Below are 71,672 nucleotides of genomic sequence, written 5' to 3' on the forward strand. Positions count from 1 at the left end.
TAAAATTTGCCTTGATCTCAAGGTGCGTCAGCTCTCTCCAGTAGTGCCTGTGGAGAGGAATCTTCAGAGCTATAGCCCAACACTCTTTGACCATTAAGCTCATGGAACAGACGAGGCAGAGCTCCATCAAAGCAAGACCATGTGAAAATCCCAAGTTAAACTGCCCTTTGCTCAGCAAGACGGGTTCTCCTATCACTCCCAAGCTGTTTTATTAAAAAAAAAAAGCAGGACGCAGCTGCACCTTAAGAAAAACATCCAAGCAGCAAAGAACCACTTGCTACCTGAAGCAATGATCTGGAGAAACAGCAGAGACCTCTTCGCTCAACGTTGGCTTAGATGGGCAACAAGACATGTCATAATTTGGGGAACTGACTCCCCAGCCAAATTTTATGACTTTTAACTTAGGGGTTAAATCCCCGTGATGCCTACCGTATTTATCAGCGTATAACACGCACTTTTTCTTCCTGAAAATAGGGGGCAAATGATGTGTGCGTGTTATACGCCAATATAATGTTAATGACCCATAGTTATTTATTTGAAATTTAAGTTTTTTCCTGAAATTTCCTTTTTAAAATGAGGTGCGTGTTATACGCCGGTGCGTGTTATACGCCGATAAATACGGTAATTTATGCTCTGGAGTTTAGCCTTAAGAGAGGGAAACCACCATACTTGTAGCATGGCGCCATATTTTCCACATGAAGACTCGAGTCATTTCGGAGGGCAGCCATGCTACTTTCTCTTTCAGGTTGAAATGCGGCAGGCAAGAATCTGCAGGGTCAAGAAACTGTGCTCACTACGGGTGGGTTTATGTATTGAAAGTAGCAATTTTTATTCGAGTTAAAATTATTTACAAAAACCAAAAGACATACTTCATGAAACTGGTACAAACTATTATTCCTGCCGTTGGCTTTTTGCTCCAAAGATCACAGCTGAGAAATACTGTATAAAATAAAAATAGGATTGGATTCAGAAAAAAGTACTCTACGGTTGTAGTTTCCAACTGCGCTTATTTACACACATGTATTTACAGCGGGGGGGGGAGAAAAAAAGAAGTTTTTATTTTAAAACTTTTCAATTGGAAGGTTGGCCTCAAGTACCCATTGAAATGCAGAGTGTGAGGAGGGTTTTAAACAAGAAAATACACTGCAGCTCCACAGGGGGGCATTCCCCCTGACCTTTATCCCTCAGTCCATCTGCATCTTCAGTGCTTGTTAATTAAAAACTGTCAACACAAGAACTTTTAATTATTTCCCATTCAGCTCATTACCAGTGTAACAGAGAAGGGTGGGGTCCCGATTCCCCCAGAATTGCTTTTAATCGTCCTTCGCCGTGGCGCGCGCACAAGAAAAAAAAAGGCTAACTTAAAAAGCTACATGAAATCAAACTCAAACTGGAAGCCGTTTGCTCTACCAACTAAAAATGTCAAAAAAAAATATATATATATATATCCAGAAAAATCCTGTGTCGCAAAAATAATTTACAAGTTCAGCTTTATTCCGTTACTCTCCCTTGTCCTTCACCCAAGGGCAAACACACAGCCTCCGCTGTCTTTTCTAAGTTACACTGGTATATTTTTGGGGGGACGGAAGGGGATTTTCTTAAAGAGGTGAGAACATTTTTTTTAAAAAAAAGAGAGGATAAGCTTTTGTTTCTAATCACTTACTTCCATACTGAATTCCCAACAATCCGCATTATCAAAAATAGGAAGACGTAGAAGGCAGCCACTGTGTGTAAAAAAATGTACAGCTTGCACTGATACAAAAGCACGTTTGTAATTTTATACATGGAGATAACAAGATCTAAAAAGCAGGTTAGATTTTTCTGTTATTTCTCCCTTCCCTCATTATACATAGAACTTAATATTTCTTATGGCTTCAAGTTTTACAAATCCAAAGTAAGATGATGCAACTACCTAACACAGGTAAATGTGAAAAGTGTCAGTGACACACACACACGTCCCCGAGAAACTTTTGTGAAGATTCAAGACCAGCTTAATAAAAAGTCATGAGCAATTCCGTCAGTCAGGACATCATTATGAGTGCAAAGAGAGTCCCTAATGTTCAAACCACAACAGAATGAAACAAAAAAAAAAAAGTATTTTGCAGGGATCTTTGTTCCACAAAAGTCTCAACACAATCCTTTGCTGTGAACTAGACTCTACACCGAACAAAATTTTTGCTATATTCAGCTATTTAAGGCTTTGTATTGTATGCGTTTTACCTGCTCAAAACTCAAAATATAGAAAGATTACCTTAATTGGAAAGATTTGTCCACTGGATGGTTTAACTCCATGTTTCTTTGAAACAAACTGACAGCGTTTAAAAGTTTTTGCTTATTCCGAAGCGTAAATTACCCTGGACTGAACATGGTTTCACGCTAACCTTTAGCAGGGCATGTTTTACTGCATTTTTAAAAAAATATATAGACAATGGCCAGGAGGGGATCTTTCTTCTTCCTGCATGCCTCTCTTAGAGCTCTGACGTGTTACGGTCTATCGGTTTACAGTACTTAGGCCACAACAATTGCAAAAACTGAGAAGTAGTTTCCAACATCCCAATTTTTAATCAAAACAGTATAAAAAATAAACTATCCGAGCCTCAGCCTCTTTGGATTCCAACACATTTTAAATATAGACAGTAGTTAAGATCACAAAAAAGTATTTTTTTAAAAAAAAAAATTTTCTGGGTTTTTTTTAAAAATCATTTTGGAATAATCTCTTTCAAAAACAAGAGCAAATTAAACTCAAATCAGAGCTACGCTGCTGCCCAGAGCATTTTTATTTCAATTTTTTTTTTTAATCTCGATACCTCAGTAGCTAACGTTGCCTTCGCCCCCGGAACAGTGGCTCAACAGTAAAACAGCACGGGTTGTTTTTTTTTCCCCCTTCAAAGGTTGTCACAAAAAAGCCAGACAAATAAAGAGGGTGGATTAAAAAAAAATTGCCAAATACATGGAAAATACTGCGTTGAGTTGCTAGAAAACATTGCAAATTCGCTCGGTCCACAGATTTTTTTTTTTCTTTTTCTTTTTTCCCCCTCTCTGATTTTTTTTTTTTTTTTTTGGATAAACTGCACATTTGAAGTGGTCGCAACGCTTCGGAAAAATGCCAGGCGAGCGGGGAAAAAAACCAGGTATCCTTAAAAATCCAAAGAGAAAAATGAGACTTGAGGAATGCATCTCCCCTCAGCAAGCACGTCGGTCACAATCTCTTGCTTTTTCTGAAAGAAAAAGCACCCGCCATCCAAGTGCCTGTGGCCCAACAGGGGTGGTAGTAGTAGTAACTAGCAGTGTTCCAAGTATTCAATCACTCGGGAGATTGACTTCTGGCCGGTGGTTCCCACTGCGCACTGGGTGAGCAAGGAGACAAAAAAACAGGAAAATGTTAAGATGCATTCCTCCTTTTGAGGAGATGCTGGGATGTTTCCTTCCTTTTTCTGCTGACCTGCGCCAGTCTGGTTAAGACTCAGTAATTTTTTTTTTCCTGAAAGTAATGCTTCTTTGCTCCTTACATCCATAAAAGCACTGCTAGGTGCTATTGGAAAGAAACCCACCCACCGTGTTCCAGATCTCTCCAGAACAGGCATGTCAAACTCGCGACGTCACGTGACGTCGCGCGACGTATCGGAACTTTTTCCCATTGCCGAAAATGGACTGGGCGTGCTTTCTCCGTGACGCTCCGGCCCGCGGGCCGGCAGTTTGACACCCCTGCTCCAGAACATCCTATTCCCCTGATGGTAGAGCTGGCACATCCTTGTTTACATTACAACGACACAAAATTTGGAACAGGATCAATTAGACTGGCAGTTCCCATTTTCGAGAAAAAGAAAATCCCAGCGGGTTTAAATAAAACGTGCTCTTCACATAAGCAGACTTTGTATAAAATTCTTGCCACAAGAATCCAGTTAGTGCTTAGGAAAAGCACCGGGGAATAAATTACCGGCGTTCACAGCCCTAAACAGGCAGAATGCCTGTTCTGGCTGTGCCTAATTCCCAAAGCTGAAGTTTAATATAGGTAGTTCTCAACTTACGACCCTAATGGAGCCCAACGTTTCTAGTGCCAAGCAAGACATTTGTTAAGTGAATTTTGCATTTCACCACCTCGCTTGCCCCGGATGTTGAGCGATTCACTGCCGCTGATAAGTTAGTAACGCAGTTGCTAAGTGAATCGGGCTTCCCCATTTAGTCTGGTTGTCAGAAAGGTCGCAAAAGGAGATCACGTGACCCTGGGATACTGCAAACCGACATAAACGTGAGCCAGTTGCCAAGCATCTGAATTTTGATCATGTGACCGTGGGGATGTTGCAACGATCGTACGTGTTGTCATTCGCCAGCTCGTGGATACGGCAGCTGAGTCTGAGGAATCAGAGGGGGGGAGGGGCCTGGAGTGACATCAGAGTAAGAGGAAGGTCCTAAGGAGCTCCAAGACCTACATTCGGACGAGGAGCCTGGCCCCTCTACTCGCGCTCAGGCTGAGACACAGCTGTGCTGGGAGCCTGTGGGGGGCAGTGATGAAGCACAGCTGGGAAATATCCAGGATGCACGAAAGCGCAGACAAGAGAAGCGAGTAGGACAGAGGAATGCAATGGGGCGGCTCCAAAGGCAAAGGAGAAGGCATTAGGAAGCCATGCCTCGGCTGCATTATAAAAGGGAAGGTGTGGGATGTGCTGGTTGCCGAAGGAAACCGTTCGTGTTAAGGATCGAGTTTCTGTCAACTGTGTTTGTTTGCCTGGGACACTGACTTCAGGTCTGTGAGAATAAAAGGGGTTGGTTTTTTCTTGCGGCTCCCAGCTATGCTGGGAGCCTGTGTCGGACAGCGACGAAGCGCAGCTGGGAAATATCCAGGATGCGCGACAGCGCCGGCAAGAAAAGAGAGCAGGACAAAGGAATGCAACGGGGCGGCTCCAAAGGCAAAGGAGAAGGTGTTAGGAAAGCCACGCCTTGGCTGCATAATAAAAAGGGAAGGTGTGGGAGGGGCTGGTTGTGTTAAGGATCGAGTTTCTCTGAACTGTGTTTGTATGCCTTGGGACATTGACTCAGGTCAAAGGGCTTTGGGTTTTTCCTGTGGTTCCTGCCTGCTTGATTGGAAGAGGGGTTTCTCCTTCTGAGCATAGCAAGGACTCACATGGGCTGGGACAGAACAGTCCATGTGAAAAATGGTCCCAATTCAATGTTTTTTTCCAATGCCATTGTAACTTTGAATGGTCACTAAACGAACTGTCGAAAGTCGAGGAGCACCTGTATGTTGGTGAACTTCTAGAAATCTGCCCTGCCCACCCCCCATGCTGCAAAAAAAATAAATGCAAAACAAGCCTACTCATACTAGTCAGGCAATAAATCATTAGAATCCCCGAAGATCTACTTACAGTAAGGTTCATGAAACTAAGAAACTTTTTGAGCATTTCGGTCATGATTGAGAAGTCCCCGTTGGGTAAGTATGTCCTTACAGTAGTCACATTGATCTAAGGAAATAAATTCTGCATTAGGACATTTCCAAGCTCGTAGGAAAAAATATTTTGCACAAAATGTGACACTGGAAGAAATAAAATGCTGCCGCATTCATCCACGCCACCTCTTTCCCAACACAGGACCAAGGTCCAAATATCAATCCGGCATCTCTTTAATAACTCGATACAATAAAGCTTCTCAGCCATTCGCAGCTATTTTTTCCCCTTTTCGTAAAGGCTGGAAGCTGGCCCCTCTCCTTTCCACCTCCACTGCTTTACTAGCCAGTGGGAAAATAAGAAAATAAGGAAGGATATGTAAGAGGAACCCTTACAGGGACGGGCTGAGGAGTTTAGTCATCATCTGGTGGATAAAATCGCTCAGATCCGGACCGGTTTGGACTCCGACTGGGCAGAGTCTGGAATGGAGGAATCAAGCGGTCTTGAGCATGTTACCTGGACTGAGTTCGACCCTGTTTCCCCCGATGACGTGGACAGGATCATGAGGAGACTGAGTTCCACCACCTGTTTACTAGACCCGTGCCCCTCCTGGCTGGTCTATGTGGCTCGGGAGGAGACACGAGGCTGGTTCCAGGCAGTAATATTTGCTTCCTTGAAGGAGGGTACCTTTCCCACTGCTTTGAAGGAGGCGGTGGTGAGGCCCCTCCTCAAGAAGCCTGCCCTGGATCCGGCTGTTTTAAATAACTATCATCCGGCCTCCAACCTTCGCTTTTTGGCGAAGGTTGTTGAGAGTGTGGTGGCGCATCAGCTTCCTCTGTTCCTGGAGGAAACTGATTATCTGGACCCGTACCAATCGGGTTTCAGGCCCGGGTACAGCACGGAGACGGCATTGGTCGCACTGGTGAATGATCTCTGGCGGGCTCGGGACAGGGGATGTTCCTCTGTCCTAGTCCTTTTAGATCTCTCAGCGGCTTTCGATACCATCGACCATGGTATCCTACTGCGGCGTCTCAGTGGGTTGGGAGTGGGAGGCACCGTTTTATGGTGGTTCTCCTCCTACCTCCTGGGCCGCTCGTAGTCGGTGTTGACGGGAGGGCAGAGGTCCACCCCGAGGTCTCTCGTTTGTGGAGTCCCCCAGGGTTCGGTTCTCTCTCCCCTCCTGTTCAACATCTACATGAAACCGCTGGGTGAGCTCATTCATGGTTTCGGGGGGGGGGGTATCATCAGTATGCTGATGATACCCAACTTTTTCTCTCCACCCCGAACCAACCCAGTGATGCACTCGACGCGATGTCCCGTTGCCTGGAAGCGGTCCGGGTTTGGATGGGGAGAAACAGGCTTCGTCTCAATCCTGCCAAGACTGAGTGGCTGTACATACCGGCATCTCGGATAAACCAGGTTGTTCCACCACTAATGATGGGGGGTGAGGTGTTACCCCCCGTCGATAGGGCTCGCAACTTGGGCGTCCTCTTGGATTCACGGCTCATTTTTGAAGACCATATAGGAGCCGTGACCAGGGGAGCTTTTGCCCAGCTTCGTCTGGTGTGCCAGTTGCGGCCCTATCTGGACCGAGATGCCCTATGCACAGTCACCCATGCGCTCGTGACCTCCTGGCTAGACTACTGCAACGCTCTCTACATGGGGCTGCCCTTGAGGACCACTCGGAGGCTTCAACTGGTGCAGAATGCAGCTACGCGAGTTGTTATGGGAGTTTCCCTATACTCCCGTGTAACACCTCTTCTCCGTGAGCTGCATTGGCTTCCGGTTGCCCTCTGGGTGAGATTCAAGGTGCTGGTAATAACCTATAAAGCTCTAAATGGCTTGGGTCCAGATTATCTAAGGGAACACCTGCTGCCGGCATCAACTTCCCATCGTTTTTTTAGTTTATTATTAGTTTTTTTAGTTTATTAAATTTTTATACCGCCCTTCTCCCGAAGGACTCAGGGCGGTGAACAGGGCATATAATAAAAATACAAAAATACAAAAGTTAAAATAGAATTAAATTAATGCCCAAAATAAAACAATAAAATATACAAATATTTAAAACCCTAAATTAACTCCCCATCAGGCCAGGCCAGCTTGTTCGAATAAGTGGGTCTTTAACCCACGCCGGAAGGAGCGGAGATCCGGTGCCATCCGGAGCTCAACCGGCAGTTGATTCCACAAAGCCGGGGCGCCCACAGAGAAGGCCCTCCCCCTGGGGGCCACCAGCCGGCATTCTCTGACCGGAGGCACCCTGAGGAGGCCCTCTCTGTGGGAACGCACGGCGCGGAGGGGGGTCGATGCCGGCAGCAGGTGGTCCCCGAGGTATTCCGGACCCATGCCATGTAAGGACTTAAAAACCATCACTAAGACCTTGAACCTCACCCGGAAGACAACTGGTAACCAATGCAGCTCGCGGAGCAAAGGTGTAACATGGGAGTACCGGGAAACTCCCAAGACAACTCTCGCGGCCGCATTCTGTACCAGTTGGAGCCTCCGAGTGGTCTTCAAGGGAAGCCCCATCGTCCCGTGCGCTCCCACAGGGAGGGCCTTCTTAGGGTACTGCCGGTCAAGGAATGCCGGCGGGTTATCCCCAGGGGAAGGGCGTTCTCTGTGGGCGCGCCGGCCCTTTGGAACCATCTTCCCACGGAGCTTAGGACTGCCCCCGACCTTCGCTCATTTCGCAGGGATTTGAAAACTTGGCTTTTTGAGCTGTCTGGCCCAGACTGAGGGGTTTTAATTATTTATTAATGGGGTTTTAGTTTAAATTCAGGGACTTAATTTAATTTTAGTTTTAATCGATTTTAACTTTGTAGGTATGTATTTTTAATTTTTCCCTGTAAACCGCCCTGAGTCCTACAGGAATAGGGCGGTATACAAGTTTAAATAATAAATAAATAAATAAATAAATAAATAAATAAATAAATAAATAAATAAATAAATAAATAAGAGCTATGAAGCCTTTTCCAAAAGCTTTGCCGTTTTACAATTTTCCTCTGGCCACGAATGATCCCAAGACCTGAGCATCGTTCCAGATGAGATTGCAATTGCCAAGAGAAAAGCACCGCTCAAACGACAGAGCATTTGTTGCGTAAGAGTAAAGAACCGAGAGGCAGTATCAAATATTTTATTCCATCATTTGCTTGGGAGGGGATTCCAGCCTTGCAGCAGACACAGCCATCAGCACTGAACATGTCTGGGGGGAGGGCATGGAAGCCACACTCCCAAGCCCTAAACAATGACATAACCCTGGACAATTAGGAGTGGGAAAACGTAGGTCCGCATGTTGAAGTTCATTTCCTTAAGACTTTTTTAAATTTGGAAGCCCACTGCTCAAACGTTTAGCCCTGCTCACTGGCGACGGCGACATTAAGGGGCCTTGGGCAACCAAAGGGTGGACAGGTTTTTTTTTGAAAGTGTAGTTCATGTGCTAAACAAAGAGAAAACAACAACCCACACACATACACACCCGCCCTTGAGTTAAACAAAGTTGATCTTGGATCGAATACCCTTAGGATGGGAAATTAGCTTGGGGAGCTTCCAGAGCAAACAATACAGAGCACAAGGCGGGCAGCCTCACGTGTGTTTTGCACACTTGTGGCGAACCTGTGGCATGCGCACACAGAGCCCTCTCTGTGGGCACGCGTGCCGTCGCCCCAGTCCTAGGTCTTCAGCTGGGTTTTATAAAACCTTTTCGATTTAGGCCTCTGCTGCCATAAGCAAAAAAAAAAAAGGTTCAATCAATCAATTTCAACTTCTCGCGGGGGAAAAAAAAAATCTTTCTTGGAATTGATTGATTGAACTTTTTAGTCCCACCGTCTGACGTTACCACCGGAGCCACGCCCACCCAATGGGCCACACCCACCCGGCACCCGGGCGCTCGGTCTCTAAAAGGTTCGCCATCACTGGACTATATCCTACCAAACATTAGATTAAAAGGCATATTGACTGTTAAGATGAATGGCCTTAGTATTGATTCATTTGAGAGCACCGCATTTGCGTTGCAGGAAAAACACGACGACCGCCAGCCCTGGAGAGAAACACACTCCGGGCAGCTTTTCTCTACCTATGAAATCCCTGCCCTGTTTCAGACTGTACACACAACCCACTTCCCTGCTTCAAGCCAACCCACTCTTTCCAGCCGTTTAAGGGTTATGCAGTGGTGAACTTTCTTACTGGACTTTCCTGGCAGAGGCAGCCTAGCAGCAGTGCTGTGTAAGAGGCCACGATGCAGTCTTCCATATGCTTTCCGGCATGCTGAAGGGCTGTAAATAAAGAAGAAGGTTTTATACCGATACTCTCATTTTGCATTCTTACACAACTTTCCTGATTCCCCCCCACACCCCACCACAGAGAAATACTAAGCAATCCCTAAGAGTAACAAAGCAGAGTTTCTAACCCCCATCAGCTCGACTCTGAACTCACTGGCTAAAAACTCCCAATTTACCGGAACACGATCCTGACCCGAAGGACAAACAATTAATCCAGTCTACCCCTTAATACATAAATTATAAGGCATTCAAACAAACACATCCGGCACTCGGAAAAACCACCCCAATCAAATTATTTGGAGTTAGGCGGGAGAGGACATTGGGAAAGGTAGGGAAAATCTTGCAAAAAAAAAATTGGGATGAAGGAGTGAGAGAAGGAGAAGAGACAGAATTTAAAACAGGCCAGGATACTGGATACAAACAGGCAAGATTAAGCTTATTTTTATCAGACAAGACACCATGTCACACCTGGAGGAGAGCTCCGTCATTCAACGGGAGCAAAAAGCCTAAAGGGGTCTGGTAGCCCCTCTTCCAACTAATAAAATTAGCACTACTGACAAAAGGCTTATACCTCGTAATAAAATTTGTTAAGACAGAAAAGGGGCCACCAGACTCTTTCCAGTAGTGTCAGAAGCAAGGATTTCCAGGAAAGAGACAGCAAAGGACGTAGCTCAGAGGTCCCCAACCTTTTCAGGGCCAGTTCCGTGGACAGAGGTTTTTCCGCGGACCGGAGGGAGCGTGGTTTTGTGTGCTGCCTACATCCCGTGGATGGGGCTTTGCTTGTTTGTGCAGACCGGTTGCTGGTATGCCGCGGACCGGTACTGGTCCACGGACCGGGGGTTGGGGACCCCTGACCTAGCTGACACCATAAGCGAAGATATTTCAAAAACGAGAAAGGGGGGGGAGAGCTTGAAGAGTTTAATTAAAAAAGAAAAAGAGGCTGTTGTGCATGAGTTCTCTCTCTCTCCGATCTTCTGCTCACCTGGCAAGCTGGTTTCACGCTATTCTCCGACAAGCTGACACACATTCTTATTGGGCTGGCTCTCCTGCCCAGTCCTCTTCCCCAACTCAGTGTGTGTGTGTGTGTGTGTGTGAGAGAGAGAGAGAGAGAGAGAGAGAGAGAGAGACAGAGAGACAGAGACAGACAGAGAGAGAGAGAGAGAGACAGAGAGAGAGCACTGCTGCTTCCTGTGGAGACGCAGCAAAGGCAGGAGCCCTGCCCAATAAGCTTGTCAGCTTGTCAGACAACAGCGTGAGGCCACTCTTTTTTATACATACAGAGAGAGAGAGAGAGAGAGAGAGAGAGAGAGAGAGAGAGAGGGAGAGAGAGAGAAGGGAAGCACAAGAGCCTGTCTCTGTCTGTGTCTCTCTCTCCTCTCTCCTCTCACTCTCTCTCTCTACTGCAGAGCCGCAGGAGAAGGCTGAAAGAGCTGCATGCGGTTCCAGAGCCGCGGGTTGCCCCGTGGCCTAGGCCTTCTTGCCCAGCCACTGCCACCCACCTTTATTAAGATCTAGCTCTTCTTCTTCGTCTTCTTTCTTCTCTTTCTCCTCAGCGTTGTCTGGCTTTTCTGTGGAGACCCACTGAATCTCCCCACTGGTCTCCTGCCACTCCCCACTCTGGTCATGCTGTGCGGTGGGAGCCTCTTTAATCAGTTCGTCGGTCTGACTCTCGGCCAGCTGCGCTGCTCTCTCTCTCTCCAGGAACAACTGAGAGACCAAAACAAACATGGTTGGATTGGAAAATCAGCCACCATGCATTCGCTCACCAGCACTGCCCAATGTCTCGGCCACCCCTCTTCATTGCGGCTCCCCTTTTCACTCAACATCTCACAGCACACTATAATACAGGCATGACGTTAACACATTTGGGATTCAGCACCATGGTTAACTTCAGTTCTTAGTGCAAAAACAATACCCTGATGGGGTTGAAACTTAGCATCCCACAGTTGATCATCAGTGCTGTTGTGTCAAGCCAGGCCAAGGACTTTGGGGCAAGTAGTGAATGCAGAGCTGCTGAGGGTAGGGCTAGGGTCAGGGAAGAGGCCTTAAGCCACAGGGTCCCCAACCTTTCGATCACCAGGGACCGGTTCCATGGAGTTTTTTTCTGTGGACCGGAGGGGTGGTGGTGGTGGTTTCATGTACTGCCTCCATCCTGTGGATGGAGCTTTGCTTGTTTGCATGGACCGGTTTCTGGCATGCTGCGGCCCGGCATGCCGGCACGTTGGGGACCCCTGCCTTCAGCTACTTATCCTGCCCAGATTTTCTTCATCGAAAAGGCAGGGCAAGCAAATCACTCCAGGTTTCCATTCTGTCGGTTCTGGGTCAATTTGCAAAGATTCAGCAGACCCTCTAGAACAGGGCTTTTCAACCTTTTCAACATTATGGCAATATTCGAGCACTGCCTAGCAAGGTGTCAAAAACTTGACGACCAAAAAAAAAAAAAAAAGGAAAAACGGGATCAAGGACAGGTAGTCCTCGACATACAAGTCGCTTAGTGACTGTTCAAAGTTACAATGGCACTGAAATGGCTTATGACCATTTTTCACACTTATGACCTTTGCAGCATCCCCAGGGTCATTTGCTTTATATTTGGATACTTGGCAACCGATTCATATGTATGATGATCAGTGTCCCAGGGTCATGTGATCCCCTTTTGCAACCTTCTGACAAACAAAAGTCGTTGGCAGGGCTGCTGATGGCCAAGTGCTGAGGCGGGACTTCCTTCAGACCCTCCCTCCCTTTTATTCCAATCTCCTTCCCTCCTCCTTCTCCCTTCCTGTTTCCCTCCCTTCCTCTTTCTTTCTCATTCCCATCTCCTTCCTTCCAAAGGAAGAATTTAAACACATAGACACACACCCACACATTTTCCCTCTTCCATATATTTATCAAACAAGGAAAAGCCTCCAGAGACAGAAAAGACAAACCGCTGAGGGAACTAGCTTAAAAAGGTGCATTCCCCTTTAAGAATTAGCTACTGGCTAGAAAGGAAAGTTAAGGAGCTGGCAGCAGGCACTTAAAAAAAAAACAAATGTAGCAAGTACCAGTTAAGGCAGCCTCCCCAAATAGCTCCATTCATTCATAAGTAAACGAATGCTACAGGCAGAATCCATTCAGGGCAAAAAAATACTTCAAAATCCCTTTTCAGCAAAAGTTATAGGTAACAATAGCAGAGCAATAGAATTAGAACCCAAAATCCAACAGGGGCCATCAGCCACAATAGAAATTGCCAAACACTCCTTAAGAACACAAAGCCCACACTGCATAAAGCCCAGAACTTCAAAGTCACATAAGAATCCTTCCACTCTCCCTGTTTGTTGTTCGGCTGACCCAGAACCGAACTACTGCTGAAACGGCACTTGGCTTCTGCCAATAAACATCTGCTCTTGAGCAGCTGCAGCAGCTGGCTTCCTCTGGCCTATTTCTTTTCTCTATATAGCCTCCCGGCTGGAAAGCAAAACACCCCCCCCCCAGCTTTTTCTTCCAACCTTCCTTTCTGTTTTCCTCCTGCTCTCTACTTCCCTCTTTCTCATTGCCATCTCCTTCCTCCCTCCCTGCCTCACCTCCAGCCGATGCGCTGCCTTTCTTCATTCCGCTGCCTTTCTTCATTCCGCTGCCTGTTTTCTTGCTGCCACCTGTGCACGTGCCGGGCATGGATGGCTGCCACAGAAGTTGTAGATCGGCTCCCGGCTGGCCTGTTTCATCTCCTCTCCTCTCCTTTCTCCCCCTCCTCCCCCTTCCTTTTCCCTTCCGTGCAGCTCCGGCTGATTTCTCCTCCTCCCAGGGCTGCGTGTCTCTTTTTTTTTTCCTCTCCCTCTCCCGCCCAAACTGCCTCCTTTTATAGCCTCCCCTGTCTCTGACCCCCTACTCCTCCTCCTTTCTCTTCCAGGTGAGGCAGAAGCATGCCGATCCCGGGCCCTCTGCCTCACCCCAGCCGCCCGGCAAGCTCCCGAGGACTCCCTCACGGCAAGTCCCGCGCTATGTCGCTTTGACTCGTTCCCTCCCCGGCTACACTTGGCGTACCACTTGCCAGGTGCCAATGTATCCAATGTGCCCAACTTTGGCAACTTGAAGGCCTGTGGACTCCAATTTCCAGAATCCCCCAGCCAGCATGGGGAATTCTTGGAGCTGAAGTCCACAAGTCTTAAAGCTGCCGACTTTCAACAACCTTTTCAAATGAAGCTGGAATCTTGAGGTTTCGACCACGTTTGCGACCTGTGTCAAGGAAATGGGAGTTAAGGAGGGATGACTTTCCATGCACACCTGTTTCCTGTTTGGAAGATGGTCAGGATAAAACCAAGCTGGGTATAAAGAGGATCACTTCCCTGCCAGCTACTTCACCATAAGGGGCAAGGTTCATTTGAAAAGGTTCTAGAGCAGGATTGTGGAAGGCTGGCAACTTTTAAGACTTGTGGACTTCCAACTCCCAGCTGGGGAACAACTTTAAGACTTTCCAACAGTCACCGGTACTGTAATATCCGGTTATTAGAAATCATATTTCTGAGAAAAGTTGCCAAGGAGAGGTGACAAGAGGGAAGTCTTGATTTCTGCCCCAATAATCTTAACTGGGCAGCTATTTTCCCTCCCATTCTTTGCAGCCAGGAAAAACATTCTCCCTGTGTGAGAAGAGACAGGTTCAACCAGCTCCTGTACAACTCTAGATCACAACCCAACCTGAAGTACATAAAAAAAAAATTGGGCGGCAGAGTAACGGTATTCAAGTACTGGCTATATCCGTGGTGGCAAACCTATGACACGCATGCCACAGGTGGCACGCAGAGCCCTCTCTGTGGGCACGCACGCACGCCATCGCCCCAGTCCTAGGCCTTCAGCTGGGTTTTATAAAATCTTTTCGCTTTAGGCCTCCACCGTCGTGTGCAAAAAAAAAAAAAAGGTTCAATCAATCAATCAATTTCAACTTCTCCCGGGGGAAAAAGACCTCACAAAATTGGAACGGATTGAATTTTTAGTCCCACCCAGTCTGCCGTTACCACCGCAGACCCACGCCCACCATAATGGGCCACATCCAACCAATTGGCCACGCCCACCCGGCACCCGACAATACATAAGTGGGTTTTGGCTTGCAGTTTGGGCACTCGGTCTGTAAAAGGTTCGCCATCACTGGGCTATGTTCTCTCTTATGCGCGACTGGAGGGGATGATAAATTTTAGGCAAGGGGTTCAAACGCTGAACTGTGCTGATACGGATCCCCATTTGCTGTCGTTCTTCGTCCCCGATCCCGTGCGACGTGCCCTTATCAGCCCTTTTCTGTCACCATCGGGACAGCCACAGAACTGGCTGAAATGAATGAAAAGAAATGGTCGTGTTCTGCTTGAGAACGCACTTTAGCTTTGCCGGCAAGTCTACAACTGATGGGACTACGCCAGCAAAGCAGGTTATACATGTTCTTCACCTTCAGGCTTGCGCGCTCAACTTGGCTCACAGCCTTCCGGCCTCTCAATCAGCACTATTTTGCTGAGATCGGCAAAATGAAGAGGGAGCAGCAGCCCACGGTGCCAAAAGGGAGCTTCCCGCAGAAGAGTCAACTCCTCCCAGAACGCGAGACTGTTCCCTGCCCCAGGAAGGGATCACCCCAGCTTTTATTTCTGCGCCGGGGTGTGTGTGTGTGTGTGTATGAACTGTCCTCCAGCTCTCCGCAATTCTTTTATTTTTAAGAACGCTTATGTGGCCCGGTGTGAGCCTTAAGGTAGGCTTGTCAGTAAAGTTAACGTAAAGGCTGACCTTTTTACTTTGGGGTAGATTTATCGTCATTTCTTTTTTAACGAGAAGAACCTTTGTGTTGGGCCTGAGGGGGTGGGAGGAGGGGGGAGGTACGCCCGTAAAACCTACATGCAAGAGGCGGCTGAATATCAACTCTTGAGGAGGATATGCAATTTTATTTATTTTTTAACTTGTTTGCTATAGCTTGCATCCCACTCAAATCCAAAATGGCTCGGGGCACCTCAGATCGCGCAACAACAACAACAAAACGTTCAATGAGAAGCAGAACCCAACCGACAGCCCCCTAACTGCACCAACTAATGGGGTGGGGGGGGGCGTTGGTCAATCGTCAATGTCCCCAAATGCTTTACTGCTTTCCCACGTAGCTCTACATGACTTCTATTTAAGTCACCGGGAACCCCCGCCGATGGATTTTCAGGCAGCAAAGAGTCCAGGCAAGTGAGATACAAAAAGAAAGGGTGGTAAAGGAGAAGAATTAAACCTGCCTGCGTCCTCTCTGAAAGGCAGATTTCAATATCCCCCCTCCCCCCTTGAATCATCACCAAGCTTCACCTATTTCGGATGCAAAAAGAAAAAAAAGAAAAAAAGAAGGGATTCACCTGTACTAAAGCCAGAACAGCTGCTATTTGTCCAGATGTGCTTAAGCTCTCCTCAGCTTCTCCCAAGCAGAAGGAATCGAAGGAACAAGATGTTTCCATATTCACCAGGCAATGTCTGTTTCTTGCGCTATATTCAACCAGATTAATCAAAAGACCCAAACCCTTAAGTTTAAAAGGAAAAAAAAGAGGGAAGCATTACAAAACTACCATGTTAATTCCTAACTTTAAAGACGTCGATTGTTCAAACAGACCAAGACAGTTGTAAAAGGATTTTTTTTGGACCAGCAGATTGTACAAATCTTGGTAATCCTGCCTGTTAAAATTTTATGTTGCAAAATTTAGGTATCGGTGAAACTGGCCCTTTCCGACTGGGCCGCAAAGCCTCCAGAGCGGTTTAACCAGAACCGTTTTCCTGTGCTGCTGAGGCGAACAAAGGCTACCAAACTCTTTCGGGGGAAAGAAAGAAAGAAAGAAAGAAAGAAAGAAAGAAAGAAAGAAAGAAAGAAAGAAAGAAAGAAAGAAAGAAAGAAAGAAAGAAAGAAAGAAAGAAAGAAAGAAAGAAAGAAAGAAAGAAAGAAAGAAAGAAAGAAAGAAAGAAAGAAAGAAAGAAAGAAAGAAAGAAAGAAAGAAAGAAAGAAAGAGAAGGAAGGAAGGAAGAGGGAGGAAAGAAAGAAAGAAAGAAAGAAAGAAAGAAAGAAAGAAAGAAAGAAAGAAAGAAAGAAAGAAAGAAAGAAAGAAAGAAAGAAAGAAAGAAAGAAAGAAAGAAAGAAAGAAAGAAAAAAAAAGAGGTTGCCTTCGGGGTCTATCGTGCAGCGCAACCAGAGAGATGTTTTTATGCATTTATTTTATTTTTCCAAATGGGCTTGAGTGAAGAAGACGAGGGATTTTTTTTGCTTACCAGAACCCGAATATCGAATCTCTGTTCTTGAGGTAGGAATTTTGGAACCTGAAGCACACAGTTCAGAGCAGTGCCAATGAGGCCTGGTTGCTCCCCCGTCTTGGTGCTGCCCCACTCTGCAAACGTGAAAAGTACAGAGAAACTGACCAGCCTGTTTTAACATCAGAAAGGTTCCTAAGCTGTTATCCGAGTCCCTCTTTACATTTATAGCTGGCTGTTGCGGGGGAAAAACACGACGAGGGAGTATTGAATGAACCTTTCTTGTCAAAGTACAACCATGTATACAGTGAGATTGGTTGAGCCTCCCTTCGTGCCCCCCACCCCCAACTTAAAGGTAAAGGTAAAGGTTCCCCCGCACATGCGTGCTAGTCGCTTCCGACTCTAGGGGCCGGTGCTCATCTCCGTTTCAAAGCCGAAGAACCAGCGCTTATCCGAGGATGTCTCCGTGGTCATGTGGCCGGCATGACTACACGCCAAAGGCGCACGGAACGCTGTTACCTTCCCACCGTAGCGGTCCCTAATTTTCTACTTGCATTTTTTACGTGCTTTCAAACTGCTAGGTTGGCAGAAGCTGGGACGAGTAACAGGCGCTCACTCTGCTACGCGGCACTCGGGATTCGACCCGTCAAACTGCCGACCTTCTGATCGACAAGCTCAGTGTCCTAACCCACTGAGCCACCACGTCCCTCACCAACTTACAGTGACACAAACCCTCCTTTACACCATGAGAGCTAACTGCACAACGTACTGGCCTCGCACATCAATCATGCATAAAAGTTTATAAAATTATTTCCCGTTCAAGAGCCTGACAGCCCATGGATAAAAGCTGTTCTTCAGCCTGTTGGTACGGCTGGCTATACTCCTGCATCTCCTACCAAGACGACAAACTAGATTTTATTTTTGTGACCCCAAAAAAAAATGCTGCCATTACAAATGGGCAAAGCTGAAGATAAGAGACACGGATAGGACCAGAAGGGTTAAAAAGACCTTCAAGGCTAAGTAAGAGGTTTCAACTGAGGGACGACCTCACATTCAACCGAGAGACGGGCCTTTGTCTAATTTTTTTTCTTTTTTCCTTCCCCTGATGCCTGAATGGCATTTGACCTGTCGATCCCCAAAGGTCGTACTTTACATCACTTCACTCAGGCACCCCTCCCCCATACTAGTGCCCATTCAAGCAATGTCTTTAAGGACATTTTCTCTAGAGAGAACCAACTGTCTGCGGGCCTGTCAGTTTCCTCTGTCTATGCGTCGTTACATAAACGCGTGACTTACCATTATCGTTTGTCAAATTGAGTAAGACCCCAATGATGGCTCTCATACAGTCTTCTACTGCCTTACCCACGTGGTTCGTTACATTCTGGTGAGGCAGTGGCTTACTGTCTACAAGACAGATGGTGTCTTCGGCTCGGTTGTATCTCTGGATTAGCTCCTCACAGTGCTGTAATGCTCTGAAAGGTTAAAAAGTCGAGAAGGCACGGCACAAATTATTTCCTGCGTCGTCGTCCCATTTCCTTAAAGAAATGTTTCCACCAACAGATTCTGATTGGAAATTGAATGTCGATTTATCACGTCGCCCTAATATGGTGAGCCACGGCTATGATGGCTACACAGTCTTGGAAGCCACATGGTTAGCACAGCTTCCAACATTAACTTTGAAAAAGACACGTCTTGCATGTATATAAATGTGCACAGCTATTATACTGGACTGATCTACAGAACAAGCAAGTGAGACAGAGGGAAAAAAAATCTGGAATCTTAGCTCCTTCATGCACCCAGTGCTTGCTGCAAGTTCAGCACAGTGAACACCACCACTTAACAGGTCTAGCAAGCTTAAACTTTTCTCTCTAACCATGAAGACTAGGAATCTGGATCAACGTTGTTGTTTTTTTTTGCAGATGTTTCATTGCTGAAACTGAGATTCAGTGCATAGCACTGATGAGGTTACCTAGTTTGGGTCATAAAACGTCTTCAAGAAAACAACCCAGTTCAGACACCACTGAGGACCCCACAGTTCAACCCACAGTTACAATTATTCTATTTTATCGGTTTACGAATCAGTCTAAGCATCTATGATGCAAACAGGAGAAATGCAGATAAATATACACAGGAGAAAGAGGTAAATTATTTCCCACAAATTATTCTCATCAGAATTCATAAATTACACTGAACCATTTATGAGATGAATGAGGTGGCTTATCTTTTGTCACTTCCTTGATAGCTCTGATTATATCCTACACACCACTTTACAATACACAGAATCAAAGGGTGAGATTCATTTACTAGAAAAATAAAAGGATTCTCAAAATATTAAAAACGTTTGTGTAAGGTCAACCCATTTGTCCAAAACATTCTTATAAAAATTATCGAAATAATTACAGTAATAAATACAAATATAATAGCACACTATCACCAAAAAACTCAGCTCCATTTTCACTTGTTCTCTGTAAATTCAGAGAGAAGCTAGTACAGAAGTTTCAAGGCATTAAAACTTTCCAACTTTAAATATGCACTGAAGCCATGTTGATTAGTCTTTTAAATAGTTATACCATTCAAATAAATATGATTTATAACTTACTTAGCTGAAGAGACGATGAGCTGTGAATCCTTATATGCTATTAAATAGCTCTGATTCTCTGGATTGTGAACTGTTACCTGGGGGGGGGGGGAGGGGGAAATAAACAGTCAAAAGACTAACTCTTTTAAGTCCTTCTTAAATGAGCAATGCTTGCATTTGGGCAAAATTTAGCAGCCTAACTTGTAAACAGGAAGTGACCAAGCTCTCAGCATTTGAACTACACAATAACAAATCGTGAAGATTTTTTTTTAAAATGTTCTGGAGATTTAGGATTACAAAAACAACATGGCAGTATCGAGGGAGGCAAAAACATGAGGTCTGCCTCTTGGGGACACAGAGGTCCTTTAGGTCAGGGTGTCCCCAACCCCCAGTCCATAGTTTGGCAGGCCAGAACAACCGGGCCGCACAAAGAAGCAAAGCCCCATCCGTGGGATGCAGGCAGCATGTGAGACCATGCCCTCTCTGGTCCGCGGGAAAAAGCTCTCCACGGGAATCGGTCCCTGGTGCCCAAAAGGTTGGCAGCCGCTGCTTTAAGTCGGTGCTTCCCAACTGTGCCAACTTTAAGATGGGTGTACTTGCAGCCAGAATGCTGCAAGCGAAGAAGGTTAGGAAATGCTGCTTTAAGTGGAAGAGTATGGACTGGGTTTTTTAGGCTGTTCCTGGGATGCTGACTATGTCTGTGCCTGCGCGGGGATCCCAAAACAGGCCAGCCTTCCAGTAGCAAATTACAAAACACGACATGAACCAGAATCATTTCAAGCTGCCATCCTTCATTTTTTCATTTTGCAATATTTTATGAAGCTTTCCAATTTTACATTTGAGGATTTGAAAAGCAACGCGGGGACTGGGTTAATCGATAGTTCAACAGCAAAATCTTTAGTACAACACTCAGGTTACAACATCAGATATTGTTCTGTACCAGCCTGCTACCGGCCCTGCAGCAAAAGCAGGGACGACCCCTTTACAAACGGCAAGAGGCTGGAATAAAGCCTGCCAAATTTATTCACATAAAACAAGAGCAAGACAAGACACCAACCATAAAACACGAGCTAAGAAGCAGGAACAATCCAAGCGGTTGCCTTCAGCAAACCAGCCCTCCCACACATTCCCTTTAAATACAGTTCAGGGCGTGGCCTCTCTCTGCCTCCTTCCGAGGTGCCCCATTGCCTCCCTCTGTTTACTCCTGACAGACTGCCTCCTGCGTCGGGCGTCCTTGAACAGGGCCAGCTGTGGGTCATCTTCATCCACGCTGTCAGGCTCACACAGCTGGGTCTGCGTCGTGACCAGATGAGAGGGGCCTTGCTGGGGGCTCTCATCAAGCTGTCCAATCCCCTCAGCAAGCTCTTCAACACCCCCCTCCTCCTCCTCTGAGTCGTCCGACCCAACTCCCGAACCCACAGGCTGACCCTGAATCACAACAGATATTTCCTCTCTTTTTCCCTTTAACGTTTACTATCTCGCGTTCAAACTAGTACATTTCTAATTACATCAACTCAATAAAATACAGGTCATTACATTCAATCTTCATAAACAATCCGTATCCTGTTATTAGTTTTTACGTAATTTTTAAAACTTCTCATCGATATTCCAATTTAACCTTTGGTATCCACAATTTTCAGACCCTGGGTAACCAAGATCTCCCTTATCCCACTTTATAACACAACTGTGATGTCCCAAATACACCTTTTATCTGATCTTGTTCTGTTTCCTAAAAGTTAATCATTCTTGTCAATGTTAAAGGTAAAAGGTAAAGGTTCCCCCGCACATGCGTGCTAGTCGTTTCCGACTCTAGGGGCTCATCTCCGTTTCAAAGCCGAAGAGCCAGCGCTCGTCCGAGGACGTCTCCATGGTCATGTGGCCAGCATGACTAGATGCCAAAGGCACACAGAACGCTGTTACCTTCCCACCGGAGTGGTCCCTATTTTTCTACTTGCATTTTTACGTGCTTTCGAACTGCTAGGTGGGCAGAAGCTGGGACGAGTAACAGGCGCTCACTCTGTTACGTGGCACTAATAATAATAATAAACCTTTATTGACAAAGTACAACATGTGTACATTGAGATTAGCTGAGCCTTCCCCCCCCGTGCTCCCTCCCAACACACAGTGACAACAAACCCTCCATCCTACCACACCATGTGAACCAACTACGCCTCCCAAGTCAATTCTGCATAAGTTCACAGAGATTATATCCCATTCCAAAGCCTAACAGCCCACGGTTAAAAGGATTCGACCCGCCAAACTGCTGACCTTCTGATCGACAAGCTCGGCGTCCTAACCCACCGAGCCACTGCGTCCCTTGCCAATGTTACTCATTACTATTTTTCAGCAGACCCGCTCAAAAACTTTCCGCTTTCCCCACTCGAGAAAGCCCTGAAGCCAAAGCTCTGTCACTCAAGACAACTTCAGGAAGCAGAGCCAAGTTTCTTTCCTCCAAGCCTCAGTGAAGCAAAAAAAGGCAAAGGCCAACCAATCAGACGGTAGCGGGTACACCACTTTCTCCTTATTCTGCTTCAACATCCATTTTCTCAAGGATTATTTCATACTTACACTTTCCAAGACCCGTAAACATCTTTCTGCTCCCCAGAGGGAAGCCACCAATTTCTCTTCATTCTCATCGCTGCTTAAATGATCCACGCATTCTTTAACTGAGAAACAAAAGACGAGTGTGATTGTTAAGCCGGAAAGACATTTTGTAAGGGGTTTTTTTTATAGTAAGTTTTTTTTATTTATTTTTTTTCTTTAATTGTGTAACAAGCAAACATTAAGTCAATAGCAGTCTACATCACACTGCGAAGAGGAGATGAAATTGTCCCATTACATGTAAGAAAATAGCCACAGAGAGAGAAGAAATTCTTACATATAACAAGTAATAAAATTCAATTAACAACTCTTTTTGACATCCAATTGTACCATTGACTCCAAGATAGATAATACTCTGTGTCCCCTCGTCCCCTTAACATCATAGTAAGCCGATCTGATTCCTCACAGCTCATTATTTTCTGAATGATTATTTGGTCGGGTGGGCTAATATCCCTCTTCCAATATTGGGCCCACACCAGTCTTGCAGCGATGGTTATATGTAACAGCAGGTACCATGCAGTTCTATTTATATTTTGTGGTCTTATCCCCAATAAAAATACCTCAGGACACAAAGTTTTTTTTTTACTATCGAGGGATTGCTGTACATTCGTTACCAAACCTCAGCACTTCAGCACCTTTTGAAGACAAAAATAAATACCTTTATCTACAATGTGGTCAAGACCGCCCAAAAGTCGTAGCTCTTCTTTAAACCAGTCGCCTGCCCGCTTTGAAGTGAGAGAGAGGAGGGTCTCCATTGCCAGATGACCGGTCTAGAAAACACGCGCAAGTGACATCTGAATATAAACACAGCCAAAAAAGGGTGAAGCCCTCTCACAAAACAGAGCCACTGACAAACCTGTATGCGTCTCAAGACAAGATTTCCCCCGTATGCTATCAACGTTGCCAAGTCCTGGAGGAGATCCACCCTGACTGCTCTTAGAAGGCCAGATCCTGAAGCGGAAACTCAAGATACTTTGGCCACCTAGTGAGAAGGAAGGACTCACTGGAGAAGAGCCTCATGCTGGGAAAGATTGAGGGCAAGAGAAGAAGGGGACGACAGAAAATGAGGTGGCTGGATGGAGTCACTGAAGCAGTAGGCATGAGCCTAAATGGACTCCAGAAGATGGTAGAGGACAGGAAGGCCTGGAGGAACGTTGTCCATAGGGTCGCGATGGGTCGGACACGACTTCGCAGCTAACAACAACAAGATAGACAGAGACAGATAGATAGAGTAGATAGGCTAGATAGGTAGGTAGGTAGGTAGGTAGGTAGGTAGATAGGATAGAGTAGATACATAGGGTAGATAGGTAGATAGGATAGACAAGAGCAGATAAGATAGATAGAGCAGATAGATGGATAGACAGAGCACATAGAGTAGGTAGATAGAGCACATAGAGCATATAGGGTAGGTGGATAGATAGGGCAGATAAGGTAGGATAGATAGATCGATAGAGTGAATAGAGAATAGATATAGTAGATAGAGCAGATAGGGTAGGTAGATAGGATAGATAAGATAGGGTAGCTCGACAGAGACAGAGTAGATTAGATAGATAGGTAGGTAGGTAGGTAGGTAGGTAGGTAGGTAGGTAGATAGATAGATAGATAGATAGATAGATAGATAGATAGATAGATAGATATGATAGGCAGAAAGGACAGGCAGATAGGGTAGATACATACATACGAAACACACAAATAAACATACTATATACAACATACATAATGAGAAGGAAGGACTCACTGGAGAAGAGCCTAATGCTGGGAAAAGTTGAGGGCAAGAGAAGAAGGGGATGGCAGAGAATGAGGTGGCTGGATGGAGTCACTGAAGCAGTAGGCATGAGCCTAAATGGACTCCAGAAGATGGTAGAGGACAGGAAGGCCTGGAGGAACGTTGTCCATAGGGTCGCAATGGGAAGGACACGACTTCGCAACTAACAACAACAATTGTTTCTCTGTATTTTCATGCGATTAAAAAAAAGGTAAAATCGGTGCTCACCGTGATATTTTCAAGATCCAGGTGTTTATTATGAACAGTTTCACAGAGTCTTCGGATTTTTTCCTTGATTTTGTTCATGTCTTTTTCATTAAACAACCTGGAGGAGGAATCCTGCTCAAGCTCCAGAAGCCTGATCATTAAATCTAAGCTGGCTCTGTCCAGATCCATGTTTAAGCGGTCTCTGCTCAAGATATACATTAAAGCTGCTGTACAAAGCGATAAGTTCTTCAGCAAGAGAAAAAAAGAAAAAAAGAGAAAAGAACAGGAAAAAGGAGTAAACATTTTGAGTGGGAGAACGTGAGGCTAGGCCTCTCATTTCAAGACATTTTAGAAGAGCCATATAAGGTTGAACCAGGGCTTTTTTTTCTCATAGAACGCTCAGAACGGAGTTCCGGCACCTTTTTTGGATGGAACCTTGTAGGGTAGGCAAGGTGGGCTGTATGACATGCGTGAGTTCCGGCACCTTTTTCTTTTTACAAAAAAAGCACTGGGTTTAACAATGATTCAGGGTTATGAATTCACAACTCAAAACGAAACCTAGGTTTTTCCTTTCTTAGGGAATGTTACTATTAAATAGTTCTATTTCACTTAAAATACCTTTCACTTAGAATACAGCTCTATTCACTTGAAATAAGCAACTTCTCCTTAAGCTTAGCAACTGTAGCAGAGGCAATTTCATGCATATATTTGCATGTGTGTGTGCACATGTGTCCACTAAGGTAAGATAACCTTTATTGTCATTTTTTTTTTACTGAGGGCACACTGGGGCACGCATTAAAAATAAAAATTCTGTCGCAGCTCTCGAAAATGTACACCCATATAACATACATATGGACACGCTATACACATACATACGTATAGACCAGGGGTCGGCAACCTAAAAAAGGAAAAGAGCCACTGGGAACCGGTTCCATCACAAATTAAAAAAGTGGGAGCCGCATGCGTGTGTCCATGCACGCGGTTGCCATTTTTTTAAAAAAGTGAGATGGAACCGGTTCCCGGTTGCCCGACGGCGACGGCCCGTCTGCAAAGCTGCCGCTTTCAGCAGCTTTGCAGATGGGCCGCTACAGCTTCCTCAAAGAGCGGCGCCCCTGCCCGTTCGCGCGGAGGTACGCGCGCACCTCTCCAAAGGTTTGGGGAGGTGCGCGCGCACCTCCGGTCGTTCAGAGAGGTGCGCGCGCACCTCTCAGAATGGGCAGGGGCGCTGCTCTTTGAGGAAGCTGTAGCGGCCCGTCTGCAAAGCTGCCGAAAGCGGCAGCTTCGGAGACGGGCCGCGACAGCTTCCTCAAAGAGCGGCACCTCTGCCCGTTCGCGGGGAGGTGCGCGCGCACCTCTCCAAACGGGCGGTGCCACTCTCCATTTGGAGAGGTGCGCGCGCACCACTGCCTGTTCAAAGAGGTGCGCGCGCACCGGGCGGCTGGGAGGTGCAGGAGACGGCTCAAAGAGCCGCATGCGGCTCCGGAGCCGCGGGTTGCCGACCCGTGGTATAGACCTACACCCTTACTTATAAATAACATATAAATATTAATCACTGCCCATCTTGAATACATAATGGAAGGAAGAAGCTTTAGAGTTCACAAGGTTGATCCCGTATGGAACAAAAACTGCGACTGAATCTGGATGTTCTGCTTCGGATACCACGAAGCCTCCTTCCAGAAGGGAACAAGGAAGCCATAGCATTTATTTGTGTACATCTTCTGTACAAAGATTGTGAGATAATTGTAAAAAAAAAATCCCAATCCTTTGTGCATCCATATCGCTGGCAGGCTGATTCGTTCAACAGAGAAGGAGGCATGATATAAACAGCTTCCCAACTGTTACTATGGAACGCAACTGTGCTGTCCTTGGTAAAAGACAAAGTCTGTCATTTTTCTTGTGGAGTAAATATTTTGATTTCCTGCTTTACTAAAAAAAAAAAAAGCTTTTTAGAGATTCGAAAGGCCCCCATCCTCTCTTTATTCTGAAGGACACATTAACAAGAGTGATAGATGATCCTATTCTCTTTTTTTTTGTTCCTATCTGGGTTTGTTTTCTCTGCGTATTTCTTTCAGGGTGTGTGTGTGTGTGTGTGTGTGTGTGTGTGTGTGTGAAATGTTTTAAACAATTCAACTGTCCAGAGTTGTTAGGAGTTGGGCAGCATATAAATTTAAGACATTATTATTTACATCGTGTGTTAAAACGCGGGAAACCCCGCCGGTGGTATCTTCACCATTATTTTAAGAGTGGTGACATCAGCAGCAGAAATGGATAAAAAGTAAAATAAAACTGTGTTTTTCGTTTGCGGTTCCTAATCTTTTGACGCATGCAAAAAAACGTTTTCCCTTAGAACAGTAAGTCAGCCGAAAACACAGTTTTGAACTCCTGCGAATGACACGAGGCAGACATACCTGGTGATGCTGTGAGTCATCCAGTGTTTTAAAGACCATCGCAACCATTCCATGTGCTCTCAAATGCATTCGGAAACTGGGCATGGCGCATTTGGTCGCCAGACTAATAACACTGAAATGAATGAAGAAAGCAAGATTTAACGAGGATTGAGCCAATCGAAAAGCAGATAGATGCCCGATCAGAGAGAGCCATCTAGGCAAAAAGAAAAACTTTTAGAGATCGAGTGCCCAAACTGCAACCCAAAACCCACTTATCTATCGCTGGGTGCCAGGTGGGCGTGGCCCACTGGGTGGGGGTGGCTGTGGTGGTCATGGAAGATTGGGTGGGTGTGGCCAAGGTGGGTGTGGTCACCTCAATGTCGCTCGTGGGGAGGGGCACTTGTGGGGGAGTGTGCAGGGTTGGGGGAGCTCCAGGAGGTCTCTGGCAGGTGGGGCGGTAGGCAGGAGACTCATCCTGTGGGGTGAGGCAAGGCAGGGCGGGGGTGCCATTGCCATGGGGCAAGGCAAGGGCCGGGGCGGCTGCTGCCTGACACCATCGGCCCCTGCACACAGAGGCCAGTGAGCGCATGGGGGCCAACGGTGTCCGTCAGCAGCCACAGCCTACCGGCCCCTCAACCGGCACAATCTGGGGCTCCGCAGCCCGTCGCCAGCAGTTCAAAGAAGCCGCCTCCAAGATGGATGGTCGGCCGACAGCTGAGGAAGTGATGCAGTGGGTCATGCCTGGGAAAAGGAGAGCATGCAAGGTCAGGAGGGATGGGATGGGTGTGGGAGGGAAACCAGCCGTGCCGGGATGCATTCAGCCATGTGGGACCTTGGCGAATTAGCAGGCGGCTGGTTGAAGAGGGACAGTTGCCACCTGCGGGGCACGGTGCAGGTGCCCACAGAGAGGGCTCTGAGTGACACCTCTGGCACCCGTGCCAGAGGTTCACCACCACTGCTCTAGGACTTTTCATCAGACAGAATGCTATGAAACCAGACACACGAATCCTTAGGAAGGATTATCGAAAACTGGAAGGGTTGCACACACAATGGTAACATTTTGGTCCTAATAAATAAATGGCTAGCTTAATCGAACGGGACCATTGTGTAAACTTTTTTTTTGGTCATTTCTCTTTAATCGTAGTTAAGGTAAAGGTTCCCCCGCACATGCGTGCTAGTCGTTTCCAACTCTAGGGGACGGTGCTCATCTCCGTTTCAAAGCCGAGGAGCCAGCGCTTGTCCGAGGATGTCTCCGTGGTCATGTGGCCGGTGTGACTAGACGCCAAAGGCGCACGCAACGCTGTTACCTTCCCACCGTGGTGGTCCCTATTTTTCTACTTGCATTTTTACGTGCTTTCGAACTGCTAGGTTGGCAGAAGCTGGGACGAGTAACAGGCGCTCACTCTGTTACGCGGCACTCGGGATTCGACCTGCCAAACTGCCGACCTTCTGATCGACAAGCTCAGCGTCCTAACCCACTGAGCCACTGCGTCCCTTAACATGCTCTCAATAACTTTGGAGGGGAAACGTAGGACACCATCAGGACAGTGATGTTTAGCTTTGTTTATAGATAAAAACAGATTAATTCTGCCTGGTTACATACTGACAGTTTCGATACCAAGTCAAATTGTATGCGTTCTGTGCTTTCAAAAAAAAAAATCAGTAAAATTAGCTGCATGACAAATTGAAATTAAAATTACTCAGAATTGATGCAGTCATTTAAGGAAGGTAAAATGACTAAATAAATACACTAATCGTTTATGAAACATGAGATGTTTCTTCACAAATCTCATATTTCATATAAATGTGTTTTTTTCCCCGACAGAAAACCCATCAGAAACAGACGTACAATTCTCGCTTTCAAGCAAGAAAAATGAAGTCATTTCATTTTCGAGAACTGCTTGCTTTTTTTCCTGCTAAACATCAGGAAGAAAAGCATTTTTCACTCATACCATGAATTCTGCTAGCTGGAGTTCATCTTTGGAGCAAGAAAATAAATGCCCCAAATATTGTTAAAACAGTGTTCAAAATCACTCAGTATTATGAAATGCTAATGTGCATATTGCTTAGCCTTTGGGTTTTCTCAGTCGGTTTCAAAGTATCTTGGATTTGACATTCCAATGCTCTTTAAAATGTTTTATCGCTAAAATACACATTGCAACAAAGGGAAACACACATAGTTTTTTCCTTCTACGATTGGTCTATAAAGTGTAAAAAGTCATCAACTGCACTAGGATGGTGCAAAAGAAAAAAAAACTCGTTGCGGCACTTCTACAAGGAAGATCCATCAATGACGTCTTCTCCCAGTAATTGTTGTGATTCAGGGTCAGCCTGTGGGTTCGGCAGTTGGGTCGGACGATTCAGAGGAGGAGGAGGGGGGTGTTGGAGAGCTTGCTGAGGATAGCCGAGGCTCCGCAAAGCCCTCAGCCAGGCCCCTCCCACCTGGTCACCACGCAGACCCAGCTGTGTGAGCCTGACAGCGTGGATGAAGATGACCCACAGCTGGCCCTGTTCAAGGACGCCCGACGCAGGAGGCAATCAGGAGTAAACAGAGGAAGGCAATGGGGCACCTTGGAAGGAGGCAGAGAGAAGCCACGCCCTGAACTGTATAAAAGGAGAATGCGTGGGAGGGCTGGTTTGCTGAAGGCAACCGCTTGATTAGCTCCTGTTTCATGGTTCGTGTCTTGTTTTGCTCTGTTTTATGTTAATAAATTTGGCAGGCTTAATTCCAGCCTCTTGCCGTTTGTAAAGGGGTTGTCCCTGCCTTTTCTGCAGGGCCGGTAGCAGGCTGGTACAGAACAATAATTTTGACTATGCTACCCTCGGTCAAACGCATCTTATAGGAAGCACTGTGGAGAGAACTGCAAATCTTACCACCCAACTCCATCCTTATCACACATTCCTAAGGCCAGGATTAGCTGTAGACATTCAGCTGCCCTCTTTTAGCAGGCTAGAAGTGAACCAGGCATGAGACATCAAGCACAAATAGATAGCTTTGTTCTTGGGTCACATATCCCGTCGGTCCTAAAAAAAATACGTTGGAACTTCCAACTTGCCATTTTCAGTTATCGTGTTCTTCAGAAGGACCAACTTCTGGGAATTACAGTTCTAGTTTACCCAGAACAACATCCAAACTGTAGTCAGCTTGCTTAACAAAGCTTGGAAGCCATCAGCCTGCCGTCCTCCCTAGCTAATTCTCCTGTGCTCAGCATCAATTCTTACAGTCCATCATTTCCCCTTTTTCTTCTGTCCTTCTCCCCCCCCCCCATGTCAAGTAAAGCCAAGAGGCTCCCAAATAGACATCAGCAAGATCGGGAAAAATCTCCAAAGGGGGCTGTGTGCTCAATGAGCCAATTAAATAAGGGGCTGTAAAGCAGCGGGAAAATCCTGACAATCACACATAGCATTACTGCAGGCTCATCGTGGCTAGTTAAAAAGAACTCGCCTATCGTGCTTGCGTTAACCACAGTTGATTTAACAAGCCCCAGTGGTCTAGCTTCACCCATCCCCAGCTAAGCCAACGGCAATCGACCACATGATGGGTTTAGCAAGATTTGTCCACTTGAGCCGCATCGGCTTACTACTCACTGAACGGACTGAAGCGCCGGGAGATTTTCAGAGGCATCGCTTTGTGTCAAGTCACTCATAAAACTCCAGCTTATCGCGAGGATAAAGTTACCTTGCTATTAGGTAGCTCCTGATAGCTAGAAAGCAGAGAGGAAACCAAATAAAGAGAAGAGTCTTTCTCTCTGCTCCAGCATCCATTTTATTTTCCTGGACTCCAAGATCACCGCAGATGGGGACTGTAGCCAAGAAATTAAAAGATGCTTGCTCCTGGGGAGAAAAGCCATGGCAAATCTAGACAGCACACTAAAAAGCAGAGACATCACCCTGTCAACAAAAGTGTGTATAGTCAAGGCTATGGTCTTCCCAGTTGCAATGTATGGCAGTGAAAGTTGGACCAAAAGAAAGGCTGAGCGCCAAAGAATTGAAGCCTTTGAACTATGGTGCTGGAGAAGACTCCTGCGAGTCCCTTGGACTGCAAGGCGATCAAACCGGTCAGTCCTAGAGGAGATCAACCCTGACTGCTCTTTAGAAGGCCAGATCCTGAAGCTGAAACTCGAATACTTTGGCCATCTAATGAGAAGGAAGGACTCACTGGAGAGGAGCCTCATGCTGGGAAAGATTAAGGGCAAGAGAAGAAGGGGATGACAGAGGATGAGGTGGCTGCTGATGGAAACCGTGTGTCTGCTGGTGACTTGCAAAGGAGATGAGCGACAATCTATATAACATAACTGTTACGGACTTTCAGCCCAATTAGGGAGACCCTATGGCTTGGGACGGGGAAAAAGAAAAAAAAGACACAGTGGGGCCTTTCTTGACATTTACAAGATGCTGACTCACAACTCTGGAGGGTCCCCCCCCCAGGGTGGCACACTCAAAACAGCAGGGATTAAAAGCTTCCATTACCCTGGTACTCCTATCTGCACTGCAGATGGAGAGTAGAATAAGGAATATTTCCTGACTACTTTTATTAAAAGCATAAATGTTCATGAGATGCATTTGATGAATTCAAGCTACACCAGACAGCAGAAATACAAGGGATGTGTTACTGTACGAAGTAGGTCAGAAAGATGGCAGATGCTGCCCTTCTCGGTCTCCGTGCCAACTGGTGGCTTGACTCTGTCGAAGAGTCGAGTCATGTACGCCTCTTAACTAAAGCATGTTTGATGTAGCATCAGTAAGACTTTTGCACAACAGCACCAACAGAAAACATCTCGTAGTCTCAAAGTCGCCAGTTTCAATTAATAAACAGCTTCCTTCCTGTTCTCCCCTCCTGGTGCCACCGTATCACGATGCAACCATCTATGGAGGTTAAGGAAGAAGCTATTCCAAAGAAAAAATTATCTTACCTAAGGCAACGGGTGTTTAAGGGCTGATTGCTCTTCAGTCCACTTAATAAATACTCAATATCATCCGTGAACTCTTGGTTTTCTCCAAATTCTACCACATCATTGAAGTGTTTCACATGTTGTACGACAGTGTATAGCTGCAAAACAAGCAAACAACATGTGGTCAGAGATTTGAGAGAGATTTCTCAGCTTCTCTATGGAACATATACAGCTCAGATGTTTACCTTTTTTTTTAAAAAAAAGTGTACTCTGGAAAAACAGAATGTGAGTTGATCCACTTACTTCTTTGTGTTCTTTCCTACATTTCAAGGCAGTTACTATCTCCTGATAGGGCTGAGTTGGTAGAGTCACAGTTTTTATCACTTTGGGAGGTGGCGCTGGAGCTTTGAATACCCCATCGTCCTTAGGAACTGCCTCTTTTGAAGACCTGGCCTGTAAATTGCAAACATGGATGTTCAAATACAGGATGGAAAATGTTTCTCTTTTCCGCAAGACTTCAGAAGATGTTAAGGCCGACCCTTCAAAGGTGCCAATGCAACACAAAGGAGATAAGTGTTATGCTTTTAAACTGCTTATTCTGAAAGGTTCTGAGCGAGCAACTGAAACAGATTACATTTCTTCCCGTCCAAATGTTGGTCACCGTGCTACAAAAAAGATGTTGAGACCTTGGAAAAAATGCAGAGAAGAGCAACTAAGATGATCAAAGGCCTGGAGACTAAAACATAAGAAGAACAGTTGCGGGGGAGAAATAGGGGAGACATGATAGCAGCATTCCAGTATTTGAGGGGCTGCCACTAAGAAGAGGGGGTCAAACTATTCTCTAAATCACCAGATGGCAGGACAAGAAACAATGGTTGAAAACTGATCAAGGAGAGAAGCAACCTGGAATTAAGGAGAAACTTCCTGAGTGAGGACAATTAACCAGTGGAACAGACGTTGCCTTCAGAAATCATGGGCGCTCCATCACTGGAGGTTTTTAAGAAGAGACAGGACAGTCACTTGTCTGGGATGGTATAGGTTCTCCTGTTTGAGCAGGGGGCTGGACTAGAAGACCTCCAAGGTCCCTTCCAGCTCTATTCTATTCTATTCTAAAGTAAGAAGTCATTTACCGTATATACTTGAGTATAAGCCGAATTTTTCAGCCCACTTTTTGGGCTGAAAAATTCCACTTCGGCTTATACTCCAGTCAACAAAAAAAACTTACCGAGGACTTGTGCGCGGCCGAGGCTTTGGTGCTTCCGGGATCGCCCGCACCTCTCCCAAGCCACCGCCGTCCGAGACCTGCCGAAGTTTGGGGAGGTTTGGGGAGGTGCGCGCGCACCTCCCCAAACTCCGCGCCTTGCCTGCCTGCTTCTTTCCGCAGCGGAAAGAAGCAGGCAGGCAGGGCGCGGAGGAACGGAGACTTGCCGACGTTTGGGGAGGTTTGGGCGCCTCCCCAAACCTCGGCAGGTCTCCGTTCCTCCGCGCAGACCTGCCGACGTTTGGGGAGGTTTGGGCGCCTCCCCAAACCTCCCCAAACGTCGGCAGGTCTCCGTTCCTCCTGCCGACCTTTGGGGAGGTTTGGGCGCCTCCCCAAACCTCGGCAGGTCTCCGTTCCTCCTGCCGACCTTTGGGGAGGTTTGGGCGCCTCCCCAAACCTCGGCAGGTCTCCGTTCCTCCTGCCGACCTTTGGGGAGGTTTGGGCGCCTCCCCAAACCTCCCCAGGTCTCCGTTCCTCCTGCCGACCTTTGGGGAGGTTTGGGCGCCTCCCCAAACCTCGGCAGGTCTCCGTTCCTCCTGCCGACCTTTGGGGAGGTTTGGGCGCCTCCCCAAACCTCGGCAGGTCTCCGTTCCTGTTTGGGGAGGTTTGGGCGCCTCCCCAAACCTCCCCAAACCTCGGCAGGTCTCCGTTCCTGTTTGGGGAGGTTTGGGCGCCTCCCCAAACCTCCCCAAACCTCGGCAGGTCTCCGTTCCTCCGCGCAGACCTGCCGACCTTTGGGGAGGTTTGGGCGCCTCCCCAAACGTCCCCAAACCTCGGCAGGTCTCCGTTCCTGTTTGGGGAGGTTTGGGCGCCTCCCCAAACCTCCCCAAACCTCGGCAGGTCTCCGTTCCTCCGCGCAGACCTGCCGACCTTTGGGGAGGTTTGGGCGCCTCCCCAAACGTCCCCAAACCTCGGCAGGTCTCCGTTCCTGTTTGGGGAGGTTTGGGCGCCTCCCCAAACCTCCCCAAACCTCGGCAGGTCTCCGTTCCTCCGCGCAGACCTGCCGACCTTTGGGGAGGTTTGGGCGCCTCCCCAAACGTCCCCAAACCTCGGCAGGTCTCCGTTCCTGTTTGGGGAGGTTTGGGCGCCTCCCCAAACGTCCCCAAACCTCGGCAGGTCTCCGTTCCTCCGCGCAGACCTGCCGACCTTTGGGGAGGTTTGGGCGCCTCCCCAAACCTCCCCAAACCTCGGCAGGTCTCCGTTCCTGTTTGGGGAGGTTTGGGCGCCTCCCCAAACCTCCCCAAACCTCGGCAGGTCTCCGTTCCTCCGCGCAGACCTGCCGACCTTTGGGGAGGTTTGGGCGCCTCCCCAAACGTCCCCAAACCTCGGCAGGTCTCCGTTCCTGTTTGGGGAGGTTTGGGCGCCTCCCCAAACCTCCCCAAACCTCGGCAGGTCTCCGTTCCTCCGCGCAGACCTGCCGACCTTTGGGGAGGTTTGGGCGCCTCCCCAAACGTCCCCAAACCTCGGCAGGTCTCCGTTCCTGTTTGGGGAGGTTTGGGCGCCTCCCCAAACGTCCCCAAACCTCGGCAGGTCTCCGTTCCTCCGCGCAGACCTGCCGACCTTTGGGGAGGTTTGGGCGCCTCCCCAAACCTCCCCAAACCTCGGCAGGTCTCCGTTCTTCCTGCCGACCTTTGGGGAGGTTTGGGCGCCTCCCCAAACCTCCCCAAACGTCGGCAGGTCTGCGCGGAGGAACGGAGACCTGCCGAGGTTTGGGGAGGTTTGGGGAGGCGCCCAAACCTCCCCAAACAGGAACGGAGACCTGCCGAGGTTTGGGGACGTTTGGGGAGGCGCCCAAACCTCCCCAAAGGTCGGCAGGTCTGCGCGGAGGAACGGAGACCTGCCGAGGTTTGGGGAGGTTTGGGGAGGCGCCCAAACCTCCCCAAACAGGAACGGAGACCTGCCGAGGTTTGGGGACGTTTGGGGAGGCGCCCAAACCTCCCCAAAGGTCGGCAGGTCTGCGCGGAGGAACGGAGACCTGCCGAGGTTTGGGGAGGTTTGGGGAGGCGCCCAAACCTCCCCAAACAGGAACGGAGACCTGCCGAGGTTTGGGGACGTTTGGGGAGGCGCCCAAACCTCCCCAAAGGTCGGCAGGTCTGCGCGGAGGAACGGAGACCTGCCGAGGTTTGGGGAGGTTTGGGGAGGCGCCCAAACCTCCCCAAACAGGAACGGAGACCTGCCGAGGTTTGGGGACGTTTGGGGAGGCGCCCAAACCTCCCCAAAGGTCGGCAGGTCTGCGCGGAGGAACGGAGACCTGCCGAGGTTTGGGGAGGTTTGGGGAGGCGCCCAAACCTCCCCAAACAGGAACGGAGACCTGCCGAGGTTTGGGGACGTTTGGGGAGGCGCCCAAACCTCCCCAAAGGTCGGCAGGTCTGCGCGGAGGAACGGAGACCTGCCGAGGTTTGGGGAGGTTTGGGGAGGCGCCCAAACCTCCCCAAACAGGAACGGAGACCTGCCGAGGTTTGGGGACGTTTGGGGAGGCGCCCAAACCTCCCCAAAGGTCGGCAGGTCTGCGCGGAGGAACGGAGACCTGCCGAGGTTTGGGGAGGCGCCCAAACCTCCCCAAAGGTCGGCAGGAGGAACGGAGACTTGCCGAGGTTTGGGGAGGTTTGGGGAGGCGCCCAAACCTCCCCAAAGGTCGGCAGGAGGAACGGAGACCTGCCGAGGTTTGGGGAGGTTTGGGGAGGCGCCCAAACCTCCCCAAACAGGAACGGAGACCTGCCGAGGTTTGGGGACGTTTGGGGAGGCGCCCAAACCTCCCCAAAGGTCGGCAGGTCTGCGCGGAGGAACGGAGACCTGCCGAGGTTTGGGGAGGTTTGGGGAGGCGCCCAAACCTCCCCAAACAGGAACGGAGACCTGCCGAGGTTTGGGGACGTTTGGGGAGGCGCCCAAACCTCCCCAAAGGTCGGCAGGTCTGCGCGGAGGAACGGAGACCTGCCGAGGTTTGGGGAGGCGCCCAAACCTCCCCAAAGGTCGGCAGGAGGAACGGAGACTTGCCGAGGTTTGGGGAGGTTTGGGGAGGCGCCCAAACCTCCCCAAAGGTCGGCAGGAGGAACGGAGACCTGCCGAGGTTTGGGGAGGTTTGGGGAGGCGCCCAAACCTCCCCAAAGGTCGGCAGGAGGAACGGAGACCTGCCGACGTTTGGGGAGGTTTGGGGAGGCGCCCAAACCTCCCCAAAGGTCGGCAGGAGGAACGGAGACCTGCCGACGAGCCGCGGCCACACAGGGTATTCCTGTGTATTCAGGCTTGCAGAACGGCGGATCGGCTTATACTCGAGTCAATAACTTTTTCCAGTTTTGGGGGGTGAAATTGGGGGTCTCGGCTTATACTCGAGTCGGCTTATACTCAAGTATATACGGTATGTCTCAAATCTATATCTCAACTCAGAAGAAAGTTCCAGCCTAATGGTTCCAAACTTTCTAGGAAACTTGCACTGGCAATCTTTAAAAAAAAAAAAAGAAATTATACTCTTTTGGCATTTGAGATTTAAGGTGCTGGTACTTACCTTTAAAGCCCTACATGGCTTAGGTCCGGGATACTTGCAGGACCATCTGCTGCCGGGAACAAATTCCCATCGTCCAGTACGCTCACACAGAGAAGGCCTCCTCAGGGTACCGTCAGCTAGGCAATGTCGGCTGGCGACCCCCAGGGGGAGGGCCTTCTCTGTGGGAGCGCCAGCCCTATGGAATCAGCTCCCCCCTGAGCTTCGGATGGCCCAAAACCTCCAATCCTTTCGCCGCGGCCTCAAAACACGCCTGTTCCACCAGGCTGACCTAGACTAACAGGCATTTTAATTAATTTATATTTAGTATTTTTAATTCATTTTTTAAATTCTCTAATTTTAATTTACTGCACTGATGTTCTCAATTTCATTTTTATCTTGATTTCTGTACTTATTATATGTTTTGTTGTTAGCCGCCCTGAGTCCTTCGGGAGATAGGGCGGGATATAAATCCCATCAATAAATAAATAAATAAATAAATTTAAATTCTTATTTTTGGCCTTCAGCTTCTCTTAAATTGGTGGGGTAAAATTAATGTTTTATTCCAGTATTATTCCACAATTTATTTATGCTTTTGAGATAAGGCTTCCCAATCTTAGCAATTTTATGCTAAGCTGGGGAATTCTGAGAGTTGACGTCCAAGCATCTTAAAATGGCCAAGGCTGGAAAATCCTGCTTTAAGAGATATTCCAGTGTTAATCCCGAGTATAGATTATTTAGGGACGCGGTGGCTCAGTGGGTTAGGACGCTGAGCTTGTCGATCAGAAGGTCGGCAGTTTGGCGGGTTGAATCCCGAGTGCCGCGTAACAGAGTGAGCGCCTGCTACTCGTCCCAGCTTCTGCCAACCTAGCAGTTCGAAAGCACGTAAAAATGCAAGTAGAAAAATAGGGACCACTACGGTGGGAAGGTAACAGCGTTCCGTGCGCCTTTGGCATCTAGTCATGCCGGCCACATGACCACGGAGACGTCCTCGGACAAGCGCTGGCTCTTCGGCTTTGAAACAGAGATGAGCACCGGCCCCTAGAGTCGGAAATGACTAACACGCATGTGCAGGGGAACCTTTACCTTTACCTTATACATTATTTGCTTTGGTTAGACAATTTATTGAAGAATGTTATATAGGAAAAGAGGCCACCAAGGATTTCATTTTGAAGCTGTTGGCTTTATTTACCAGAATTTTCAAAAATATTACCGGGCTCATCTTTGGCCATATTTACCGGTATATAGAATGAAAATTTAATAGAACGTTATCTATTCTCAGCTTCATTGGAAAGTTTTTATTTATCTCTAACAGGGCCTTAGAAAATGTTTTGGTCAATATATAATAAAAAGGTGATTCATTTCTGGGACAAACACATTTAAGCTCCGTTGGGTTGTAGATTGGCTTTTGATATCATAGGTCATAAATATCTTACACTATGGAAAAATTCTTTAAAAAGTGGCAGCAAAATATTCTATTTGAAACTGCGAGAGAAATAAGGAATAGCTTAAATCAGTTACTTGGACGGATGGGCGCTGAGCAGCATTTTTTTTCTGGCTGATAGGCATTACAAAAGGGATGTATATTGATTTGCTTCACATAGTTATGACTTTCAGATTTGGACTGGCACAAACTGGTCTCAAAAAGGAGATATACTTGAAATACATGTTATAACTGGAAGGAACGAGTTTAGTTACTCTCTTTATTCTAAGAGACCAAGAAACGTTATGCTTAAAAAAAAACCTGAAAAGGCTTTTACATTTTCTGTGGGGGAAGGGACTTTTTTAAGAGTAACAAATGCTAATTGACCAGAGAAGTAGTCTTTTTTTTTTTTGTTTCCTATAGGAATTACTTTGTCTTCACTTTTAAAAAAAAAATCGTGCCCTTTCCCAGATTTCCTGCAATTCAGTCAGAGGGTAGTATCCAACATGGATTACCACCCACTTATTCCTTTGGTTTGGGCTAACCTTTCCCTGCTGTTCTATTGAGAATTCTGTTCCAATGCAATCCAGCCAATCGAGAACATATTGAGTGGGTTTGTTTCATTCCAAATCTGAATCAAAGCACGTTTTCTGCTCCACGTGCTTTCCGAATTCCATTATCCCTCTCTTCGTATGGCACAAGTCTGACCGTTTTTAAATTGAGTGTTGTGATGTCAGAAATTCTGTTCCAGAATTTAACCACTAGAGAACTGGCAACCGTTGTTCAGAGTATTTCTTTCTACTGGTGAATGCGCGTGACCTTAACCTTTGAATTTTTTTTAAGAAAGGCGGTATAAAAATACCATACTCACTGGAACGTTGGGATTTTTCAGCACTTGTGGTGCTGGAAGAACCTCAGATTCTGGCTGATTCCAATGTCTAGCATTGTACACAGCCTTTGTTGGTGACTGAAAATTAAAACAGAACATTAATGTCTGAAAGAAACCCAGTTCGTTCTTCAGAAATACCGCATGTTAAAGGTACCAGTTAACAGGAGATTTTATAACAGTTTCTTTTCTCAAAATGTTCCCTCTTAATAAGGGAATACTAAGAAATATTCCCTTAAAATATTTTCTACATTTTAACTTTAAGTTGTAAAGATAATCCTCCAACATCAAAACTGAAATCCCATTTCACTGCTTTAAACTATGAGAATATGTCATTGGTCTTGTAGATTTTAATGAAAAAGGTATTAGAGAGGGGGGATTTTTTTCAAAATGATTCCGAAAGAGTAAATGTTGAAAACAATTTTAACATATATTATACCTTTAAACTTATGTAATAAGCGGTGACACAGTATATGAGAGCCACAATCATTTAGCATTCAAGTCCCTGTATTAATTAAATATGCTTTATAGTTCTCCCAATTGTTAAGAAACTATACAGTATTGGACAGATTAAACAAAACTTCCAAACACCTAGCACAGGGGCGGGGAACCTTGGCTCTTGTATGACTTGTGGACTTCAACTCCCAGAATTCCTGAGTCGGCCATGCCGGCTCAGGAATTCTGGGAGTTGAAGTCCACAAGTCATAAAAGAGCCAAGGTTTCCCACCCCTGACCTAGCATGTCATGTGAACCGGCCCAGGTTGCCACCATCACAGCATCCCACGGTTATGTGATCTGATTTGTGTCCTTCTTTGCCAGCTTCCCACAAACAAAGTCAGAAGTCAGAGTCATGTGAAGTCCTCACTTAACAACAGAAACTGGGAACTGCCAGGACTATCGGCACTAAGCACCACAGATCACCAAAAGACCATGCTTTATGACCACACTGCTTAGTGATAGAATTCTAGTCCCAATTATCATTTTTAAGTAAGGACATTTGCGACCCACTATGAACTGCAGGTAAGAGTTTTTCGTGGTTATTAGCGTATTTTTTAGACATATACGTATACAATTTATTTTTTTAATTTTAATTCCATTTATATCCCGCCCTTCTCCGAAGACTCAGGGCGGCTTACAAGCTTAGCAGTAGCCTTCATTCTATGTATATGCCTGCTTATTAGGGCTTTCACACACACCCCAAGCGGCATTATTACAAAGTCAGCTTATTGCCCCCAACAATCTGGGTCCACAATGCTTAAAAAGATTCAGCTATGTCTGAAAACTACGTTAGAAAAGGCAACTAATTTATGAAGTTGATTTTAACGTTCCTAACTTACCCTCTTTGGTCCACTAAATATTTTCCGTGTATTTTCTTTAGATTTATCGCCTTGTGAGTTGGTAGATTTCTTATTGCTTTCTGGAACACTGGATGAATCTTCTGCGAACTCCATCAGCTCTACAAGAATAAAGGTTATATGGTTAACAAATAACAAATCTCTTTTTTTTTAAAAAAAAAGGAGTCTGTTTCAAAGGTGAAGAGATTAAACACAGACTAAGAGCATCTGCTTGAAAAAGCAGCAGTACTTTTCAGAGGAGGGTACTAAACCAACCAACCAACCAACCAACAAAAAAAAAAAAGTGGCAGCAAAATTTACCTATTTTATCTCCGGGAAAACGTACAGCCACCTTCTTTTGACTTAAAACCACAGTAGCTTCAGGCTCTTCTATATTTTAAAAGAGGAACAGAGGACTCCAAATTACAACTATGGTTGAGTATGTAACATTCCCCACAACGATAACGATAAAAAAAGGGGAGGAAGAGTTGTGAAAATGAGTCAACGTAAAAAGGATCCACTGAGAGAGTGGGGGTGGGAGGAGGGAAGACATGAAATTACAACCAAGGAGGAAATGAGCTACTCCTTCTTGCTGTTATTTTTAAAGAAAGCCGGACACCTTCCTTTTGAAGTAGCAGTGTGTATGGGGAGGCTGAGAGGAACTTGACATTTAAATCAGCCTACTGAGAAATAAAAAGCCTCAAATGCATGCTATAAGTAAAAGGCTAGCTAATCGCCAATGTCCACACCACCAACAGCAGCTCTAGAAAGCAAATTCTCGATTTGTTAATCGTAGGAAAGTGTTTTAATTTAACTTTAGCCAAATGGCGAGTGCAGTTAACATCAGCTTCAGTTTGGCTTCAGGAACATAAAAGCTGAATTCACGAAGGAAAAAAAAACACAAGAGAAGCTGTCACCATATGCATGGCTGTATATACAAGCAGAACTGACAGAGCAGCAGAACTAGCCCCAAAAGCTACTGTATTTATAGAGAAAGGCTCTTTCCACAACCGGTGAAAACATCAGAATATCCAGCGTAACTATCTAGAACTGATTAATCAATAAAACAAGGGGACTTCTATGGAAGCAAAAGGCAATTACAAAATAACAACGTAAAACTTAAAAAATTAACTTTACTCTCAAAACCCCAGTAAAAAAAAACTTCCTAACGAACTGAAAATATGTACTCTCATTCCATATAACACCCATTTTTTATTAGTTACTAGCGTGTTTTCCCCGAAAGTAAGGCCTACCCCGAAAATAAGCCCTAGCTTGATTTTTGGGGGTGGGCCTAATATAAACCCTACCCCCCCCCCGCAAAGAAGCCCTAATTTGGGGGCGAGGCACACACCTAAAAATCAAGCTAGGGCAGGGGTGGGGGTGTGCAGCTGCCCCGCACGCCCCGTACCCACTTCCCTGGCAGCCAGGCCTCTCCTTGCCGGCCCACTTCTTCTGAAGCGTCTTCTGCAGCCAGGCCTGCATTTCTGTCACAGGCCTTTCCAGAAGGCCTCTGCAGCCGAGAACCGAGCTATGGACTGAAAACATAGCTCAGTTCTGTAAGGCCTCTGCAGCCGAGAACCGAGCTATGGATTCAATCCATAGCTCAGTTCTGTAAGGCCTCTGCAGCCGAGAACCGAGCTATGGATTCAATCCATAGCTCAGTTCTGTAAGGCCTCTGCAGCCGAGAACCGAGCTATGGATTCAATACTTAGCTCAGTTCTGTAAGGCCTCTGCAGCCGAGAACCGAGCTATGGATTCAATACTTAGCTCAGTTCTGTAAGGCCTCTGCAGCCGAGAACCGAGCTATGGATTGAATACATAGCTCAGTTCTGTAAGGCCTCTGCAGCCGAGAACCGAGCTATGGATTGAATACATAGCTCAGTTCTGTAAGGCCTCTGCAGCCGAGAACCGAGCTATGGATTGAATACATAGCTCAGTTCTGTAAGGCCTCTGCAGCCGAGAACCGAGCTATGGATTCAATACATAGCTCAGTTCTGTAAGGCCTCTGCAGCCGAGAACCGAGCTATGGATTCAATACTTAGCTCAGTTCTGTAAGGCCTCTGCAGCCGAGAACCGAGCTATGGATTCAATACTTAGCTCAGTTCTGTAAGGCCTCTGCAGCCGAGAACCGAGCTATGGATTGAATACATAGCTCAGTTCTGTAAGGCCTCTGCAGCCGAGAACCGAGCTATGGATTGAATACATAGCTCAGTTCTGTAAGGCCTCTGCAGCCGAGAACCGAGCTATGGATTGAATACATAGCTCAGTTCTGTAAGGCCTCTGCAGCCGAGAACCGAGCTATGGATTCAATACATAGCTCAGTTCTGTAAGGCCTCTGCAGCCGAGAACCAAGCTATGGATTGAATACATAGCTCGGTACTCAGCTACATAGGCTTTCCGGAAAGGCCTGACTATGAAATGCAGGCTGGAATGTAACTGCAGAATGAAACTGCTCCTTTGGCCCCAGAAGAAGTGGACCTGCTGGGTGGGGCTGTCGGTGCCAGAGGTGAATAAGACATTCCCCAAAATATGACCTATATGACCTGGTGCCTCTTTTGGAGGCAAAAAAAAAAAGAGACCCAGTCTTATTTTCAGGGAAACACGGTTCATAGGGAGGGGTTTAACTGCAACCCCCCTTCAAATATAGATAAGGACTTGAATCAGTGGTCACAAAGATGCATTGATAAGTATTTTTCACTTCCCAATCGAAAATGACTCTACTTTTAACATTTAACGCATTCATACTTTTGATTCTACAACTTTTTGAAAGGTGTGTGCTTCTTCCCAGTAACCTGCCTCTTAATAAAACTTCCATCCTTTTCCAAAACCCCACTTTGCACGCAGGGAATTTGAAACAGGAGCTGTGTGTTTGCTAAAACGTTTTAACTTGAAAACAGCCTTACCAAGATAGGATCACAGGGCTGGGATTTGATCTGAGTTCACCCCACACAGTACCCTCCAGCCATGAATTCAGAAAGAGTGTTTTGAAATGGAAGGACAAATATCATTTACAGGCAAACCCTTCCATCTGGAGGTTTTAAGATTTAAGAGGGTTATGTCTCTTTAAAAGTAGAAATTATGATACACATGTGCAAGTATAGCTACTTCTGTCGGTATAATCACTGACATTTCATAACCAATAAATTAAATTAGTCAAGAGAGGATGACCACTAGAATGTTATGCTAGTTACTAGACACTGTTCAAAACTTTATAATTATATTTATACTTAATGCACGGATCCCTTACTAACAGTCCCTTCCCTGTAACTAAAGAAAAAGGCCACCACTTACACAAAGACGTATTTTATAAACTGTTTGTAATGCGAAAGTGCTATTAAGTTGAACAGCAAAGCAGTATTTGTTTTTAAAGCATGTCCTGTATTTAATAATAGAGAAGGCAAACCAAGAAGGCAATTTGGATGACTGTTAGGAGGAAAAAAATATCCAACTATAACAGCAATTTGACAGTGGCACCAAGAGCCAGATATTGTACTAGATTCTTCTTCACTGGATATGTTCAAACGGATGCTGGACATTAAAAAAAAAGATGTAATATGCATTAAGAAGCAAAGTGGGGAACAAAACATATAGGGGAGGAGATGGAAGCGAACAAACACCAAAAGAGAACACATGTAATACAAATTAAACGATATAAATTAAAGCGATAAATGAACAGAGGAGATTATTACAAGTAACAAGCATCATCGGTCTCTGGAAGGGGAAATACGTAACCAAACTACTCAAATTGCTCAAACCTAATTCAAAGCCATCACATTTCCAACAATTAGCAATGGCCAGGATTTTTTTCCACCTTTTCTCCTCTCCCAACATTAACGAGGGGTTAAGCTGAAAGACTGCAAAAGAACAAGTCTGTTTTTCCAAGATGAAGTAAACTGGTTCATGAGGAGAGACTGAATTTGTTTCAACCCATAGTTCAGAAGACTAATTTTCCCATGGCCTACTAAGAAAGCCTCACTTGGCTCCAGCCAAAAAGGTCTGCTCAGCATAGAACAAAAACACATGGAATCAATAGTTCTGAGTACTGCAGAGAAATACAGTCTTAGCTCCAAATTATTGATTATACTCCAACCAGCTTATGGACACAGATGGCTGTTTTTTTGTCTTGGCGTTATCAAAGGATGAAAGACTGAAAGCAGATTCCTAAATATTTGCAAACCTCAAGCAAGATACCGCTGATTTCCCAAATAGAGCAGCAGTTGGTATGATAGGGAATAAGTCTACCTTCACTTAGTGGAATTATAGTAATAATAATAATAATAAAAAAGTTGGAAGGGACCTTGGAGGTCATCTAGTCCAACCCCCTGCTCAGCCAGGAAACCCTATCCCATTTCAGACAAATGGCTGTCCAGTCTCTTCTTAAAAACTTTGTGTTGGAGCATTCACCGCTTCTGGAGGCAGGTTGTTCCACTGGTTAATTGTTCTAACTGTCAGGAAGTTTCTCCTTAGTTCCAGGTTGCTTCTCTCCTTGATGAGTTTCCATCCGTTGCTTCTTGTCCTGCCTTCAGCTGCTTTGGAGAATAGCTTGGCTCCCTCTTCTTTGGGGCAGCCCCTGAGATATTGGAAGGCTGCTATCATGTCCCCCCCTCGTCCTTCTCTTTATTAAACGAGACATACCCAATTCCAGCAGCCGTTCCTTATATGTTTTAGCCTCCAGTCCCCTAATCATTTTGTTGCTCTTCTCTGTACTCTTTCTAGAGTCTCAACATCTTTTTACATCGTGGTGACCAAAACTGGATGCAGTATTCCAAGTGTAGGCCTTACCAAGGCCTTGTAAAGCGGTATTAACACTTCACGTGATCTCGATTCTATCCCTCTGTTAATGCAGCCTAGAACTGTGTTGGCTTTTTTGGCAGCTGCAGCACACTGCTGGCTCATATTGAAGTGATTGTCCACTAGGACTCCGAGATCCCTCTCACAGTTGCTACTATTGAGCAAGGTACCCCCTATACTATACCTGTGCATTTGGTATACATTTGCCTAAATGTAGAACCTTACTTTTTTTCACCATTGAATTTCATTTTGTTAGATAGCGCCCAGTGTTCTGTCCAGATCCTCCTTTATCTTAAGTCAATTAAGTTGCGTACCAGCTGAGGAATTCTGGGAGTTGAATATCTTTACTTTGCTAAGTTTGAAAAACACTAGTTCAAATGAATATCTCCATTTCTATTACTGCATAGTACTTCCTTCCAAAGTTCAGTAGCAGTTTAATGACAATACTAACTCAGCTATTCTATAGTCATTTGAACGGTAAGCTCTCACAGCCAACCCTCCTCTATCTGCAGTGAAAAACAAACCACTTTCTAATGGAACTTTGTGTTGTAATTATTGGTTTTTACGATTGCCTTTTTAAATGTACACTGCCCAGGGTCTCAAATCATTATGAATATGACGTATAAAGTAAATAAAATTTATGAACTGGCAACGGAAGCTAAACACAATTTCCATTGAAGAAATCCAACCAATCTCAATAGCATGAGATCATAAAACATTATTTATTTTGGCACATTACCAAGAGCTAGCTATCTGACTGCAATTGGATTCTTTCTCGATCTTTTTAAGCGAATTTAGAGACCCAATTAAGTATCAGGGGAGTTTCTTTTGAAATATACGCAAAGAAGGGATGTTATCATTGTAATAAGAGAATTCTGTCATTTAAGAAAAATATTTATTTTTAACCGAAGAATTTCTTTACTGCCTAGTTGAAATGTAAATCTCTCCCTACTTTGCGATTAAATTATTTCTATCGTGGCTAAATCATTATCTAATCTTATCTTATCTTAAAAAATTAACCAGTCTATTATTGACACAGTTCAACCATTTTTACTTAGTTTCACTTCCTTCGTAAGTTGATGGAAGGTTGTTTTTTTTTTGTAGATTGTGCATCTTTTCAGTAAATGAAATAAATTTACAACATGTACTTCTAATTATTTCACAAGCAATTCACTGTATCACTTTAACAAATGTCCACAAATAAAGACTCTGGAATCAAATGTATGTTACCTGCTATTGTTTAGACCCAATAATTACCTTTATAAAGTTTCAAGTTACTTCTCTCTATCAAACATTAAGCTATATAAAAATGCAGGATAGATAAGCAAGACTTTGTTAGAAAGTCTTCAGGTTGTCTTGGTTTTCCATTACCTGAATCACTTCAACACTTACATTGAATCCAAGGATGCATTCAGTTTACTATTCCTTTTTCGTTATACTTTTGTGTTGGAAGAGTTCTAAAATAACATAATTCTGCACATTCAAAATTAGTGTCATTCTGTACTTTTAACATTAGGCATGTTAGGATGGAAAAGTCTCTCTAAGGATCCAGATATTCAGTTTTTCTACAAAGTTTGTTTTCCAGAGGTGGATAAACACAGGCAGATGAGAATTTGCTCATCTATTTTTTTAAGGCCTCTTGATATAGCAAAGTCTCGATGTTATTGATTAGGATGTATAATGAGTCAGATTAGTGTCAAGAAGCAGAGACTTTAAAAAAATAAATAAATTAGTCTACTGGACCATGGGAGCAAATGTCACCCAACAAGGTTGACTCTGCTAAAGTAGATTAGATTTATATTATAATTTAACACAGTGTTCAGACTCTCAATTTAATGAGGAAAATTCAGTTCATCTGTCTTCGGCGGTAACTTACTTCTCCTCTGGTTTTTCATCAAAAGACACAGATCAAAATTGGCGGCTTATTCTCTTTAGCGAGTCAGTTCCCTCTACCCGAGGGAGCAAACCACGTCTGTTAAAAACATCCACGGAGATGCTGACTTACCTGAATTGGAACTTGACTGGCTATCCTGAGAGTAGCTCTCATTTCCATCCGAAGTGGAATGCTGCGAAGAAGCGGCGGCCGTGGTTTTGCTTCTTTTCTTACTGGCTTTCCGCTCCAACAGTCGTTCTTCGTCGTCGTCCTCGCTTTCGCTTAAGTCATCGAAACCAAAGTATTTAATTTTGTAATTGGAGCTCCCCGAGGTTCTGGACCCACCTTCGCCACCCCCGCCTTCGTCGTTGTCGTCGAAGCCAAAAAACTCCAACTTGACGTCTTTCTTGGATTTGGTATTGCTCGGTCGGAATCGGGTGGTGGACTTGGCCGTGGCAAGGTCGGCTTTTTTCCTCAGGCGGCCCGCTTCCCCCAGGTCGGTGGGCGTGGCCGTGGCGAATTCATCCATGCGGTCCATGGTGTCTTGTATGGTGACGTTGCAAACCGATAAGCAGGATGGGTGAAGAACAGTATAGTCTCTAGTCCTTCCTGTGCCTTTAAAACTGGTCCCACTACTTAAAGCAACCTTCCTGACTGGATTCGCACCATCTGCGTTTGAATCACTGTTTGCTTTGGCGAGAGGTTGAAGAGTGCCATCCAGCAGCTTATCAAAGTTTGACATTCCCTGCAATTTTGTTTTATTTGATCTACAGTATGTCCGACAATTACTCGGCCTGAGAACAGTTTGCATCAGTTCTTCATTAATGGCTTCCTTTGGGCTCTCCATTTCTTCCTTGACGAGCTCTTCGTCCTTGTTTTTTATCTCCGAAAGTGCCTCGTCGTCAAATCCCAGGATATATTCTCCTCTTTGGGCATCCTCGTTCTCGTCTTCCCAATCATATAAGCCAGTTATTAGTGATCCTTTAGCGTGGGATACGTCTGAGGGAGAGTCTCGGTTGGCAAGATGGCAATCCCAAGAGTCATGTGATTCCTTGATTTCAATGTTGTATCCAGAAATTTCTGCTATTTGAGCGTTAACGCTATTGTCTTCGGCATTCTTGTAGAGGAAATGGCTGTTCTCGTTGTCCTCGGGATAATTCAGCTCGATATCTGGAAAATAAAAACCAGTGAAAGGAATATATATATATATATATATATATATATATATACACTCGATCCTACCAATTGAAATGAGTTCAATAGCATTTTTGTCAACCAATTCCAAAAAGCAGATGTTTTCAGTAAATAACGTCTTCCCTAGTTTGGCAAGTTTGACTTCAACGCTAAGCATCTTGGTTAGAGCGTTTTCTGTACACCAGATACTGAGTGAAGGACACCGTCACATCGAGGAAGACAAACACACTTCGGCCCAAGCAAGAGGGAAATTTCAGGGAAAATACCTCAATGAAATGATATTTTCTGAATGAGAGCCAGCAAGGGTTCATGTTGCATTGGGAACAGAGGCCAGTCAATCACCCACTCTAAGCTCAGCCTAACCCACAGGATAGTGTTTGTGGGAGACTGCGACACTGCTCTTAGATATCACTACTCTGCCGATATCTCAGGGGCTGCCCCAAAGAAGAGGGGGTCAAGCTATTCTCCAAAGCACCTGAGGGCAGGAGAAGAAGCAACGGATGGAAACTAACCAAGGAGAGAAGCAACCTAGAACTAAGGAGAAACTTCCTGACAGTGAGTGCAATCATTCAGAGGAACAACCCGCCTCCAGAAGTTGTGGGTGCTTCCACACTGGAGGCTTTTCAGAAGAAAATACCATTTGTCCAGAATGGTATAGGGTCTTCTACTTGAGCAGGGGGTGGATTAAAAGACCACCAAGGTCCTTTCCAACTCTGGTATTCTGTTATATTAAGTGCATATCCAAATAAAAGTACTGCTATTAGCGAAGTACATTTGTCAGCCATTTTAGATCGGACTGAAAGCCACACAGGTCGTCTGACTGTAATTGATCCCGGATTTACGGTCGTTAAGTTAGGGTGGTTGTTAAGCAGGTCACCATGGGACTGTGACCAATTTTACAACCTGAGCGAGTGGCCCAAGTCACCCAGCCAGCTTTCATGTCTAAGGGGGCACTAGAATTCACATCTCCTGGTTTCTAGTCGGATGCCTTAACCACTAGACCCAACTGGTTATCATATATTGTGATATATTGGAATCTTAAGAGCTATTTTATCCCTTTGCTTATTTCTAAGATTAATTATAGCATAAGTATAGCTTATATAAGTATAGCTATATACTTATACTTATAGCTTATATAAGGTAAAGGTAAAGGTTCCCCCGCACATGCGTGCTAGTCGTTTCCGACTCTAGGGGCCGGTGCTCATCTCCGTTTCAAAGCCGAAGAGCCAGCGCTTGTCCGAGGACGTCTCCGTCGTCATGTGGCTGGCATGACTAGACGCCAAAGGCGCACGGAACGCTGTTACCTTCCCACCGGGGTGGTCCCTATTTTTCTACTTGCAGTTTTTACGTGCTTTCGAACTGCTAGGTTGGCAGAAGCTGGGACGAGCAGCTTTCAGGGTGATGCACCATAAAACCACAAATTAATTAAGCGAGATGACACATTAAGAAATAGTTAGAACCACAAGGGGGGGAAGGGGGGGAGACTATTGAATGAGCAGAAATATCATCTATTCATATACGTACCGCTGAGCGTGTCATTTCTTGAGAGCCAATAGCAGCAGACATTTTTTTTCTTCCTTTCCACAAGGTTTCCCTTTGAATGATAGGGAAACTAAGGATGCTACGTGAGTCATTTCAAGAGTGGGTAAAACCTGAAGCAACCTGAAGCTAAATATTAGCTCTGAAATCATTTGCAAATTAGAATTCCTATTCCATTCAAACAAGGAGGGAAATACAGAATCGTGAATGAAGCAAGCACACGTAATTTATATATTGCTGCATCTTATTTCTCCAAAAAAACAAAAAAAAATCTTAGGGCTGCAAAGGGCCTCTGTGGCTTTGCGGTGCTCGGGGAGTATGTACAGTCTGTTGTGTTTGCCAGCAACTAGTCAGCAAAACCATCTTTTCCTGACATTATTGCTATCATCACAGAAGGCCTCCACAGGATGTCGGAAAAAGAGGCAGCTGCTTTAAAGTGTTACAAAGAGGCACTGTGTGTATGCCAGAGCTCCTAAATACAAAATGCTGCACATCCCTATTTAACACTGCATCTCTTGCACCCTTTCCGATTATATGTAGGTTTTGGAGGGAAAAAAAAGCTCGACTATTTAATGATTTGTTGAAAGGATCACTTAAAAGCAGTTAGCAGAAAAACGCTACATATTGTAACTCTATATTTAAAGCAAGATGACTACCCTAAAACCTTTTTAAAGCCCTTTTGAAACGCATCCCATTTATCAATACGATTAATATGACCTCAATATGATTAATGATTGATGTGACCTCAATGGAGCCTGCTCATAAATGGATACATCTAAACTAATGGACTTGCCTAAAGTTTATTCTATTTCAAATGTCCACATCATCAGATCTTCTCGTTAACGGCACTCATGAGAGGTAGTTTAATTTGCAGTTCTTAAAGAGCTTGAGCCAAACATCCCTTACAGAATCTGCATGTTCTGAAAAGGGACAAAGATAAGCCTTGACTGGTCCCCTTACGGGCTTAACTTGGTATGCCCATTTATATCAAATAAAATAAAAATAAAAATATCGTTTCACTTCAGAGGACCCAAGCTTTACAATAATGTAAGGTTGGGAATCCTGAATCAAAGAGTATGATAAATCTAATCTTGGCTTCCATTGCTATAGAAGTCAATCTTAAAGAATGCACAAGCAGAACTCTGGGCCACTGGTGGCACATTCAGAGTCAGGTTACCCTTTTGTGCTTTTTCTCCAATTTCACTTATTCTTTCTGAGACACAGCGACCTGAACTGCATAACGTATTATTATAGAGGTCAACAAAATGGCAGCTGTGTTTTTATTTCCAGTTCCTTTTTAAAAAAACAACAACAAGAACAGCAGCCACAGAATGGAACAATATTTTCATTTAAGTTGTCCGCTATCGCTCTGAATTAGTCTTTTCCTGGCGGTGAACCGCTACCAATGCTGACCCCATCAGCAAATACATCTAGTTTGGACCGGCCTTCGACCCAACTGTTATGACTTCCTATTTGCTTATACTGTGTTTCCCCGAAAACACGACCTAGCCATAAAATAAGACCTAGCTTATTTTGGGGGGTGGGGGTGGGTTCTGGCTAATATAAGCCCTACACCAAAAAACAGAGGGGGGGGGTTCCCACAAGAAGTTGTAATTGATTGACCTTTTCTTCTGCCACAAACTTCTTGTTTCTCTGCACATGGCATCAGATCGTGAAGGAGACACAGCACAGGGCTGGCAGTCGGGTATGGAAAGGCATGGGTGCCCGTCCGCATCACCATCTTTCCTCCCCGAGCCTCCAGTGCTCCACCTGCCACTTTGTTTGGCCTGGCTGCCCCCCACCCCTTCCCGCCGACACCCAGAGCGGCCAGCGTGGGGCTCCAGGGGCTGGCCTGGCACAGGAAGGGCACACGGCTTCCCTGCCCAGGTACCATACCTGGTCTGCCACCTCGCTCTCGCCGCTGTGTTGCTTCTCCACTCCATGCGCAGGCCTTGCCCCAACCCCTGCGTGCTCGTGGCCTATGGGTACCAGCAAAAATTTAAGCCCTCCCCAAAAGTAAATCCTAGTGCTTACTTCAGAGCCCGAAAGAAAGTAAGACCGGGTCTTTCTTTCGCAGAAACACAGTTTCATTCATTCATTCATTCATTCATTCATATATACATACATACATTCCATTTCTATAGCCACCCATCTCAGTCGATGACTCTGGGTGGCTTGCAATTCAAAAAACATGTTACAGTTAAAATACTAGAAATGTTTTACAATACTAGAGCTGCATTCGCCATTGTAATCTCAATTTCCCCAAGTCTGAAATTCTTGCTAAAGTTCTTAATTCCATTTTTTGGGGGGGTGGGAGGGAAGAGACTGGGGATGAGGAGGGGAAAGGGGCTTAATTACAGTAAATCATTCGATATCATTTGCAAACTTGGTTACTTCTCTTCTCATTTATAACTCCAGATCACTTAATGAGAAGTTATAAATGTTGGGCCCAGTTTCCTAACGTTTGTCTTGATTCACCTCCGTTTTGGAAGACACTTAAAGGCAATTTCGGCATTACAACTAACTTATTTACGGCAGCGTGATGTTGTACTGATAGACTAATGTTTGTATCAGAAGAGAAACATTAAGTAAACACCTCCCCCAACTATAACTCAAGACAACCCGCACCAAAGTACTACTATCAAAAAAGACAGAAGGTGCAAAAGTCATTGTGATGCTTTCGAACATTAGATATCTCCAGACAGAGCAGAAAACCTGAACTTTATGGGGGGAAAAATAAGAGAAGTATCTGCCATGGATAGATAAAATGATATATCTGGCAACAGTGGCCATCAATATAGGACAGTACTGCAAATTATAACAGCTGCCTTAAATATGCACGATAGCAGAATTTGCACACCGCCCTAAACCACAGTTTAGTGCAACTCAGATAAGCCACAAATCTCCTATTGTCCATTTTCTTCCAGTACTTTTTGCTTCTTCCTTTTCTGATTAAATTACAGATCGTTATTTTGTTAGATGTTAGCTATGGTTAATCTTAAAGGCTTTAATAATTAATTGTTCAACATGTTTGGATTAACCAGCTAAATAACTGTATTCTTAATGTGTTAATCGTTTGATCAGTACAGACACTGACCATAATTTGAGCTTTTCATCTCCCAGCCACACAGAAGAGAGAGGCAGCCAAGTATTAAGTTCACTGTGGCTCATTTGGGTGACAATAAACTATGGTCTAATATGACAAGACAGGTACATGCAATCTGATGCTCAAGCAAAATGCCTTTAACTCTCACAAAAAGTGCGGAAGGTAAAAGAAAATAGCAATAAATAAAAAAATAAAAAATTAGCACTCCAACGGCACTGGGTCTACTAGCTGAAGTGCAATTTGATGAGGACACAATTTTGTTTTAAATGACTCAAGTTTCTAGAACCTAGAAAGAAACCAAAACAATTTCTTCACTTGCAGTTATGAAATACCAAACCTGAACTTTGCTTAATTTTATAAATATAGGTATATGTTACTATAATTTGACTATATATGCAGGCACATGTCTAGTGAATGAAGAGTTGTTATTTTACTAAGGATTTTAGGAATCCAGATGACTATTACTCTGTGGGATTTCATCTGAGTAAGTAAACACCATATGTTTTTCTTTCAATTCTTGAGCAGGTGGATTTCACTAATGAATAGTATTATTACCCTATGATTTTCACTCGAAGCTTGAGTTCTATTAAAACCTTCAATTTTGCATCCTTTTTTTAAGGCTCAGTATTTCCAGAAACCAACACACACACAAATATGTGTGTCTGTGTGTGTATATACATACACACACACACACACACAAACATATACACAGATTCACAGAGTTCTACAATAACATTTCATATGTAATTTAAAACAGTTGGACTTTATAGCAAGAGAACAAAACATGCCTCTCTTTTTTTCTACTTATTCCTGCATTAACTTACTTTTATTCACAGGTGATATTTACATGTTTTAGCACTTGTTACGTTCCTATTCTACCGCATGGGTAGAAATGTACCCACTTTCAAAACGGAGCAGAAGGCCATTACAATTACATTTCTATTCTTCCAGTAGGCCCAGTTCTTTTAAGACAACACCTTCACTTAACACACTACTTAAACAGAGATAGTAAGTAACTGAATTTTAACTATTCCAAAACTGAAAAGTTGAAAGCCATTTAGTGGTAATCAGGTACACCCTACAGTTTTACAAAGATTGCTTAAGGTTACCAAAAAGCTTTGGATTTGCTGAAAATGTTATATACCGTAAATATCAATAAAGGGAGTTTTTTAGCCTATGAATGCCATGAGGTTTGATGAGTGTATTTGTAGATGCAAACTGCCCCAGTAAACAGAATAGGAAGTGGAATAAAGCATTATAGAACAGATAGCACCTCTGGTAACTTCCTGAAATGAATTACCCCAATCATCGTTTCCGTTTAGTGATCCAAATAGGACTATAGCAATATTACTGTTGCAAAGAAATCACCCCTGTATGCAAATCATTGTAAGTGATGTTTCCAAAAACAGGCCCTCTGCTCTTGAGATTATAGAAGATTTTAATGGCTGGGATTAGCAAACTGTCTGGGAAAAGAATAACAATGGATAGCTAAAGTACCATTTAGAGCTACTGTGGCTACTATTGTTCCGTATGTATTATCCTACTTAAAGAAATCTTTCTTTAGATTTTTTTTTAAATGCCCATTTCAGACCAATGAACCTGCAATGTTCCTCTATACAAACTAATACAACAGACTGTGTATAAGTATAACAAATCTTGTTGTTCCAGGAAGTAAAAAATAAATAAATGTCAGAGTTGCCTATAAGTTGTTTCTCATTCAGACCCTGCCAATCCAGCTATTTTGGTAGCTTTCTCGTTCCTCCTTCTCACCAGAAGCCAGCTTGGCGTCATCCAGAGGAGAAACAGAACGCTCTGGCCTTCCCTAGAATATTTTGTTCCCAGAGTACTTTTGTACATCCCTTCATTAAGGAGTTGTGTTCTTTAGTATCATATTAAGACCATACATTTTAACTGACAGATCCAAGTTCAGTACCGGAAGCGTATTTTAAACAATACAAGATGTTTCACGTTGGAAGGTTTTGCTGATTCTGTAATACTGCTACGATAGGGAATACATTTGTGTTGAACATGTGGCCTCTTATATGTTTTTTTTTTAATTCGTATTCACTTACTTCAGGATTAAAGGGATTCTGATGTTGATGCTTTTTTTTTTTTACAATTTTACATTTTGGTTGTTTAGAAAAACAGATTAGGCAGACTTAATTTGCCAAACGTTGCAAAGATTCTCATCTCCTTATAGTAAACTTCAGAATAGGAGACGTGTCCAAAACTGCCTTCTTCCCCCACCACCCATTGCCAAGCAAGCGCCAACTGGAGTAACTCAAATCACAAAACTAGCATTTGCCAAAGACAACGACTGACTGGCTAGCTAGCTTGCCACACCGGCTTAACGGTCGTCAACTTTGTCCACAACTACACTACGCAAACATACCTGAAGCTAGAGGGTTAGCGCTTCTGAAGTCTTCTGCCATGTTTCTGGCCGAATTCTTCTCTTTCAAGTCGTGCGTGGCATTATCAAAAGACACACCTTTGCTGGACAAGGCGTCTTCACCAACCGAGGGAGGAAATCTGCTATTAGACTCGAGAACAGAAGAGAAATCTCCAGGCTGAGAAACTTCAACCGACTCCATCTGAGCGGAGCCTTTCGCTTGGGAAATATTCTTGGAAGAAACTGGCAAAGATTCTTCATCGCTGTCAAATCCAAAGGGATCTTCTATTGCTTCCTCTTCTACTTTGGGTTTCTTAGGGATCTCAGAGATATCTGGCTTAATGTTGGGCCTTTTCTGGCCTAGCTTGGCCATAAAGGTAGTTTCTCCCCATTTCGTGCTAAGAGTGGTCCGTTTGTTGGAAAAAACTTCGTCAAATTTTGAATTGCCATTACCCCCTTTCCTGCTATATGTCTTCCCAAATCTGGATGTCATTTTGACGCCTGTTTCATATTCTCTGTGGAAAGAAAGAAAAAAAATGGCTTTAAAATACAACTTTGACTTTATTGAAAGGAACTTTCGCATATTTCGCACTTTTAAAACGGTGAACAAAAACCCCTGGCGTTTTGAATGGAGCTGCATGAAAAGAAATCGCTCCAGAGGTGATGAAACCGCCCAAAATGATGGCACGGTGGGTTCTTTACACGTTGCCTGCACAAATAGAAAATGCCAAGAGTTGTTTTGAAGACGTTTGCTTTCCCCCCAAACTGTATGGCATGTGATAGGAAAATATTGCCAATGGTTTTGTCAACGTAAAACCATTTTATCTATGGTTGAAAACTGTAACCACTCCCTATGTATAAATCAATATTGCAAGAGGAAGAGGAGGAAACAGCTGAAGATGAAGGAACTGCTCCATATTTAATGTCTTACAGGTACAAGTTTTTTAGAGTGAATAAAAGCCAATGCCACCTGTCAAATTTCATCAACCCTGATACAAAGATTAAAAAAAAACACATGTCCTCCCTGCCCCCAAACACTGTGGATGTTAATAAGGAATTTGAGTGACTTACATAAAATAAATGACTTCTTCATCCAGCATATTTTCACAGATAAAAATGGGACAACTGTTTAAGGCTAGGCTTATAACATCTTCACCTGATCCTGGAGGGCCATTCTCATGTCCTCATAAACTAGCCTCCCTAATGAATTAATTCGGCCCATATAGCTAATGTATACTTCAACTTGTAATGTGATCCCAGAGAAGTTTGCTAAGTGGTAAACAAATCTTGTGAATACAGCCTGTATTTTTTAATACATTATCGCACAAAAACACTCCAAGTCATCTCCAAAGTATTGTCTAGACCAGGGGGTCCCAACTGGGGTGGGGGGGTGCTCGCACCCCCTGGGGGTGTGTGACAATATTCCAGGGGGTGCAAAAACTTGAGTTTTCAAAATTATAGTGTATATGCATAATTTGTTGCCGTTATTTTGAACTTTTGCAAGGGGTGTGAGAATATATCTGAAGCGTTCTAGGCGTGCAGGGTATAGAAAAGGTTGGGAACCGCTGGTCTAGACAATACAGTTATGACTGATTATTGCCAGACTACAAAGAGAATTACACTTTTTTCACCGGTCTCAACTTAAAAAATTGTCTATGTATAAATACAACCCATCCTAAGTATACCCTGAGACTGGTATTTGTCTAAAGAGCAGAAACGTTAACAAGCTTCACCTAAAAGCATATTTAGATGCTTGAATGTTAACTAGAGTATTTACATTACAGAAGATCCAGTCAGACCACTGACTTTCTACCTGAAAACACACCTACACTACTTGTTCATGGTACAGCTTTTCTGAACCAAATACTCCAGATGCATTAAAATATATTGAAGTTTTCTAGATATTAAGGCAGTGGAAATGCAGTGATCTGGAGATGCTTTGTACAAAACAAAAGTGCTAACAGAACTGCCAGGTCTCAGGTAATCTGTACTTGTATAAGGAACTAACTCTGGCATAAAGGAACACTGGTGGCATTCATCAAAGTATTTTAGTAATGGCTGACAAATGGTTTTTCTCGCCAAGGAAGTCTACTGTGGGGAGACAAGTTCAAGTGTAGTATTACTGGGAAGAGAAAAAAAACCCAAGAGTGAATCAGAAACTGCTGTTGCAGCCAAGGAATCTATGCACTTCACATGAGCTATAAAATGTTGATTAACAACTGGTATTTACATATCGAAACTAAAAAGCGGGGACAGCTCTGACTCTTTTACCTTTTCCTTCTTCCCAATACGCTCCGATCATACAATCCGGTCCTGTCCCCGATTGAGATCCAGTCTGCAACTCCAGCGGCTTTTTCTTCACCGCATCTAATTCCCTCCGATCCAATCCCGCCCGACTCGAGATCCAGTTGACCTAGTCCCTTCTTCCCCGAAAGATCTGATCACACAATCCGATCCAGTCCCCGACCGAGATCCGGTCTGCAACTCTAACTAACCCTTCGTTATATCCAATTCTATCATCCCCACCCTCCCAGTTTTACGCTGGCAGGAACGATTTCAAGAAACCCATGATCTTTACCAGGGCAAAAATTTCAGACTTAGCATGAAGGGAAAGGGGGAGGAGAGGAGGAGGAGGGAGAGACAGAGAACACCTTATTATCTTCTTTTTCTCTCCCTACAATTATGTCTAATTAGGCTAGGAAGTTTCACGCTCCCAAGGGAGCTCAGCCGGAGCCTCAAATTAGACAGGACTTGTCTGAAATGACTCCCTTACCCACCATTGGGAGAAGCCGGGAGTGAGTGAGTGAGTAAGTGAGTGAGTTCGTTCCTTCCTTCCTTCCCTCCCTCCCTCCCTCCTTCCCTCCCTCCCCTACCTACCTACGTTAGTTCTTTCCTTCCTTCCTTCCCTCCTTCCCCTACCTACCTACCTACGTGAGTTAATTAGTTCGTTCCTTCCTTCCTTCCTTCCTTCCCTCCCCTACCTACCTACCTACCTACGTGAGTTAGTTCTTTCCATCCTTCCTTCCTTCCCTCCTTCCCCTACCTACCTACGTGAGTTATAGTTCCTTCCTTCCTTCCCTCCCCTACCTACCTACGTTAGTTAGTTAGTTCCTTCCTTCCTTCCCTCCCTCCCTTCCCTACCTACCTACCTACCTACGTGAGTTCGTTCGTTCTTTCTTTCCTTCCTTCCTTCCTTCCCTCCCCTACCTACCTACCTACTGTTTTCCTTTGCCAAGGATATCCTCAGCCACCACCACAACGCTGCCAAGAAAGTTGTCTACACAAAGTGTGGGATGACTCCAGAATTAAGCTGGCCAGATCCAAGCCAGGCCAGCCACATCCGGGATCCCTTCCCCGCCTTTCTCTCTCTCTCTCTCTCTCTCTCTCTCTCTCTTTCTCTCTTTCTCTCTCTCTCTCTCTTTCTTTTTGGAGGGGTGGGACAGAGAAAGAGAAGGCTAAATGGGGGCCTCCAAAGGCCCCCCCCACACCCCCCCCCTTTTTCTCAGCTGCCCTCCATCCGCCCCGCCCCCTCAGGAACAGGGCCCAGAGCAAGGGCGGCCCCTTCGTTCCCCATCCAGACCTGGAGAGAGAACCACGAAGTTGTGTTTGTGTGGGGGGTGGGGGCAAGAGAGGGGGGGAAAAAAAGGTCATTGCGGAGAGGAGACCACCAGGAAATGCCCGCTGATCCGGGCCACCCCCACCCGGCCATTTCCGCCCCCGGCGCCTGCCTGGCTTTCCGCCAAAAGACGCGCGCCTTCCGCCTCCATCCCCGGGCCGAGAAGCGGCGTCGTCCAGTCCCGGGCATGAGGCGGTTCCGATCAGCCCGGAGGAAGCCGGCGAGGCCGAGGCCTGAGCGGGGCCTTTGCCGCTTTGCTTACCTCAGGAGGCCCGGGAGGAGCGGCGGGCAGCCGCTCAGCCGCCTCAGCCGCCGCCGGAGCCGAGCGAGCCTCCGCGGCCGGCCTAGGGCGGGAGGACGCGGCGGCGCCGCCTCCGCCGCCCCCTGCGCCGCCGCTTCCTGCGCGCCGGGGGGAAGAAGACGACGACGACTACGATGGCGGCGGCGCTGCTGCTGCTGCGAGCAGGGCCTTGGACCATCGCGCCGCCATTTGCCCTCGCGGCTTCCGTCACGGAGCGCCGCCCCCTCCCGGGCCCGGACGCCGGCCAATCCGCGCGGGCTTTACTCAACCCGCCCGCCGCGCCTGCGCCACGCCGCGCGACGGGGCGCGGCCCGGCCCCCAGCGCGCATGCCCGCCCCGAGGGCTGCTAGGAATTGTAGGCGGAGGGTAGCGCCTGTGCTGACTCAGCTCCTGGGAAAGCTGAGCTAGCCGGGTTTCCTTCCGTCCCCACGCTTGGATTCACAGTTCGGGGCGGGTGGTCTGATTGGTGGAGTTCTGGGGTTTGTTTGTTTGTTGGTGTTTTTTTTTGGAAGCAAGTTTTGGCTTCCGGGAGCAGCCCCTCCCCCCCCCGCCAGCAGGATTTCCTCGTGGTGTCCCATCCGAGCAAGAATAACCAAGCCCAAGCCCTCTTTCAGACGTTTTCCAGCCCCTCAAAAAAAAGTCTTACCAGGATGGCGGTCATAATTGCTAGCAAGTGCTAGCAAGTCATCAAGGACCCAGATTGTTGGGGGCAATTAAGCTGACTTTGTAATAATGCCGCTGGGGGGGGGGGTGTGTGAAAGCCCTAACAAGCAGGCACATACATAGAATGAAGGCTACTGCTAAGCTTGGAAGCTGCCCTGAGTCTTCGGAGAAGGGCGGGATATAAATGGAATTAAAATAATAATAATAATAAAAAAATAATGCTGCTTGGGGGGGGGGTGTGAAAGCCCTAACAAGCAGGCATATACATAGAATGAAGGCTACTGCTAAGCTTGTAAGCCGCCCTGAGTCTTCGGAGAAGGGCGGGATATAAATGGAATTAAAATAATAATAATAATAAAAAATAATGCTGCTTGGGGTGTGTGTGAAAGCCCTAAAAAGCAGGCATATACATAGAATGAAGGCTACTGCTAAGTTTGTAAGCCGCCCTGAGTCTTCGGAGAAGGGCGGGATATAAATGGAATTAAAATAATAATAATAATAAAAAATAATGCTGCTTGGGGTGTGTGTGAAAGCCCTAATAAGCAGGCATATACATAGAATGAAGGCTACTGCTAAGCTTGTAAGCCGCCCTGAGTCTTCGGAGAAGGGCGGGATATAAATGGAATTTAAAAAAAAAATAATAAAAAAAAATAATGCCGCTTGGGGGGGGAAGCCGAAAGCCCTAATAAGCAGGCAAATACATAGAATGAAGCTTATGGCTAAGCAGGTTGATTTGTGCTTTAGGTTGTAAGCCCCCCCCCCCCCGAGTCTTCGGAGAAGGGCAGGATATAAACGGGATTAAAAATAAATAAAAATAAATAAATTTACCTGGCAGCTCGTGTCGCTTTAAACTATTAATAAGTTTTTTAAAAGATGAATAGCTTAAAAACAATGGTTACTTGGGGAAAAAAGGTAAAAGAGTAACGAGGCGTCTGGGGTGCCCCCAAAGCTCCTACCGACGGATTTGCGCATCAGGTTTGGTTGCCGGCGTGCCAAATCATTGTTTGCAAATAAATTTAATAAGCAAATTGTTTGGATCAAGGCTGGCATCGGGGAAAACACAGCGCTGCCTTAATTGATTATTTATCTCAGGAAAGAAAAGAGGGGAAGGGGAGCGGAGGGCAGAAGAGCAGAGGAGACTGCTGGGTTTTGGGGGGTTTTTTTACACAGAACACTTGCATGTATTCCGAAGACAGACTTAGCAAGTCTGGGGTATTCTTCAGCTCCTTGAAGACTTGGGGTGATTTGCTTTGATGATAATATTGGAGGAGAGATGGTTAATCTATGGGAAACAAAAATTAGGTATCTGGATGTATCTTCTAACTAACGTTCGAGGCATAAGCTTTTATAAGCTCACAAAAACTTAATGCCTTTTTAATAAAATGTGTGGGGGGGGAGACTTTTTTTAAAGTCTTTTTTTTCTGAAATGGTATAGGGTTTCCTGCCTTAGCAGGGGGTTGGACTAGATGACCTCCAAGGTGCCTTCCAACTTATTATTATTATTATTATTATTATTATTATTATTATTATTATTATTATTATTATTATTATTATTATTATTAAGATAAAAGCCCCTTGCTTGCTGCAGGCTTACTTCCACCTCCAGATTGTTGCCTCAGAGATGGGTACAGATCAAGATGGTATCTGGACCTCTCGAAGGACAGCGGTTTCTAGTTCCTTTAGTGTTAGGTTGACCACCTTCAGTCTTGACCAATGTCTCCCAGTGATTAATCAAACTTTTCAGGGAAGTTTTTTTTTTTAATCCCATTTATATCCCGCCCTTCTCCGAAGACTCAGGGCGGCTTACAATCTAAAGCAAAAATCAATGTGCTTAGCAATAGCCTTCATTCTATGTATATGCCTGCTTATTAGGGCTTTCGCCCCCCCCTGCGGCATTTTTTACAAAGTCAGCTTAATTGCCCCCAACAATCTGGGTCCTCATTTTACCTACCTCGGAAGGATGGAAGGCTGAGTCAACCTTGAGCCTGGTGGGACTCGAACCTGCAGGCAGCTGGTGTTACTTAAGGAGGCATTAGCCCACTGCTCCACCGAGGCTCTGCATGTGGTCCCATAACTCCCAACACCCCTGAAGGACGGTGACTTCAGTCCGTCTTTTGACTTGACATTTTCTGACAGAGCAATCAATCTATGGAACAGCTTGCCTTAGGACACGGGTCGGCAACCCGCGGCTCCGGAGCCGCAGGCGGCTCTTTGAGCCGTCTCCTGCGGCTCCCAGCCGCCCGGTGCGCACGCACCTCTTTGAACGGGCAGTGGTGCGCGCGCACCTCTCCAAATGGAGAGTGGCACCGCCCGTTCCGAGAGGTGCGCGCACACCTCTCCAAGCTGCCGCCATCCCGTCCAGAGACCTTCCGCGTTCACGGCAGCTGTGCAAATGGGATGGCGGCGGTTTGGAAAGTGCGCACGCACTCGCCAAACCGCCGGCATCCCGTCCGGAGACCTGCCGCGTTCGTCAAACATTGACGAACACGGCAGCTGTGCAAACGGGATGGCGGCGGTTTGGAGAGTGCGCGCGCACCTCTCCCAAGCCACCGCCGTCCGGAGACCTGCCGACGTTTGGGGAGGTTTGGGGAGGTGCGCACGCACCTCTTGGAATGGTTGGCGGCCCCGCTTGTTGCGAAAGCTGCCGCGGCCCGTCTGCAAAGCTGCCGCTTTCGGCAGCTTTGCAGACGGGCCGTCGCCGTCGCGCAACCAGGAACCGGTTCCATCACACATAAAAAAAAGGGCAACCGCGCGCATCCGTGCATGAGCAAGAAATCTTTTTTACGCATGCACGTGCATGGATGCACGCACGCGGCTCCCACTTTTTTTTATGTGTGATGGAACCGGTTCCCAGTGGCTCTTTTCCTTTTTCAGGTTGCCGACCCCTGCCTTAGGAAGTTGTGGGTGCTTCATCACTGGAACTTGCAAGAAGAGATTGGACAGCCATCTGTCCAGGATGGTGTAGGCGAGTCTCCTGCTTGAGCAGGGGGTTGGACTGGATGACCTCCAAGGGCCCTTCCAATTCTTTTACTCTGTATCTGTATCTCTGTCTTGTTCTATCTGTCTATCTATTCAGCTATCTGTCTCCTAGTTTGCTCGGGCCCTCTGGCTGGCAAGGAGCCAGAGTCCAATTCAGATCCAGGACTTGTGAAGTTCGTTGTGAACACCTTTCACCTGTGGTTTTGGAATAGATTTGGTCTTAATAAATAATGAAACGCAGGTTTAACTAAAGCAGCCCTACCAAAGAGCCACTCCCACCAAGATTGACAGGGCAAGCCACTGGAATATAAATTGAGAATAAACCCCACTCCCTACTAGCACTGATGATATTACCTAGTTGGGTCATGAAAACCACCAAGCTCAGAGAGCACCAAGAACCCTTCACAAGGGTTGACTTGTTTCCCGGTGCACTATAACCACTGTGGGAAGTCAGCTACCCAGAGAAGGAAATAGTAAAAGGGCAGGAAAAATATATTTCCAACTATTGAATGAACCTTTATTGTCAAAGTACAACCATGTATACATTGAGATTAGCTGAGCCTCCCTTCGTGCTCCCACCCCCCCAACTCACAGTGACAACAAACCCGCCATCTTGTTACGCCGTGTGAACTAATTGCACAACACACCGGCCTCGCAAGTCAATTCTGCATAAAGTTTATAAAAATTATTTCCCGCTCGAAAGCCTAACAGCCCATGGATAAAAGCTGTTTTTCAGCCTGTTGGTGCGGCTGGCTCTACTCCTATATCTCTTACCCGATGGTAGGAGAGTAAAGAGATACCGTCCAGGGTGTGAGTCATCCCTGAGAATTTTCCTCACTCTTCCAAGGCAACGAGCCCTGGCGAGGTCATCCAGTGGTGTCGGGATCCTTCCTCAAAGGATCTTGAAGAGGCAGGAAAACATGCCCAGTTTTTCTTGATAGCCCCAGGTCTCCCTATCCCAAGCAGAAACAAGCTCTGTACAAATGCAGATGTAAATCCAGGAATCTGGGAGATTAAGAAGACAAAGACACCTAAAATCTACATACCCCAGCCCCAGAGAAGCAGGATATGACCTTTGGACATAATAGGATTAACCCATCACCATCAGAATGCCAGAAAGGCACACTCAGACTCAGGTCAGAATTTCACAACACAGGAAATAGCTTCAAACAGGAACAGGAAGCAGCTCCAAACAAAAGGCTCCAGAGGGTATAAAACCCCACTCCCTACATGTGTTCGCTCTCTTTTCTGCCAGAACCACCTTCCTGTCTGGCTCACCTCTTCAATAAACTACAACCTTCTTCCCAAAGCAGTTGCCATGTTTATTCCCAGCTTGGATGGAGCCACGATGAAGACCTTTCTTTCTTTTCCGACACCACACTGGCCTTTGATTCACCTCAACCCCACCAAGCTTGGCAGTGCGGAAGTTCATCAACATTTGAGGCACCACACTTTCCACAATCCTCTTCGACACTCCTCACGTTGTCCGATTACAACTACATCGACGTGCTATTCTCAGAAATTCCCATTATTCTCATTTCCCCCATCTAGACAGTCCTAATCCTGTTTGGGTCTATTCCTATATCAGATGAAGTGGGGTTATGAATGCAATTCATTCAAAGCAAATGGCTCTTTTTTTTACAGATTTTTTTTTTCTGTGCATTTGAATCTTTGTTCCACCCTATTCATAAGTTATACTGAGGAACTGCTTTGTTTTTGAAAGTGGCTTTAATAATAAACCTTTATTGTCAAAGTACAGCTATGTGTACATTGAGATTAGCTGAGCCTCCCCCCGTGCTCCCTCCCCCCAACACACAGTGACAACAAACCCTCCATCTTATTACACCATGTAATTGCACAACACACCGGCCTCACAAGTCTATCATACATAAAGTTTATAAAATTATTTCCCATTCAAGAGCCTAACAGCCCATGGATAAAAGCTGTTCTTCAGCCTGTTGGTACGGCTGGCTCTACTCCTGCATCTCCTACCCGATGGTAGGAGAGTAAAGAGATACCGTCCAGGGTGTGAGTCATCCCTGAGAATTTTCCTCACTCTTCCAAGGCAACGAGCCCTGGCGATGTCATCCAGTGGTGTCAGGGGACAGCCCACAATGTTTTGTGCTGTGCTCACTACCCTCTGTAATACTTTCCTATCTGCGGCTGTCAGACCAGCATACCAAACCACAATACCATACGAGAGGACGCTCTCTATAGTAGACCGGTAAAAGAGGGTCATTAGCCATTGTTCTACCCTGTTCTTCTGCAAGACCCTAAGAAAGTGAAGCCTCTGTTGGGCCTTTCTAGCCACCTGGGTTGTGTTAACTTTCCAGGTCAGATCTTCACAGAGGTAGACTCCCAGAAATTTAAAGGAGGAAACTCTCTCTACACAGTTCTCTCCGATGTATCTCCATAAAGAAAAGCAAATAAATGGACTTGACCCATCCACACCAATTAAAAGGTGGTGTATTGAGTGGACCAGTGATGAAACAGAACTAAGGTTTGCTCATGTGCTGCTAATAAGGAGACTTCTACAAATGCAAAAATGCTGCTTGAACAATAACAAAAATACTTTGCATCTATGAAGCTCGCGTCAAATGTTTAAACTGCAACTGTTTGTACATCAGACCTGGAAAATAGGTCAGTGTTATTACCTCTCCAACTACACCTAAGGGTCATCTAGCAAGTTTATTTCTGAGCTAAGGTTGGAATGGAGGCTGTGAAGCCAAACTAATTCAAGGCAGATCATTCTCGTTGCAATCCTTCTTGACAAATCTAGTCAGGCTTGTGGTTCAGGAGCCAAAGAAGCTGCCTCTTCTTTTCAATGTGGAAAGGCTACATATTGCATAGAAAAAAAGGAGATGAAATGCATGAATAGTGTATAGGGAATTATGGATTTTTGAAAATTGTTTAGGCTACCCACAGTCTAGAGCAGGATTGCCCAACCTTGGCAATTTTAAGACCTGTGGACTTCTGCCCCTAGAATGAAATGCAATCAAATTCTGGTCCCAGTTGGTCATAAGTCAATCACTATTTATAAAGCCTGGAGTTTCTGCCCTGCATTTCCTTCAAAGAGATCCATGACCTGAGCCCTGATCAAGAATGGAATGGAATGGAATGGAATAGAATGGAATAGAATAAGAATAGAATAGAATAGAAATAAGGAATGAATAGAATAGAATAGAATAGAATAGAATAGAATAGAATAGAATAGAATAGAATAGAATAGAATAGAATAGAATAGAATAGAATAGAATAGAATAGAATCTGGAAGGGACCTTGGAGGTCTTCTAGTCCAGCCCCCTGCTCAAGCAGGAGAACCCATACCATCTCAGACAAGTGACTGTCTAGCCTCTTCTTAAAAATCTCCACTGATGGAGCGCCCACGATTTCCGAAGGCAACTTCTGTTCCACTTATTAATTGTCCTCACTGTGAGGAAGTTTCTCCTTAATTCCAAGTCGCTTCTCTCTTTGATCAGTTTGCAACCATTGTTTCTCGTCCTGCCCTCTGGTGCTTTGGAGAATAGTTTGACTCCCCTCCTCCTTGGGGCAGCTCCTCAAATACTGGAAGACTGCTATCGTGTCTCACCTATTTCTCCTTTTCTTTAGACTAGCCAAACCCAAGTCCTTCAGCCGTTCTTCGTATGTTTTAGTCTCCAGGCTTTTGACCATTTTAATAGCTCTTCTCTGAATCATTTCCAAGGTATCAACATCTTTTTTGGTAGTATAGTATGGTGACCAAAATTGGTTGCAGTATTCCAAATCGGATCTGCAGCCCCACTCGCTTTCTTAAGAAATAGGTTGCTTCTTCAAAATCTACTGGGGGAGCCCATTTTTTTTCACTCACCATCTGCAAATCTTCCCCAAGTGATCTTGCCAGCTAGCCTTTGCTGTTGTCGAAACATCAAGCTTCGTAAAGCTAAGCGCAAAACTGGGGTACAAAATTGTGGCTGGAGGGAAGAAGATTTCACCCCTTGCCATTGATAACTTAATGGTGTGGGATAATCGGAGACACTCTCTCTCTCTCTCTCTCTCTCTCTCTCTCTCTCTCTCTCTCTCTCTCTCTCTCTCTCTCTCTCTCTCTCTCTCTCTCTCTCCCCTCTCTCTCTCCCCCTCTTCTTCTCTGCACTGACTCAGAAGAAGCCAGCCCACAGATCTCCTGCTGCAAGTGGCAGGGCTGGAAAATCGGGTTCTGCAGGATGAAGCAAGGAGGATTCTCAGAGATGTGCCTAGCAGTTCTTCCGTGGTAAAATAATAATAATAATAATAATAATAATGATGATGATGATGTTGGAAGGGACCTTGGAGGTCATCTAGTCCAACCCCCTGCTCAGGCAGGAAACCCTATACCATTTCAGACAAATGGATGTCCAGTCTCTTCTTAAAAACTTCCAATGTTGGAGCATTCACCACTTCTGGAGGCAGGTTGTTCCACTGGTTAATTGTTCTAACTGTCAAGAAGTTTCTCCTTAGTTCTAGGTTGCTTCTCTCCTTGACTAGTTTCCATCCGTTGCTTCTTGTCCTGCCTTCAGGTGCTTTGGAGACTAGCTTGACTCCCTCTTCTTTGGGGCAGCCCCTGAGATATTGGAAGACTGCTATCATGTCCCCCCTCATCCTTCTCTTCATGAAACTAGACATACCCAATTCCAGCAACCGTTCTTTATATGGTTTAGCCTCCAGTCCCCTGATCATCTTCGTTGCTCTTCTCTGCACTCTTTCCAGAATCTCAACGTCTTTTCTACATCGTGGCGACCGACACTGGTGGTGCTACAGTACTCCATGCAAATTCTTTCCCTCTCACCGCTGGTCTGAACCAGGAACAGGTTTAGAGGCAAAGGGGTACTTTTTTTCCAGCCCAAATTCTCAGGGAAAAGTCTTAAGCTGGAGAGTCCCAACCTTGGCTACTTTAACAGGCTTGGAACTTCAACGCTGCCTGGGGAATTCTGGGAGTTGAAGTTCCACGCTTCTTAAAGTGACCAAGGTTGGGAATCCCTCTGCTCTTAAGGAAAACTAAAAGAAGGGGACCAGGTTTGCAAGGAAATGTTCAAGCAGGAGGTCTTCTGAGTGGGTGGACCCCAACTCACAACATTTCCATGCACTGCTGGATGGGAAATCTGCAGGAAATCTGCAGGAAATACTGTTTCTCCAAGCCGGATGTTGTATGCAAAATATGTGGGTTGCCTCTAAGGAAAGAGATTAGGTAATCTTTCCCTGAGAGATGGGAAAAGGGGAAGTGGAAACGAGGAAGCACCTCAACAAGGCATTGCCCTACCAGCCAGTCACTCTACACCAGAGTGGATTCGGATCAAGTTATGCCCCCTGATCTGAAGCCCACTCTTCCTTAAGCAAATTCAGCCAGGTCAAGGCTCAGCAAAGAGGTTTGATGGGCAGGGGGATATCCAGTGCTTTTTTTGTAAAAGAAAAAGATGCCAGAACTCACACATGTTATACAACCTGCCTTGCTTACCCTACAAGGTTCCATCCAAAAAAGGTGCCGGAACTCCGTTCGGAGCGTTCTATGAGAAAAAAAGCCCTGGGAATATCAAAGGAAAGTCCAGCTCCAAATCCCATCTGTAACCCTAAGCAGCTTCTTCGAGCGAAACCAGAGTTACAGGTTGTTGGAAGAAAAATTGGGTCCAGTTCCAAGCCGGGAGAAAGACGCTAGAAATAAAATGGAGGCTAACTGCTTAGGAAAGAAGGCTTGTTTGTTGATGAGCAGAGCCAGCGACGGCATTGCAGTTCTGGGGAAGCTGACAAAATGGAGTTGAGAGCGGGTTAGGGTTTTATACATTCTTTGCGGCTTTGTGTTTGAGATGGCCTTTTAGTATTCTAATTATTGTTGCCTGACTCCCATTGTGGTCGGGAGGTTATTCCCTGTCTTCCGGAGCTGGGTGGGGAATGCAGATGTTAGGAGTCTTTGTTTTTCTAATCCCATCAGCTCCAGCCTTTTGCTTACGAATAGGATGGCCCAGTCTTTCTGAACGGATTAGCAAATCTCCATTCCTGAAGATTGGCCTCTTCAGGTTTCCTATAGCAGGAAGACTTGGGCAGCTTTCTATAAATGGATACTGAATGGAATGTTCTAGTTTTTCTTAATAAATACAAAAGTATCTCATTCATACTTTTGTATTAATAAATACAAAAGTATCTCATTCATACTTTTGTATTAATAAATACAAAAGTCTCTCATTCAGTTGGAAGGGACTGCCTGGAGTGTTTTCCTGGTAGTGGAGCGAAGGGATCGATTGACTCATATTTGTGATGGTTGCGATGTCCTGAGGTCGTGTGCTCATCCTTTGTGAACGTCTGACAAGCAAAGTGGGGAAGCCAGATTGACTTAGCAACCATGTTACTAACTTAACAGCTTAACAACTATGGCCGGAAAGGTAGCAAAATGGGGCAAAACGCACGTAAAACTCACCATCTCGCTTAGCAACAGAAATTTTGAGCTTAACAGTGCTCATAAGTTGAGGACTCCTTGTATTTTATTAAGAGTGATTTTGGTATTTCATGAGTATATACATATATATATATACACACACATACACACACACACACACACTTACTGCTGGCGGTGGTTGATAAGTCTCTTGTTTTTTGGCATTTGCACGGTTTTAAAAATTTCAATCTGCGTAGTTTTAATATAGTTAAATTATTTTTCCCCCTATTTAATTAGTTAATAAATTAATTTGCTGCTCATCTTGTAACCAAACTACCCTGGGCATTTAAAACTACCCTGCAGCATGAAAATAACTTGTAAGCCGCCCAGAGTCCCCTTTATAGGGGAGATGGGCAGCATATTAAAAAAAATCCATCAGTCAATAAATAAATAAATAAACACTCAAACATTTTGACGGTGTGCATGCCCACAGAGAGGGCTCTGCATGGCACCTGTGGCATGCGTGCCATAGGTTTGCCACCATGGCCCTAAACAATAGTCTCCGGCCCTTATCAAGGTAATTAAAACAGCTCAGCCTCAAAACACCTTGTGAAATAAGAAAACATTTACTGCCGTCCTGGGCTATTATGGAAGCAGTCAAGCACACCAAAGCTTAAACCACCCAACTTTTCCATTCCTTTGTACAATGGAAGAACCCTGAGGCTGAAAAAAGCAGATTAAATTTGGGTTGGGTGGGGGAGGGGACCCACCCAAGAGTGAAAGAAGGAAAAAAAAGAAGGGTTGTGTAGACTCTTCAGACAAAATAAATGGATTTCTGGGAATCAACTTTTTTTTATTAAAAAGTTTCACAGTACATTTTTGAACATAAACCCCATCCCCCCCTACCCCTAACCCATACCCTCACCCACCCAATACCCCTACCTCCCCCAGCCCCCCCCCCCGACTTCCCAAAGCAGAATACAGGGTATTATTTTCACAATCTTAATCTAAAATATACTAACTAACTATAATTACCCTTTAAATCCAGTCGTGCTTTAACTCTCCTTAAACATCATAAGTGGGAATCAACTTATTGAGGAGCTGTCCAGCCTTACTCCCACCTTCGCAATATTACCAGACAGATTTTGGTAAAATCAGAAACACAGTGAAAGGTAGACGGACAAATACATACACACCCCAAGTTCAGAAGACTAAAATCTTTTCTCTGCTGATGTGTCCCTCAGAATCTTTTCCAGCAAAGAGAAATTGCAGCTCGCTCGAAGTTTGCATTCCACGGGCTCAACTCGTCTTCACATGCAACAGACTTGGCTGTGTGGTGTTTCTCCATAAAATAGGCTGGGATCACATTTATAATAATAATAATTAAGCTGGAAGGGACCTTGGAGGTCATCTAGTCCAATCCCCTGCTCAGGCAGGAAACCCTATACCATTTCGGACAAATGGCTGTCCAGTCTCTTCTTAAAAAGTTCCAGTGTTGGGAGCATTCACAGTTTCTGGAGGCAGGTTGTTCCACTGGTTAATTGTTCTAACTGTCAGGAAGTTTCTCCTTAGTTCCAGGTTGCTTCTCTCCTTGACGAGTTTCAATCCATTGCTTCTTGTCCTCCCTTCAGGCGCTTTGGAGAATAGCTTGACTCCCTCTTCTTTGGGGCAGCCCCTGAGATATTGGAAGACTGCTATCATGTCCCCCCTTGTCCTTCATTGAACTAGACATACCCAATTCCAGCAACCATTCCTTATATGTTTTAGCCTCCAGTCCCCTGATCATCTTTGTTGCCCTTTTTCTTCTGCTCCTACAGTGCAACACTTCACTCACACCTAGTGGGAACAAGGGAGCATGGCAATCCTGTCGATAAAGGCTGGGATGTGAGCTTGCATCACTGGCCTTTGGCTCAGTAGCAAGGAATTATGCTAATTAATATAGGGTGATGCCTTGACCCCCATGCCTGAATTAGACTTAACACAAAGCTGCAAGTTTGCCGTTAAGGCGATCGTTGCATTTGGATCATGGATATCAAAAAAGCCCCATTCAATTATGTAAGCCAAGATGTAATTTCCCGACAGCTGAAACTGCATGGAAAAAAGATGACAGTCAAAGTTTATTTCTTTTATTTGTGCCCCACCTTTGATACTTTTATAAATATGTCAAGGCGGGTGAACGTCTCTCACACTTCTTCCTCCTCTTATTTTTATTTTTATTTCTAAGTTAGAGCTAAACATACTGCAATTCCAATATAATAAACCCCACATTAAACTAAAGTACTGTTCATCGGCATAAATCTATGCCCTTGCCTCACAATGTGTGCACAGATTTCTGCAAATGTGTTATTAGTTTAATGTTTGATTTGGAGTGAAAGACAACACAAATCCAAACTTTGGCCTCCTCCCTAAGCTATTTTGGAATTCAAATCCATCTGGAGATTGACCAGATTGAGGAAAGGCTGGTGTATATATCACTCTGTTCTTCCTTTCTCCTCCACATTAATCCTACAAAAGATCTGTGAAGTTGATTAAGTTAAAAGATATATATATTGTAACTGCCGCAGGATTTACCCACCCAATTCCTAGTCTGAGTTTTAAAATTCATGCCTTTCCAAGTCTATTTCCTTCTTTGAAGGCAGCAGTTAAAAAAATCAATAGCCCCCAGAATGCACAGTAAAAGCCAATTACAAATCCATAACACAGTTTAGCAAACAAAAGCAGTGCATGAATTAGGATTTGGCTTAATTAGACATCACAGGAGATTCCCGCAACTCTAAAATTCTGAGAAAAGGGTCTGAATTTATTTTTCTTCACAGAAATCCCCAAAGGACAGTTTTCTCCTTATCATCAACCCTATAAAAGGGCTTGTACAGGTGGAGGTTTTTGAGGCAGAATACAGTAACATAGGACATAGTACGGCATAATAGGAAATTTTGCAACTCTCCACTGGCCAGGTTAGTTTATATTAGTTAAAAATATGAGAAAGTAATACAATAATAGAACAGGAATTGGACACTACTGAATTAATGGCAGCATTTGATAAATAATCTTTCCCTCTCTGTTTTGAATATCCCACTCTTTGCACATATCTCTAGAGGGCTTGTGAACATAATGCCTTCCTTCCTCCCTCCCCCCTCCCTCCTTTTTCCTCCCCCCCAAG

The 71,672-nt window shown here is 45.3% G+C and overlaps 1 protein-coding gene across 5 annotated transcripts; it reads right to left on the reverse strand.

Annotated features, from left to right (window-relative positions):
• Positions 1–804: 804 nt before the first annotated feature.
• On the reverse strand, positions 805–58,705 carry WAPL (WAPL cohesin release factor). Of its 5 annotated transcripts, none has more exons than XM_081329720.1 (22): positions 58,453–58,705; positions 54,578–55,089; positions 46,479–47,516; positions 40,004–40,072; positions 39,686–39,804; positions 38,334–38,429; positions 31,604–31,753; positions 31,322–31,458; positions 26,430–26,541; positions 24,043–24,267; positions 22,708–22,819; positions 22,017–22,114; positions 19,470–19,546; positions 18,167–18,342; positions 16,892–17,007; positions 15,994–16,155; positions 11,155–11,362; positions 9,561–9,649; positions 5,364–5,459; positions 2,252–3,347; positions 1,664–1,724; positions 805–939 (listed from the first exon to the last, which is right to left on the reverse strand). In XM_081329720.1, the coding sequence occupies exons 2-20, from the start codon at positions 55,065–55,067 to the stop codon at positions 3,282–3,284; spliced, it is 3,636 nt and encodes a 1,211-aa protein (XP_081185846.1). In that variant the 5' UTR covers positions 55,068–55,089; positions 58,453–58,705; the 3' UTR covers positions 805–939; positions 1,664–1,724; positions 2,252–3,281. The 5 variants fall into 5 exon arrangements, with proteins under 5 accessions (XP_081185846.1, XP_081185845.1, XP_081185847.1 ...); XM_081329719.1 differs by lacking the exon at positions 58,453–58,705 and adding an exon at positions 56,846–57,423; XM_081329721.1 differs by lacking the exon at positions 40,004–40,072.
• Positions 58,706–71,672: the final 12,967 nt, after the last annotated feature.

This window comes from Vipera berus (genome assembly GCF_964194415.1).
Source record: "Vipera berus genome assembly, chromosome: 5".
NCBI classification, from domain to species: domain Eukaryota; kingdom Metazoa; phylum Chordata; class Lepidosauria; order Squamata; family Viperidae; genus Vipera; species Vipera berus.

Excerpts from the sequence above, each read along its gene's own strand:
- WAPL (XM_081329720.1), bottom strand. The coding sequence starts at position 55,067 with ATGACATCCAGATTTGGGAAGACATATAGCAGGAAAGGGGGTAATGGC. Across the intron at positions 18,343-19,469 it reads CTCATCGTCTCTTCAGCTAA|AGCATTACAGCACTGTGAGG; the intron begins GTAAGTTATAAA and ends TTAACCTTTCAG. Across the intron at positions 16,156-16,891 it reads GATTCGATATTCGGGTTCTG|GGTTTGGGTCTTTTGATTAA; the intron begins GTAAGCAAAAAA and ends TTTAAACTTAAG.